At 43.3% G+C, this 71,878-nt stretch overlaps 2 protein-coding genes across 2 annotated transcripts; both read left to right on the top strand.

The window, feature by feature from the left end:
* Nucleotides 1-18,413: 18,413 nt before the first annotated feature.
* Nucleotides 18,414-29,851, top strand: atp1a1a.4 (ATPase Na+/K+ transporting subunit alpha 1a, tandem duplicate 4; the record flags this gene model as incomplete). Its single annotated transcript, XM_080526391.1, has 22 exons — nucleotides 18,414-18,425; nucleotides 18,734-18,853; nucleotides 19,443-19,502; nucleotides 20,220-20,423; nucleotides 21,223-21,336; nucleotides 21,425-21,559; nucleotides 21,659-21,776; nucleotides 21,931-22,199; nucleotides 22,994-23,302; nucleotides 23,583-23,717; nucleotides 24,138-24,330; nucleotides 24,483-24,658; nucleotides 24,803-24,939; nucleotides 25,523-25,673; nucleotides 25,937-26,105; nucleotides 26,215-26,369; nucleotides 26,456-26,579; nucleotides 27,850-27,995; nucleotides 28,149-28,279; nucleotides 28,478-28,579; nucleotides 29,082-29,173; nucleotides 29,823-29,851. The coding sequence occupies 22 exons, from the start codon at nucleotides 18,414-18,416 to the stop codon at nucleotides 29,849-29,851; spliced, it is 3,081 nt and encodes a 1,026-aa protein (XP_080382517.1).
* Nucleotides 29,852-35,127: 5,276 nt separating this feature from the next.
* atp1a1a.1 (ATPase Na+/K+ transporting subunit alpha 1a, tandem duplicate 1) lies at nucleotides 35,128-49,110 on the top strand. The gene is made up of 22 exons (XM_080526390.1): nucleotides 35,128-35,271; nucleotides 40,723-40,839; nucleotides 41,116-41,175; nucleotides 42,146-42,349; nucleotides 42,454-42,567; nucleotides 42,661-42,795; nucleotides 42,892-43,009; nucleotides 43,227-43,495; nucleotides 43,732-44,040; nucleotides 44,775-44,909; nucleotides 45,075-45,267; nucleotides 45,442-45,617; nucleotides 45,712-45,848; nucleotides 46,109-46,259; nucleotides 46,433-46,601; nucleotides 46,687-46,841; nucleotides 46,930-47,053; nucleotides 47,393-47,538; nucleotides 47,731-47,861; nucleotides 48,123-48,224; nucleotides 48,372-48,463; nucleotides 48,862-49,110. Exons 1-22 carry the CDS (start codon nucleotides 35,260-35,262, stop codon nucleotides 48,888-48,890), a joined length of 3,078 nt encoding a protein of 1,025 aa, XP_080382516.1. The 5' UTR covers nucleotides 35,128-35,259; the 3' UTR covers nucleotides 48,891-49,110.
* Nucleotides 49,111-71,878: the final 22,768 nt, after the last annotated feature.

Here is a 71,878-nt window from a genome sequence, read left to right as displayed (position 1 = left end):
ATCCGTTATCAGACTTTGCTGAGGTTCTGGAACTGAAGAGTATCAATAGAGTGCAAAATAACAGCATCTGCACACTCAAACACTGTGCAAAAAAACTGTTTATTGCAAGCTTTCTGTCATATATGATAGGAATATGATTACTGCAAAATTGCACCAAATAATTCAGTTTTGAACGTGTTCTTCACAGTTTTGAACACAGTATGTTAGCAATGAAAAAATGTGTTGCAAATACATAGTATTTTGCAAGTGGGGGAGTTTGAATGAGAGAAGTGTCATGGCATTTGGAGAACGTAGTCATTGAATGCATTCTGTATGAAAGCAATTCACAAATCACAGAGAAAGAGTCACAGTTTTGTTCACATGGGTTTCTGCTCTGCTGACTGCATGAAGAGTTGTGAAACTGTGGTTTCAGTATTGAACATGGTGAGTTAGCAATCGTAAAAAACTGTAAGTCTTTAAAACATAGATATTTTTCAGAGTAGGCTATGCTACTGGGACCATAGAATTAGTTTGTTTTCTTGGATGCAAAATATGACATTGTCGATCTGCTAGTGAAACCATTGATCTACAATGTCATATTTTGCATCCAATTATTCAAGAGCTGCAGGATGTAAAACTGAAGCTTAAACACAAGGCTCTTTACCAAAAAAGACAGGAATAGAATGAATACTTTTTAGAGTGCTTGATTTCTTTGGAATCCTGGGTGGAAACACACACACATACACATTTACACTTGAACTTTCATAGAAAAGCTCCCATGGGATTGAAAAGGCACGTCAGAGGCTGAAATATCATTGTCATGTTTTCATATCATTCATATCATTTCATATCAAGTTCTTATATCACTATTTGCACTTCTGGTTAGATGCTAAACTGCATTTCGTTGTCTGGTACTTGTCCTCTGCAATTACAATAAAGTTGAATCTAATCTAATCTAATAGAACCACAGACCTCTGTAGAAGAATGTTCCCCCAGCCAGTCAGAGAGTTCATTTGAGCTTCCATGCAATTTTGCTCCTTAAATACTTAAATTCAACTTAGATTAAACTTAATCTACTTGACCCTTGTTTTTTATTTTATTTGTTAGCAGTGGCTATAGGTGAGCTCACTTTAGTAGTGGCTAATACGTTTGGAGCCCTGAAATAGGAGGGAATGTTTAATGTTTAAATGTTGTACTTTCTAAATGGTGGAACTTCTATTCTGAGGAAGTCACCACAATTTAGCCACTAACATGCTGGCGATGTTGCAAGTGACCCGGTGCTTCTTGAAACAAACAGACTGTCTTAGAATCACTCTGGTTGAGTCAGTGTGATTTCTGATGGTGGAGAAGGGTATTAATAAAGGTGCTAGACTGGAGACTGGGCATGCTGAGGAGATATGAGTGGGCCAATGGTATAATAGCCAACTGCAGGCTAGAAGCTATCATTAACACCTGTGGTTCAGGATTGCATTTAGCGTTAGCATTGGTTTAGTCTCATGTTGGCAGACTTCCATGTCTTGTTAGTTAGTAGCGCTTTTGGAATTCTGAAGAATTCATGATTGTATGTTGCATTTGAATGTAGCACTGGATGCTGGAGGTCACATTTTGATTGGCTTTGAGTAGAAGTTGTTTTGATAACAGCGACCCCCTGACCTTTTTTCATTACTCTTAGTCAATGTGTGTCATAGCATTGCTACCAAGACATATATTTTTAAATGGACATTGCTGTAGTCGTTTTATATTTATTTTAATCACCTAAATCTCCTCACAGCTTTGTGAATCATAGGATTAGCCTCTCCATATGATGCAGAGATTACGGCATCTGAGCAGCGGCTGTGGAGAGCACAAGGACACAAGATGTTGACATGCTGAAGTGGTTTTATTTTTCCATAAATTATTATTTGGTTGTTGGAACACTACCCGTGTGAGGACCGGCGAACATTTTTGGCTGTTTAGTTTTGAGCTGCTGATCTTTAAAATCACCTAAATCTCCTCACAGCTTTGTGAATCATAGGATTAACCCATCCATATGATGCAGAGATTACTGCATCTGAGCAGCGGCTGTTATGGAGCCTGTGGAGAGCACACAGCAAAAGATGTTAAAAATTGACATCGCTGAAATGGTTTTATATTTCAATGGATTATCACTTTAGCTGTCGATACCCATGGGACCAGTGAAAATGATTGTCTGTTTCGTTTTACTTATTGACTGGTTGGGAGTGTGGCAGTCACATTACAGATCTCTACGCCACGCTAACGCAATTTTGCCTCAAATTTCACCAGAACAAGGTGAGGAGAAAGAGTGGGAGCCGAGTTTAGTCGTGGTATGACAGAGTAGCTGTAATTGGTTGGTGTTAGCTGAGGTGTAACAATGTTTGATAACTCTCATTAACATTGTGAGATAAGCGATATGCACACTCTCCAGAGAGCAAGCAGGAGAGGGTGTAGGATGCGAGAGAGCTATCTTCGAAGGAGAAGGTGTAGGTCGGATGAGAGAGAGCTATCTTTGAAGGAGAAGGTGTAGGATGAGAGAGAGCTATCTTTGCTCGTTAGCCAGATTCTACTCAACACCTGTCATCCCTCCTCTCTCATCTTCTCTGAAGCTGCCACACCTGCCAACTTCCTGTAAGGCTCCTTTCATGTGCTCTAGACTAGGACTACGTTACCCAGATACCCTCCTGAACTGAAGGAACCTCCCTAACTCGGTAATTGACCCAGAAGTTTCTGACCGGCAGCCATAATTGTACAAGGCATAAAGGAAATGAGCTTCAAACATGCTTTCCTAGCACCTTTTACAGAGGCAGCGTTCTGGGAATTTCGCCCATAATGCATTGCTCCGATAATGACGTCTTTTGACATATTGAAAAGTATTTGAAAGCAGGCTGACTTTGCTCCATAGAAATGAGGATGGAGCTAAGGAGAGGAAGGTTAGTGGGGAGGTGGGGGGATGTGATTAGGGAGAGTTGAGCAGCCCCTGTCAGCCGTAACCCTGCTGCTCTGTTAGATGATAGACAGCAAAAGGTCAGCTGCCAAGCTGCTTTTGACCACTTATCTAACATGGTGTGTGTGTGAGTGTGTGTGTGTGTTTGTGTGTATGTGTGTGTGTGTGTGTGTGTGTGTGTGTGTGTGTGCGTGTGTGTGTATGTGTGTGTGTGTGTGTGTGTGTGTGTGTGTGTGTGTGTGTGTGTGTGTGAGAGAGAGAGAGCGAGAGTGAACTGTTTGTTCATGGAGTCACTCTCAAATATCAGATCTTTAAATCACCTAAATCTCCTCACAGCTTTGTGAATCATAGGATTAGCCCATCCATATGATGCAGAGATTACGGCATCTGAGCAGCAACTGTGGTGGAGAGTGTGGAGAGCACAAGGCACAAGATGTCCTGGAAGGGGGAGGGGGCAGATTGAGCAATGGAATGGGCCCTGCAGAATGGGGTGGTGTAGGTTGCTATGGAGACAAAGATGTGGGGGGTTTAAATGAGGAGAGAGTGGAGCAGTGTACATCTGTGTGGGGAGAGATTGGAGCAGTGTGCGTGTGTGTGTGTGTGTGTGTGTGTGCGTGTGTGTGTGTGTGTGTGTGTGCGTGCGCACAGTCTGTACAAAATCACACAATTGATATGTGTGAGAGTAAAATTGAAAGATAGGAGTAAGAACCCCAGGGACACTGTAGAATTGAGATGAGAGAGAGGAAAGAGAGAAAGAGAGGGTGAGAAGAAGGAAGATGGCGATGGAGTTTGGAGCTGGAGTGAGGGAGTGGAGGATGAGAGGGGAGGGATGTGGGAAGGAAAAGAAAGAGAAAATGTGACGATGGAGTGAGACTGAGGGAGAAAGAAGAGAGAGTGCAACCCGGATGAAGGAGGGAATGAGAGGAAAAGAAAAAGAAAGGAAATGAAATTGAGAGAGAGAGAGAGAGAGAGAGAGAGAGGAGGAGGTGGAGAGGTGGAGAAAGAGAGAGAAAGTAGGGGATAAGAAGAGATACGTCTGTGCCAGTTATGGATTTCTAGTGGGATCTGTCTATGCTTCTAACGCTCACATTAACACAAAGTGAGGATACGGATACGACAAGGAAATCCTCTCCAATCCACCACTACACATGTCTCTCAACAGAGATGTTGGATCCCTCCCATCAAATATGAGTTGTGTTCATTACAGCCTCAAATTGGTCCCTTTGGGCTCTATCATTCAATAATGCGGCTCTATTCCAACACTTTGAAACCGCATCTCTCTTTCCTTCCCCAAAGGATTTCATTGATCTTTTAGAGACACATGGGCAAGACAACACAGGGTGGCCACCATCTTGATTCCTGCCTGTCTTTGCCTGATCTGATGAGTCATAACGCTTGGGGGATAGACATGGGGAAAAAAAGTGCCTAACAAAAATGTGTGAAAGTTTCGAATTTGAATCAAAATGTCCCAAACTGGCCTTGTTGTCTCCTACCGTTGTTTCCTTTTCGTCACCTTCGCTGATTAGGAAAGACAAGGCCGTCTCAGACCGAGTCCAACTCAAGTCTGCTTTTGCTACTCAAGGGCGGTTCACACCGCGCCGACCGCGGACGTCAAGCTCAGTAGCGCATGGTGCGTTTCATTTTCGGTGCCCATGTTAACGGTAACACGGCGTGCACACAGGGCCATTGGGTTGCGTCGTTCTGGCGCAACCTGTTGGGATGGACTTGACGTACTTCAACGTGCGATGCAGACGCAACAACTCTACTCGTGTTGCTAGCGAAGTTTCCCACAGAAGTGGGGAAAAAAACGTCAGATCAGATATATAAACGGGTTATTTTGATAAACTGGACACATTTTGTGAATATATATGGTTACTTTCTCGCCTGAAAACATATAAAAACTTCATAAAATGACATATTAACACTTGTAGAGCCAAATTACAGATTTTAGCAAATGGCGGCCAAAATTGAGGATTTTAAATCTGAGGCGAGAGCTCCGGGCAAGAAACTACTTCCGGTTTACTCACACATGTTTTCACACGGTTTTCACATGAGATGCGCGTCTCAAGCATGTCTGTCTCACCCTAGCTGCCGCGACACGCCATCTGAAGATTCAAACTCTCTGCTATTTGTTTTACCCCGTGCCACGCGTGCAAAGGCAACACTCAATGTACAAAGATAGGGCTGCCAGTATGGAAGCCGCAAAGCGTGAGAGCCGCGGCAGTTCCGCCACGCACGCGCTGCTGAGGTACAGCTTGGTGTGAACCGAGCGTCAGAGTTGCTGAGCTGATAATCTCGTTTCCAGAGAACTCTGCCCAAAAGCTTGGAAGGTCTGGCGGACTAACTTCCCCCCCCCCAGTGCTTGCTTCTGTTTTCGAAGCCACGCCTTGTGGTGTGTTTTGTTGAAATCAAAATACAGACAAATACTTTACTTAACTCAGTAAATTCACTCCCACTAATGCCGGGTTTGAGTTGATGTTTTTCCAGGCTTACACATGCACTGTGCACGCACTGTAGCCTCGGGGACGAGGTTACTGAGTGCCCATCCGTCACTAAGCTGGCCTCTCTCTCTGTTCTCTCTTTGGGGTCTGAGTTGACTCTGCTGTTACCAATCACTTTTACACATCAGCAGCAGCAGCAGCCCTGTGTGGGTGTGTGGGTGTGTGTGCATGTGCATGTGTGTGGGTGTGGGTGTGGGTGTGTGTGTGCGTGGGTGACTATGCATGTGTGTGTGTGTCTGCGTGTGACTATGCGTGTGTGTGTGTGACTATGTGTGTGTGTGTGTGTGTGTGTGTGTGTGGCAGAGATGGTGTGATAGGAGATAAACTAATATAATCCTATCACAGCCATGAGTTGGCATGTGTGTCAGGACTGTTCATGGCTGCTTGATCCTGGACCACCGCGGAGCATGACGCAGTACGACCTGTCACAACAGATAGTGTCAGATGCTCAAACGCTTCCAGTCTTCAGAGTTGTTATTTGACATCGGTGAGATGAAACAGACATCAAGTTGCTGCAAACAGTTTTGCTTCCTCGCACTCCGAGCTCAGACAAGTCCTGAACCTGCGCCCTCCATTATTGTGACACGTCTCCTAAGTACCCGATGGCAGACCTCAAACACACACTTCTCGCTTTTTCTATGGACACACATCACCAGTATCTGTCGCAAACGGTGGGGCTTGCTACCTATCTAATGATGGATCACACGACAAATACAATCACAGACACAGCTATAGGTACAATCCACTAAAGGTCTTTATGACACGGCTTGAAAGGCAGCGGCAGCGGCAACTGTAACATAACGTGCAAAACAGAACAAGTAGTTCAATTTCGCACGTCTGGAAGGCATTTATAAATAAGACATGATAATAAATAACAAGACATGCTGATACATCAATGTAATAAATGTGGGGATAGTTATCATGGCAACTATAAGGCAGAATGGCAGTCTAGTAGCAGCGATTGAGTGACATACTGTACACACAGACAGACAGATAGACAGACACACACACACACACACACATTCACACACACATTCACACACACACACCAAACGATGTGCATGTAAGCAAGCCCATGCCTTCGAAACAGGAGTAGAGCAGGAATCAAGGGGTGAGAGTGAGGTAGCTACGCAAGCCATGACTGTCCATTGTTGCTAGGCAACCTCTGCCCAGGCTTTAAGCCCCTGCTTTCGAGATTATGGTCTGGAATGCACATAGGGAGTGTTGAGATCAGACAATGAGTTTGTGCAACTGTGTGCGTGTGTGTGTGTCTGTGTGTGTGTGAGTCTGTGTGTGTGTGTGTGTGTGTGTGTGAGTGTATGCGCTCATGCATGTGGGCATGTGTGTGTGATTAGTCTGAGGGGTATTTGACATGCCTCCTCGGATCACGCACTGCCCATCAGGAGCCTGGTCACATGGGGAGAGAGCACAGTGTGGCCTTACCTAACATAACACACACACACGCACACGCACACACACACACACACACACACACACACATACACACACACACATGTGCAAGCAGGAATGCAAAGACACGTCCATGTACACACACACACACACACACACACAAGAACAGAACCATGATTTCTTTGCTCTTGTCTGTGGGGGTGGATCTCATTGAGATGAACAGAGACCATTGCAAACTTATGGTGACCATTGAAGCCCCTGTTCATGTGGGCACATTTAAATGCTTATAGTTAAAATATGATCAGTTTCAAAAAGAGTATCCTCGGAATGTTTTACAGTTGGTTTAGTGTGTCCAGTTTATGTAAACTGTATAGGAGTAGGTATAGTTAGTTATGTGTGTGTGTGTGTGTGTGTGTGTGTGTGTGTGTGTGTGTGTGAGAGAGAGAGATAGAGAGAGAAAGAGAGAGAGAAAGAGCTGTGTCTTCATGTTGTTCTAACTGTAACCTTCAATGTCATGAATGAGGGAGGCTTTGACCAATAAGGAACAGAAAATGGCCATTCATTCTTCTCCCAGCTTGTTCTTTTTTTCAATTCCGTTCATACAAAGTCTTACCTTAAAAACATTGAGTTTGTGTTGTCCCTGGCCTTTACCCAGTGTGTCTCTGTCACCATATCTTCAAGGATGTTTTGTTCTGAAAGCCAGATATTGGATAATGTTGCTATCAATCTATTATCCTCCTGGGTATTGTTGACACATTGTTCCTGTTCCCTGTGCATGTGTGTGTGTGTGTGTGTGTGTGTGTGTGTGTGTGTGTGTGTTCGCGTGTGTGCGTGCATTGTGCGTGTTGTTCCCTGGTTAAGGCCACACAGTAAGCTCAAGCTATGATCAGGAGATTCCGGGACATTTAGTAATCGGGTCATATTATAACATAATTGATGAGCACATTTTGATAGGGAATTCAGGACACACACACACACACACACACACACAACCACACACACACACACACAGCAATGTGTGTCACAGTGACCATCCAACGTGACTGTAAACAATTAATTGATGTCAGCACATTAACCTATGACGCATGACAGCATGCTTACAGAGACAAAACTATACTTTATTGTTGAGACTATACATTTTCATTGAGTGTATACTTTGTCTGTTTGCACAGACATTGTACCCATTGTGCTCTTTATCCAAAGGTTTAAAGGTATACAGTGTGAAAAGAACAATTGGATGGGTTTGGAAATATGTGACAGGGTCTGGTGAAAAAGTCCCCAAGTAGGGCATGGTAATTTTTTTTTTTTTTCCAGACTATGAATGAATGAATGAAGGAATGAATGAATGAATGAATGAATGGACTTTATTGTCATTGCTACAGTACAGGTACCAAACAACGAAATTTAGGAGGGGTGGCTCCCCTGGTGTTAGGAAAGGGGGAAAAAAAACACTTTAAAAAAAAAAATCACAAGAAGGGAAGGAGCTGGTTTACATAAATAAAGGCTATGTACACAATCCACTGTACTATACTGTACAGATAGACGACTAGGGTTGTCATGTGACAAAAAAGTGCAGATTGTACGCTTTCAAATGTTGTGTCTACGGCAGACTATACAGTGAATCCAATTCACAAATTATAAGTATTTAGTGATCCTAAAACTGTTGTTTGTTATATCAAGTGGGCTCTTCAACACTTCAACTTTCGTAATATGCCCCAAAAAACGAAAACACAGAAAAATAAGCTTTTTGGTCATTTGCGCGACTTGAGAAGTGCAGACATCCAGACCTGTTCACCAGACCGTGTCACATATTGTAAATATTGTATAGTAGGCCAGTTGCTTTTTTTTCATTTAATAGTTTTTATTTTACCCAAAAGCACAGGGGCACACAAGGGGTTAGGACGTGGCTTTGGGGACACAAGGTTGTGGAAGTTAGGTTCAGGTTCTGAGAACACACAACAGGGTCAACACATTAACATAGTCTTGAGCTTCGAATTATAAGGTTCTATCTCCGTTTAGGGTAGTTCAGAGATATTGAGCGTCAAAGTTTTTACATTCCATTATGTTTTGTGAGATGGAACCTTTGTATTTTATGAATTACTAACTAAAAAATGTCAACAATTAAAAAAAAAAAAACACCACACAGGCATTAATGAACACCTAATGGATCAGATTATGTAAAATCTAAATTTTGACAAAAATGGAGATAGAACCTTATAATTCTAACGTCACGATGTCTAACAGTGTCATGAAACAGAGGTAGGATTATACTAACAGAAAACTAGTCAAACAAAAGGAAGCAAAATATATTAAGCTAGACTTAACATACATTCATATACATATCATTGCACAATCCAAAAGGCACATACTTTAGATCAGGTCACTCTCACAGCAGCACACCAACTGGGAGGACAGGTGTATTGACTTTGAAGCACTTTGTAACTGTGTTTTGAAAAGTGCTATACAAATAAGGTTTATTATTATTTGTTATTTTATTATTACTTGTCAGGAGAGGGGTGTGGCTAGAAGTCATTAGGGAGTACAGAAGTGGCATGATCCTTCACAACACAGGTTTAACACCTCAACAGAAACATCCATTATTACTGTAACAGCAAATCACAAAGCAGGCATTCTCAACTCTCCACTCATCCTCACGTTTTCTCTTCTCTTTCATCTCCCTTTTCATTTCTCCCCCTCTTTCTCCCCATCCCCCCTTCCTGTGATGTCCAGTCCTGTATTGGGATAGAGGTCGCCGTGTGTGTGTGTGTGTGTGTGTGTCTGTGTGTGTGTGTGTGCACGTGTGTCTGTGTGTGTGTGTGTGTGTGTGTGTGCATGTGTGTGTGTGTGTGTGTGTGTGCGTGCGTGCGTGCGTGCGTGCGTGCGTGCGTGTGTGTGTGTGTGTGTGTTTTCTGGTATTTTTCCATAAGGGAACACTGAGGCCTCGGGGGGAGGACTATCCCTCTAGTCACAAAGGGGAGGGGCTTGTGTGGATGGAATTTGGTAAGGGGGCCGGGGGGTAATTGGGTAATACTGACTGTATATTTGTGTGTGTGTGTGTGTGTTTGTTTGTGTGTGTGTGTGTGTGTGTGTGTGTGTGTGTGTGTGTGTGTGTGTGTGTACTACTCTACATGCACCTGCCTATTGGGCAGTAGAGGCAGACCATCAATCACTAGCGAAAGGGAGGGCTGTAGTACAGAGAGAAAGAGGCAGAGGAAGCGGGAAGAAAAAGAAAGACAGAAATAATGTTTGTTAAAGGACAGTGACCTCTCAAGGACAGTCAGATCATGTGAGGGAAGGCCAGCTCCTCCCATCGCCCCCCCCCCTCCCCCCACCCCTCCCCCCTGCTTGTGAGGAGAAACTTTTCCACTCTTCTCTCTCCTCCTCCTGTCTTTTTTTTTCTCTCTCTCTCTCTCTCTCTCTCTCTCTCTCTCTCTCTTCTCTCTACTCCAATTTCCCAGTTTCTCTCTTTTTTCCCTCCCTCCTTTCCTTTTTCTCTTTTTTCCTCTCTCCTTTTCACTCTCTCCTCTCCTCTTTCTCTCTCCACCTCCAACAAACACTTTTTTCTTCCTATTTTCTCTCTTTCTCTCTCTCTCTCTATCTTGTTCGCTTCTATTGGTCTGATTCCTCCATCTGACTGGCCTTGTCATTTACATTCCCCTACCATGTAATTCATTCTGCATACATTTTACTCTCCTGATGAGGCCTTACTTGGCCTAAACATAACCACTAACTACCATTCACCCAACCTAAAAACCCAGAGCAGTAGACAAACTTACATTCAAGTTTAAATACAGTCTGTCAACTTTGTTTTACTGCAGGATTTGGATTATAAAAGGATTGTTTACTCCTTAGAATAACATCTTTCACAGTTGACCATTTTTTCCCCACATTGGAGCTCCAGCGAACACTCAGCCATGATCATGATCATGTGACTTCCAACAATCCCGTATTAGTCACTGGGGACTGCTATGGTGTGTTGGTCAGCTGAAACTATTGACACTGTTGCCCACTTAGGGTTCATTCAGTGGGTTTGTGTGTGGGTTGTGTGTGTGTGTGTGTGTGTGCACTCATTCAGCTCTTTAAATACTCTTGTGCTCCCACTTTCTCTTTCTCTTCCTCTTTTCCTCTCCCTCTCTCTCCCCCCTCCCTCTCTCTCTCTCTGTCCCTCTCTCTCTCTCTGTTTATCCACCAACAACAGAGTACAGTTCACCCAGGTGAGCTTCAGTCTTCAGGCTAATGCAAGTATGTGTGTGGGGAGCTGTGACGTAATTACAGTACAAACGTGCACACATAACAGCACACTTACAGTGCATGTTCGCCCACATAGCATAGTTCACACACAAGCCTCCCTCATTCATGACATTGAAGGTTACAGTTAGAACAAGACACAGCTCTCTCTCCCACTCTCTCTCTCTCTCCCTCTCTCTCTCTCTCTCTCTCTCTCTCTCTCTCTCTCTCTCTCTCTCTCTCTCTCTCTCTCTCTCGCTCTCTCTCTCTCTCTCTCTCTCTCTCACACACACACACACACACACACACACACACACACACACACATACATACATACACACACACACACACACACACACACCAAATATATGCTTTTAGGAGAGAGGCCCTCATAGAGACCAAAACCAAAACATTGCCGAATGCTGCATATTGGTCCATTCAGTGAGAAACAACAGAAAATGGAATTAAAAAACATTATAGTAAACTAATTATGGTATTCAGAAAACACTTTCTCCTCAAGATACGCTGTACACTAGTTACAGTAAAAGCCATGAATTTACATTTAGAGGTGTATGTGTGTGTGTGTGTGTGTGTGTGTGTGTGTGTGTGTGTGTGTGTGTGTGCGTGTGTGTGTGTGTGTGTGTGTGTGTGTGCGTGCGTGTGCATGAGTGTGTGTGTTTGTGTTTGTGTTTGTAAAGTGTTACTCCCAACTCACTGAGGCATGAAAGTCTCTGACTCCCCCATCAGTGCTTTCATGCTGTTTGAAACACTCTCAGCCCACGAATAACTGTGTGTCAGTGTGTGAGTGTATGCATGTGCATATACTGTATGTGTTTGTCTATGTGTGTGTGTGTGTGTGTGTGTGTGTGTGTGTGTGTGTGTGTGTGGGTGGGCTGTGTGTGTGCGTGGTGTGTGTGTGTGTGAGTGTGTGTGTGTGTGTGTGTGTGTGTGTGTGAGTGTGTGTGTGTGTGTGTGTGTGTGTGTGTGTGAGTGTGTGTGTGTGTGTGTGTGTGTGTGTGTGTGTGAGTGTGTAGTGAGTTTGGACAGAGGCTCTTTGTTTGTGGTGCCAGGTCTCAGGTCAGGCGAGTAGGCTGGCAGCGCCCACTCTGCCTCTCTTTCCTATCTTTCTTCCTTTCTTTTGTTTCGCTCTTTTGTTCATTCTTGCTCTCAGTCTTCCCCTCATTTCTTCCTCCTTTCCCTTTTGAAATGTTTCTTTTGGTAACACCTTAGTATGTGGGAACACTTGTAAGGCAATTTGTTTATTATTCTTATTCTCTCATGTTATAAGTCACAGCTGGCCAGTTAGAAGTGGTTCCAGGAACCCTCCAATCACTAGCTCACATTCGGGGATGGAACCAGCGACCTTGGGATTACTGGCTAGCCTCCCTAACCTCAAAGCCAACCTTACCTTCAATAACATTGTTGTGTGTGTGTGTGTGTGTGTGTGTGTGTGTGTGTGAGTGTGTGTGTGAGTGTGTGTGAGTGTGTGTGTGTGTGTGTGTGTGGGGGGGGGGGGTCTTGAAGAGAGCAAATACGTATGAGCTACAAATTAGTCCCATTATGTGTTCCCGAAAGTGTGAAAGAAACCCATTTTCTTTCTTTCTACCTTTCTCCTTCCTCTGTCTCTTTCACTCTGTCAGTCACTCTTTCTCCACTCACTTCCCTCCCTCTCTACTTTGTCCTGTGAATAGTGTTGGTGTATGTGAGAAGAGAAACGTGAGAGAAAAGCTAGACTCGGCTCGCCTCAGTCAGACGGTAGCCTCACTGAGAGACAGAGACACTCACCAGACAACCACAGTATATACAGTACAACTAAATAAAGCACACCGTTTCTCTCTCCCTTTTCTCTCCTCTCTCTGCTTTTCTCCTTTCTTTCACTCATTCCCTCCTCTTCTTTCCTCTCTCACATTCTTACTCCTCCTTTGCCATCCATCCCATCCCCCTCTCTATTTTCTCTGACCACCCCATCCTCTCTCTCAGCCATTTTTAATCAAGGAATTAAGGTGGCAGATTGGCCAGATGTGTGTGTGTGTGTGTGTGTGTGTGTGTGTGTGTGTGTGTGTGTATCCCCGTGGGATTATGAATGGTGTGAAAGTGAATGGTTGATAGTGAGAATACGGCATGTCGTTGCTGCTCATTTCGACATAGACAGTATCACAATCAACCAGAGATCTAGAAGGATCTAGAGGGATCTAGTTATATATCCGTGATAATCCCACATGACTGAAGAGGCTGTTTAGGAATAGGCTGTAAAGGCTAGAGAGGCCGGCTAGCAATCGGAAGGTCGCTGGTTCGATCCACGCTTCAGGAGGGAGCTGCATGTGCCCTTGAGCAAGGCACTTAACTCCTAATTGCTCCAGGGGCGCCGACTATGACTGACCCTGTGCCTAGAGCAAAAAAGACCAAATTCCAACAAATTGACTGACAAATTGCAATAAAACTATTATTATTATTAAGAAGAGAACTGGAAGTTGGTTATCATTATCAGTATGATGCATTCTAAATTTCGTTGTTTGGTACCTGTACTGTAGCAATGACAATAAAGACCATTCATTCATTCTAACAAGACATACATGTTACAACAAATCCTAACCCAAACACCGAGCCACACAACTGACCCACGAAGCACAAACGGTTCATGTTCATGAACTCAGATAACCTTGACACTTCCATCCTCTCCAGCATGGCTGTCTAGACTCTGTGCCTGTAACCATGAGCCTCTGCTGCCCTGTCAGAGAGAGTTTATTTACAGTGTTTACGTTAGGGGGCAGAGCTGGACATAACCTTCACACAGCACAGGGACAGGGACAGGGACAGGGACAGGGACAGGGACAGGGACAGGGACCGGGACCGGGACAGGGACAGGGACAGGGACAGGGAGCTCTCACCAGCTCCTCTGTCATCACCATTGGCTGACTGTGTCCATGTGTGTCTCTCCTTCACTCCTCCTCCTCCTAGCTACCTTCCCCACTTTTTTGCTGCTCTATGTACTTTCTTCTCTCTCTCCACTGTCCCTTAATTCCTCTTCCTGTGCTCTCTCCATCACTACACCCCCCCCCCCCCCCCCCCCCCCCATACACACACACACACACACACACACACACCACAGTCAGTCCAGGCCTGGATACAGAACAAAGCCATGTCTTTGTGCTGAGACTATGCAGGAGAGAGCAGGGAAGAGGGAGAGAAACACACACATACAGCAGAGCCAACAGTATGGAAGAGAGAAGGACCACCTCATTCTGTGTATGTGTGTGTGTGTGTGTGTGTGTGTGTGTGTGTGTGTGTGTGTGTGTGTGTGTGCGTGCGTGTGTGTGTGTGTGCGCGTGTGTGCGCGTGTGTGCGTGCATTCTAATCCATAGAGGTAATCACATATACAGTATATGAGGATGAAAGACAGGTACTCACTACAGATATGTTCTACTTGACTGAACACTTGAACACTCAGATCACGTTTGTTTCCTTACCACCTGCTTTGTCATAATATGACCATATGTTACACACCACCCAATGTTACAAACTCAAAGGCCCAATGACGCACACACGCACGCATGCACACACACACACACATACACACACACACACACACAAACACACACACACACACACACCGGCTAAGATCTGAGGCTGGAGGTTATTAGAGGATAGCAGCAGTCAATGAGTATTAGAGTTTCAGGCGGAAGAGAGAACCTTACAGAGTGACAGTTTAAAAACAAACCCTCAGCATAAGAGGTTGTTGTCTACTTGGAATTTCAGTTTCAGGCTCAATTTTCTGTTTACAGGAAACTGACACACCCCAATTTAAAATTGGCACTGGATGGGGACCTACAATATTCCCATTAATTATGTTTACAGGTAGCCTAGAGCACAGTGTTGAGCACAGTGGAGTAGAACCATGTTTTTGTGTAATTTGTAAGGCTTTTTGTGAGTGGTCATCATAATACACAATTTGGGAAGAACTGATGCGTTACGCACAAACCGACCCACTTACACATTTGCAGCATTACACACAAACACTCTCTTGTCTCAGGACTTAAAGTGGAGTGCAGGTTAAATGGAGGGAGTGCTCTCTCTGTGGGTAGGGTACACAAACTGGCCATGTTTGGGCTCCGTGAGAGGGACAGGTTTCTCTCACACACACTCTCTCACACACACATGCAGTGTTTCCTCTACATGCATTTCATCGTGGCGGACCGCCACGATGGAATTTCCTCCGCCACCATTCAGATTTCTCAACCCCAAAAAAAAAAAAAGATTTAGGCCGCTTTTCAGACCTTCACAGCGCTAGACACACCCACAAGCGCTGAAACTGGACCAGTCCGTGTGTGTCGCGAGTATTGAACTTGAGGCTGCGTTCGTAAATTCGCTCTGAGAGCCCCGGAGCGCACACTGGGTTCAACGTCATAAAGGGACCAAGTCATTTGATTGGACAAGAGGCATTCCGTGAGTGCTGATCAGATTTCCAGAGCGTATTTACGAACGCGCCCTGGCTGTCACCCGAACACCGCGAGCTAGCGTAGTGTAGTGTAGTATAGGATGCGTAGTGTAGTGTAGTGTAGGATGGAGAGAGAGAGGAGAAGCCTCTCTATGTGTTACCTATGTCCAGTGTACTAGAACCACTCTAACAGGAGTGTTTGTCCGTGAATAACACCGGCTATGCCCGGGGTAGAAACACAAGACTATAGCTGGATAAGGTCTACACGGTCATTTTAAGCCGTCGACCAGCCCTCTACGACCACGGGAAGTCATGTTAAAAGTGAAGATACTTCTGTTAAACTAAGCTAAGCTAAACATCGCTAATCGCTAACTCCCTCCTGGGCTTAAAGTGACAAGTAATAACGTTGTGAAAAAAAACGTCAGATCAGTGTTTTTGTTTTTATTGACAACGGAATTACATGCTGGAAAAACATGCAGACACAGACAATAAGAGACACACGGGAGAAGTACAGGAAAACATTTTATTTTTTTGGGCCATCCTTGAGTTTTGGCTGAAATTACGTCGTTGTTTTGAGCGCGCGTGCGCGTTTCATGCGCGTGCACGCGAAAAAAATCTGCGCGCGCGGTCAGCGCTACCCGCCACCATTGTAAAAATTCCTGGAGGAAACACTGCACATGCATTTGTGTCCACCCATGCATAAAGGCCACATGGCCGCATGGCCGCATGCACGGCCTCAGCCTTGCCACCTGCACAGTGTGCATGCGGACCAAGAGCTTCCTCCAACCCTCTGCTGGGTTTCTCCGATCCCTACCCATTCCCAAGCCCCCACCCTGGTCTCACATCTCCCTGGATTTCATCTCTGCCCTTCCCCCTTCTGATGGATTCACAACCGTTCTGGTCATTGTGGACTGTTTGTTTTTCAAAGGCGGCCCACTTCGTCCGCCTCCCCAAACTCCTGTTGGTCCGGAAGATTGCTAAGCCGGTGGTCCTGCATTCCCAGGACATGGTTTCCGATCACCCTGAGTTCACCTCCAGGTTTTGGAAGGCATTCACCACCTGCTAGGGATGTAACAATGCATCGCGAGACAGTTAATTATTGATACAAATATGTGCCGATTCAATTCGATGAGATGACAAATTAATCGCGATACTTTTTTAACCCATGAACAGTTCCTGAAAGCAGAGAAACTGCGCTTTCTAACCATATTGGGTTACACACAAAGCTTGGAGAGCTGAGGACAAGAGAGAAGCGGTATTACGAGCGAGCAGTTTTTGCTCGCAAACTTTCTTGGACAGATGTAATACAGTTGATATTTCAAATTGAACATGCTAAATATTTTGTTTATGTGCAATCACACTTTCCACTTCACTAAAAACCTGTAAAATCCAATTCGGTTTCAACGAAAAAATAATTAATAATAGGTTAAAAGGGACAGCAGAAGCTGTAATCTACTTTCGACTTCGCTTTCATTTTTATAAAGAAAAGGAAATATGTGACACAGTCTGATCATTTGGTCCAAAGAAAAGTCAGATCATTACTTCAGATCCCGACATGAGGACCAGAGCATTAGAATGTGTCACATATGCATTCATAGGCATTCTTTAAGGAAATACAGTATTTTGTAGTCTTTGTCTGAGAAATAATATTTTTCAGTCATAATTTGTCTGCAATCTCATTTTGTTAAAAAAAATCGCTAGAAAATCATATTGTGTACCCAATATCGTGAATCGTATTGAATTGTGAGTTGAGTGTATCGTTACATGACTACCACCTGCCTCTTCCACCCCCAGTCGAACAGCCAGATGGAGCGGATCAACCAGGACCTGGAGGGGATACTGAGGTGCTACGCCTACATCAATCCCTCCTCATGGAGTCAACGACTGGCGCACAACACCCTCCTCTGCTTCTCCACCGGGATGTCCCCGTTCCAGTGCCAGTACGGCTACCAGACCCCCCTGTTGCCGGAGCAGGAGAAGGAGACAGCGGTCCCTTCCATGCAGGCCCACTTCACACCACACCTGGAGGCAGGTGCGCACCGCCCTCCCTCCTCCTTCTCTCAAGCTCTCCCTCCACCGTCCTCCTCTCTCTCTCTTATCGCCTGGCTCTTGCTGCAGACGGACAACCACAAACAACCAACTGTTTAGTAAACAGACAGTACAACAGTCTCCAGTGTCCAAAGGACAACCTCTCTGACTGTGTGTCAAGGGTACGCGGTTCCACCCAGATGACACGGAACAGGACAACGAGAGTGAAGTTCCTCGGTACAGATGATGAGTTAACCTCGCCTACCAATGTCAGTAGTGTTTGTTACAATTGTCCAAACTGACGATTGTCCAAACTGAGATTCTGAGGTTCTAGGCCAGAATGTTTGACTTACTATATGCAAACCTTCTCTGGTTTGAAGGGTGAACAGAAATAGAAAAACATCACAATAGTGCTGCAAGCAGAAATAAAAGGAAAAAAATCACTGTAATGTAAATCTAGATGTGTATTGTAAAGACAAGATCATCCACTATTCTTATACGAGATCAGATTATCAGGCATTCTCTCGCTTCATTCATTGTTCATAGTCTTTTTCCACTACACTCCACTGTTTCTACTGTCAACTTTAGACATGGAGTCTTTCTTTTAGCCGGCGAGTCACAATGACCTACCTGAACTGGTGAAGGTTGAATATATAAATAAATTAAATGCCACAGACCCCCCCCCCACCCCTTTGCTCCCCCCTCCACTCACCTTCCTAATTTTCCTCGGAACTCCTCCCCCTTGGGCAGGTACACCAGGTTAGTATAAAGCTATGTAAAACTGAGTTAACCGTACAGAGAGCAGTGGGGCATCTGCACACAGCGGGATAGGTGAAGAAGGGGTGCAGGTGGAGTTCTCGGGATAAGGAGGAAAAACTTTTAAAAAGCAGCTATGGGGCTTGGAGTAAGTTTGGTTTAGCTTTTGTGGTATTTCTTAATTGATCAGAACGTTGTGTTTTGCTGTTCTTTCTTTAGTTTTTGTTTCCTGAGTGCATAGAAATATATTGCAAACTCATTGTCTTCATGTTTAACCATTTTAAGCATTTTCATGTGTGCCCTAAATAGGACATAGGCCCTTAAAGAGGTCTATTGAATAATATTACAATTTTTAAATATATATTTTTAAATTAATTATTAAAATATGATTATATATTATTCTATATACATTTCCTATTGAATGTGGTCTCATCTCTTACATGCCCTTTCTCACAGAAGGGGAAAGATGATTACAAACTGGCGGCAACCTCAGAAGATGGGGCAAAGAAGGGAAAGAAGGGAAAAAAGGAAAAGCAGAAGAAGGATATGGATGAGCTAAAGAAGGAAGTCGACCTGGTGAGTAAAACCATAACTGAAAACGCTTCATTCATTCATTCATTCATTCATTCATTCATTCATTCATTATTTCTAACTAATTTAGTTGACAGGTAAAGTGCTCTCTGATCAATATTTAGTTTATACATGCTTGAGCTGGCTAAACAAGTTATTTTCATCAACTCTGGGAAGGCTAAAATAAATGAAATGACATCATCAATGACATGTGCAAAGACATTTTCAGAAAGTGAGAAAAGTGCAAAATGCTACCGTTTATATGGACCAGAATAAGCACAGCATACTATATATCATACATAAACTTTATCTGGCTCTTTGGTTTGTAATTTTGCATGTGGAATTCATATTGTGTTGCATATTCCTACGTGTCCTGTGCAACCTTCCGACAGGGAAAAGACAGGAGAACTATCAGATGGTAGTTTTACTGGGATATGCTGTGCTTTTCCAATGACAAGGATTTGTTTTGTCTCTCTCTCTCTCTCTCTCTCTCTCTCTCTCTCTCTCTCTCTCTCTCTCTCTCTCTCTCTCTCTCTCTCTCTCTCTCTCTCTCTCTCTCTCTCTCTCTCTCTCTCTCTCTCTTACTGTGCTGTAGGATGATCATAAATTGACCTTGGATGAACTTCACAGGAAATACGGCACAGATTTAAGCAGGGTAAGTGAGTGTATGTAATTGAGTCTCCTACAGAGCTGCTAGGCACTCTGCACGTGAACCTTTCAGTTGCTCGGTGGATCAGTGGTGTCAGTCCTCCAAAATCCATTGAGGTCATACAGGTTATTGCACAAGGTCATACAGTACAACTCCATTGACTAATAGCTGTTTAAATTACTCTGAATGGCACTCAAATACACATTAACCATACATCTAACAAGCAGTTGAGTAACATGCATACAGGTGCTACAATATCTGTAAATGGTAATGCTATGTGTGGAAAGGATAACAATGAAACACTATTTTGGTGTGATAGAGCAAAGATAATGATATGCTGATATTTGATCTGAGGACGAAGCAGAATTTCCACTACAAGGGCCATATTCACACAGGAACATTGAAGGCATTATGTAGTCGGGGGGGGGGGGGGGGGGGGGGCTGGGAGTGGAGGGAAGCTTGCCTGACAAGTTTTTCTACTTTCATAGGAGGGGGGTAGTTTCATAGGAGGGGGGTAGTTTTACCCATAAGCAATATTTCTTTCTCTCTCTCTCTCTCTCTCTCTCTCTCTCTCTCTCTCTCTCTCTCTCTCTCTCTCTCTCTCTCTCTCTCTCTCTCTCTCTCTCTCTCTCCTTCCCTCCCCCATCTCCCCCACCTCTCTCTCTCTCTCTCCATCACTCCACCTCCCTCTCTCTCCACCTCTGCCACCTTTCTCACATCAAGGGTCTGTCCTCGGCTCGGGCAAAGGAGATCCTTATCCGTGACGGTCCCAATGCCCTGACTCCTCCCCCCACCACGCCAGAGTGGGTGAAATTCTGCAGGCAGCTCTTCGGTGGGTTCTCCATGCTGCTGTGGATCGGAGCTATGCTCTGTTTCCTGGCCTACGGAATCCAGGCCGCCTCAGAAGATGAGCCAGCCAATGATAACGTAAGAACTGTGACACATAATCCATCTCAAGATACAATCACAACGGCAGACACAATTGACGTCGCTGTCAGACCAGCAACAAACAAACTACGTTGACAAATTTGATAAACCTCATAGAGAAGCCTCATAGTTGACCACCGATCGATAACATTCTGACAACAACGGTTTCGAATAATCGAATCCAGTTAAATATTTAGGCCAAGCAACTTTTCCATCAAAAACCTCCCACGGATAGCTGGACTGGATTTCAAATTCAGACATAATGGTAAATGGACTGCACTTATATAGCGCCTTTATCCAAAGCGCTTTACAACGGCCTCTCATTCACCCATTCACACACACATTCACAGCAAGCTACCATGCAAGGCGCCAGCCCGCTCACTGGGAGCAATTTGGGGTTCAGTGTCTTGCCCAAGGACACTTCGACATGTGGCCAGCCTGGGCTTGAACCGCCGATCTGCCAACCTTGCGATCATTAGACGGCAGCTCTACCTCCTGCGCCACAGCCGCCCCCTTGCATCATCAGCCACGTATCCTTCAGTTTCAGTTCACAGTTTCACTATAGCCACAGTTTCACTATAACTATTTACTTTGGGTGTCCCTTGGATAGGCGTTTTAGGTTAATTATACAGGATCTTTAACAGGTTAACAAAGCTTCGATTTTTGAACACTATTTCTAATAGAGTATCATTGGTGATCAGTGATGATTTGATTGACAGGCCTGGTGTTAAATTCATCTGACAGAATTGATCATTTGAGATTTGTCATGATCTATCTGCCTCCTCTCCATCCCATACAGTTGTACCTGGGTGTTGTACTCTCTGCTGTCGTCATGATCACTGGCTGTTTCTCCTACTACCAAGAGGCTAAGAGCTCAAAGATCATGGACTCCTTCAAGAACCTGGTCCCACAGGTACCGCTGCTTCTGAAACACTTCTAAGAATAACTTGACTTTAACACTGTTATGTCTACAGACACTAATCCCGCGGTCTGTCTTACAGCAAGCCCTGGTTGTCCGTGACGGTGAGAAGAAGAACATCAACGCTGAGGAGGTTGTGGTTGGAGACCTGGTGGAGGTGAAAGGAGGAGACAGGATCCCAGCTGATCTGCGTGTTATCTCTGCACATGGCTGCAAGGTGGGTACTTCAAAGTCCTCTTGACCCAAATACGTCATGTGCGTCCTACTTCAGTACCATTCATTGCTCAATTTATTATAATCTGTCTTTTCTTCACAGGTGGACAACTCCTCCCTCACTGGTGAATCTGAGCCCCAAACCCGTACTCCTGACTTCTCCAATGACAACCCCCTGGAGACCAGGAACATTGCATTCTTCTCTACCAACTGTGTTGAAGGTACAGAACTCATTGCAAGATAATAGAAAAACATGGGAAGGAAATATTTGATTTAGCTTTCGTTCATGTTGTGAAGTTAAGAAAATGTTGTGGTTATCTGACATTATCAAACATTTTGTGAGCTATATATCTCATGTCTCTCTTTTCATTCAAGGCACTGCTAGGGGCATCGTCATCAACACTGGTGACCACACTGTCATGGGTCGTATCGCCACCTTGGCCTCAAGCCTGGATTGCGGGAAGACTCCTATTGCCAAAGAAATTGAGCACTTCATCCAAATCATCACCGGTGTGGCCGTTTTTCTTGGTGTGTCCTTCTTCGTCCTCTCCCTTATCCTGGGATATGGGTGGCTGGAGGCTGTCATCTTCCTTATTGGAATCATTGTCGCTAATGTGCCCGAGGGCCTCTTGGCTACTGTAACTGTAAGTAAAGGATCTAATTTCAACAGTGTTCTAATTAAATTGAGTACCTAAACATGATAATATGCATTCCCAATTATGTGTCCTGGCTGACACATTAGAGAGTTTTTTTATCTAAGAAACTGAAGATAGGCTGCTTTATATGAGGGTAATTGTATTTGAGTGTCTTACGCAATAAGTTAATCTTTATTAACATTAGAGTTGCCTGATGGTTAGGCAATATTAGACATTAACTTTGAGTGGTTATGGTAAGAGTAAATTGTCAGGTGAAGGCATTAGCAAACATTAGCATTAGCAACAATAAATAGCAAATATTTGTGTCCATAGTGCAATTCAAATGAGTGATGTGAGGATTGCAAGGCAAGTTGTTAATGTCCCCACCACCCCACCAGCCTCCTTTTACGGCCTTCCGCTGTATTCACCTGCCAATTGGGTTGCCAACTGTTCCGTATTAGCCGGGATGTCCCGTATTTTGGGCTGGATGAATATACAGGACCTCCCTTGTCCTGTATATTCATCCAATCACAGGTCCCCTCATGCGTACGTATAGCATAAATGCACCAATTCCTGCAAACCCCCCCCGCCCCGTGCAGTGGCATGCCATCTTTTGTCCCGTATTTGGTAGTGAGAAAGTTGGCAACCCTACTGCCAGTATAGCTAAATGCGTCAACCAGGACATGCAATTGGGAATGCGTACTGTCATGTACATAATTCATCAAAACAAAATCATTATATCGAAATGTGAAGTTTTTAAATGTGTCACTCTTTAACTTTTGAGTATGGGCTGTCCACCAAAGGTGTGTCTGACCCTGACTGCCAAGCGTATGGCCAAGAAGAACTGCCTGGTGAAGAACCTTGAAGCTGTGGAGACCCTGGGCTCCACCTCCACCATCTGCTCTGACAAGACCGGCACCCTGACCCAGAACAGGATGACAGTGGCCCACATGTGGTTCGACAACCAGATCCACGAGGCCGACACCACAGAGAACCAGAGCGGGACTTCTTTCACTAGAAGCTCTCCCACCTGGGCTGCCCTGGCAAGAGTCGCTGGCCTTTGCAACCGTGCCGTCTTCCTGGCAGAACAGAGCAATGTTCCTATCCTTAAGGTGAGTTCCCAGAGAGCTACTATTTCCACCCACATTGCATTCAAATATTGTATTGATGGTATCATTTTACTGCATAACATAATACAGTATCAATAACCTTATCCCCTATTGAATGATGAATGAATGAATGAATTGAGGCTTTGAGCTTTGATATATCTGATCTACTAAACCTTGTGGTAATGATTGAGTGATGCATATCTTTAAATCTTGGCAGATCCATTCCAAGCCCATTCATCCTCTTCCTTCCTTTCTTGTTTCCTTCCTTGTGTCCCTTTCACAGAGAGATGTCGCTGGTGATGCCTCAGAGTCTGCCCTGCTGAAGTGTATTGAGCTGTGCTGTGGGTCTGTCAAAAGCATGAGAGACCAGTATTCCAAGATCTCTGAGATCCCCTTCAACTCCACCAACAAATACCAGGTAACCAGTTCATTTCATTATTGTCTCTGGAGGCTAACGAAGGGTTAAATTGGGGTCCCCAATCTAACCCTTCATTAGCCTACAGAGACAATGTTCAGCTGTCACTAACATTCTAAATGAGTGGAATGTAAAGTCCATCATGCTTCAGCCAAGTTTAAGATCTGAGGGTTTTGGTGCTCAGCAGTACAGAGGACAATATAATAGCAAAACTGTTACCTGGCCACTTCCATTAGACTACCCAAATCAAGACACCAGAGTACTCATACAATAGATACAACAGATTGTATGAGTGCTCCGGTGTCTTGCTTTGGGTAGTCTAATAGAAGTGCCCAGGTAATAGTTTTGCTATGGAACTAATAAACCTTACATGCAGTGAATGTTGTTTCTAAAATGGTCGCTCATGCCTTTTTGTCCCCTCAGCTCTCCATCCATAAGAACGCCACGGTTGGTGAGTCCAAACACCTGCTGGTGATGAAGGGAGCGCCTGAGAGGATCCTGGACCGCTGCTCCACCATTATGATCCAGGGCAAAGTGCAGCCCCTGGACGACGAGCTGAAAGATGCCTTCCAGAACGCCTATGTAGAGCTAGGAGGACTGGGGGAGAGAGTACTGGGTATGATTTTCATACCAGTATGGTATGCTGTGTACATGATTTAGGGAATATTGGTCCAAAATGTTACGTCTTCAACATGCAAAATTCTAACATAATGTTCGACGTGTGTGTGTGTGTGTGTGTGTGTGTGTGTGTGTGTGTGTCACACTCAGGTTTCTGCCATTTTGACCTCCCTGATGAGCAGTTTGCTGATGGCTTTGAGTTTGACACTGAAGAGGTGAACTTCCCCACTGAGAACCTGTGCTTCGTTGGCCTCATGTCCATGATTGACCCTCCCCGTGCCGCTGTGCCTGATGCTGTGGGCAAGTGCAGGAGTGCTGGAATCAAGGTTATTGTTCCCTCACAAACCTCTCACATATCTGACAGATTAACTAATAAGCATAAACAAGGACAAATCTCAGAGATGATCCTACTGTGTTTCAAGCATGTTGGTCTTTATTAGGCTTGGCTAACGAAATCACGACTCCCTCAGGTTATCATGGTGACTGGTGATCATCCAATCACTGCTAAGGCCATCGCTAAGGGAGTGGGGATCATCTCTGAAGGCAACGAGACTGTTGAGGACATCGCTGCTCGTCTGAACATTCCAGTGACAGAGGTCAACCCAAGGTACAGTACCTCAAAACACTGTTTAGGTTCTAATAAGGCCATAGATTAACTTGCATACTGTACCACACAGACATGATTTCCCTCATTCTAATATGCATATTTCTTCTTTTCATAAAACATTTTTTATGTTTTATGTAGCATAAGAATTATGTTTTTGAGGTCTTTGTGCAGCAGATGTGAGTACATGTGGGTATTTAGAGAACCAACACAAGTTAGTTATATTTGGGGCGGCAGGTAGCCTAGGGGTTAGACAGGCTGGCCAGCAATCGATAGGTCTCTGGTTCAATCCCTACCCCAGAAGGGAGCCGGATGCGAGCTGGTGACTGGAGGGTTGCTGGCATCATATCTTGTGTCGTTCTGCCGTTGTGCTCTTGTGCAAGACACTTAACCCCTAACTGCTCCAGGGACGCTAAAGATGGTTGACACTGTACCCAGAGCCCAGAGCTCTGTTCTCCCTGAGGAGAGAGACGTGTGCAGGAACTACATTTCGTTGTCTCAGTACTTGTGCTCTGTTCAATGACAATAAAGTTGAATCTTAAATCTCTATATATTTTGTGTTCATTTCCATCGTTTCACCATCCAGGGATGCCAAGGCCTGTGTGGTGCACGGAGGAGAGCTGAAGGACCTGACTGAAGGACAGCTAGATGAGATCCTGATCCATCACACTGAGATTGTGTTTGCCAGAACTTCCCCTCAGCAGAAGCTGATCATTGTGGAGGGCTGTCAGCGTCAGGTAACATTTCAAAAACAACAATACAACACCGGACACATTCAATATTTCAGACACACTATGTTGATGTCACAGGCTGTCAATCCTTGCCTCCAGAGTTCTGCTTATGAATTTGAGAGTGGTAACATGTCTCCAAACCCATTCCTCAGCATTGTGTTGTGTGGTGGGGATATTGTTTTTCAACCAACAATTCTTGCCCATGAGTCTGGATGGATCAATCTTGCTTTTTGAGTTGATCTCTTGAGTTGATCTCTCCTCATCAACAGGGTGCCATTGTGGCTGTGACAGGTGATGGTGTGAACGATTCTCCTGCTCTGAAGAAAGCTGACATTGGTGTTGCTATGGGTATCTCTGGATCTGACGTCTCCAAGCAGGCTGCTGATATGATCCTCCTGGATGACAACTTTGCTTCCATTGTGACTGGTGTAGAAGAGGGTAAGAGAAGCTGTGCGATAGCCAGCATTTTACTAGCTTATTTCATATCATAGCTCAACATCCTCTTAACCTTCTGTTTCTCTTTCTCCTGTCCTCCATTATCTCTCAGGCCGTCTGATCTTTGACAACTTGAAGAAGTCTATCGCCTACACCCTGACCAGTAACATTCCAGAGATCTCACCTTTCCTCCTCTTCATCATCGCCAACATCCCACTGCCCCTGGGGACAGTCACCATCCTCTGTATCGACTTGGGAACTGACATGGTGAGGATTTTGTTGATAAAAAGGTTGATATTCTTAGTTTATTGTTTGCTGTGACTCTAATCTTTGAAACCACATCTACCCTCAAGGTTCCTGCTATCTCCCTGGCCTACGAAGCAGCTGAGAGTGACATCATGAAGAGACAGCCAAGAAACCCCAAAACTGACAAACTGGTGAATGAGAGACTTATCAGCATAGCCTATGGGCAAATCGGTAAGAACAGCCAATGGTCTATTATCTGTAGTTTCAGTCTTTAGTCTGGAGGTCATAATAAAGTCCTACGTTGCTATTATGTGACAGCAGCTGGTGAAACCGGTAACAAGTCGGCAGCCGATTTAATGTTCCGAATTCTATTGTAAAAAATGTAAATACATTTCAGCGTTGTTGAAAATCAATGACACACTCGCTAGTCAACTAACACAGCTTGTTTTGTGAGCCTGTTAATAATGTAAAGAGGGGCGCTTAGGTGGAGTAGCGGGTTAAGCGTCGACCAGGGTTCCTGGTTCGATTCCGGCTGCGGACATATCCTGCATGTCATCCCTTCTCTCTCTCTCACCCTTACTTCCTGTCAAAATCTCTATCAATAAAAATAAATATATATATATATATATATATATATATATATATATATATATAAACAAAACAATCTAAAGTAGTGTTATAGTTAACTAGGTAGTAGTGGGGATCACTCACCGAATCCATTGCATTGCAATGTTTTGGCTTGACTAGCGAGTGTGTCATTGATTTTCAACAACATTGACATTTATTTAAATTTTTCAGAATAAAAGTCAGAACAATTTGATTGGTTGGCGACTTGGGTTTTTAGTTTTTTGGGGGGTTTTGTGGTTGTTCAGTTTTCTTTGTCTCCATGTAATCTTATTGTAAAACATTGCAGTGAATGATCCGTTCCTTCCATAGCATATTTAATGTCTAAGAAACAAGTAATTATTCATCCTTCTAGCATTGTAACTGCCAATGGCCCCTGGTCATAGCATAGATAATTTTCTTTGATTTTAAGATTAATTTCTTATGACTACTTATGGATAGATGATTTGCTTTTCTTACAACGACTGATGGATAGATGATTCGCTTACTTAGACAAATGTATGTAAGTCGTCTTGGATAAAGGCGTCTGCTAAATGCCAAAAACTTAAATAATGTAAATCTAAGAGACACAATCTTTCTTCACTGATGATACCACCACTCTATGCAGTACAACTGGTCCCGCTGTAGCTCAAATACCATCACTTTTAGTACCTTATTCTACTTCATTATTACATACTTTACTTATTTTACTTTATTCTATTATTGTTGTTTTTGTATCCTGCTGCAATACCAATGTCGAAGAACCTAAGCCTAAGAATTTTACTCTTGGGGACCTGTACATTGGATGTAATAAAAGTGAAATTCTGATTCTAATTCTAATTCTGATTCTGATTCTGATTCTGATTCTAATTCTGATTTTCTAATCCGCTCTCCACAGGCATGATGCAGGCCACGGCCGGGTTCTTCACATACTTCGTGATCCTGGCTGAGAATGGCTTCTTGCCCATGGACCTGCTGGGCATCAGAGTCGACTGGGACAACAAATTCATGAACGACCTAGAGGACAGCTACGGCCAGCAGTGGGTCAGTATCCAAATGCCAGTGGGCTTTGAGTTCTGATGATTGCCATCTGTTGTGATGAATCCCTGATCTCCTGCACTTTCTCAATCTGTCTGTCTTCTCTATTCTTTTTGCCCCCAATCTCCTTCTCTACACTCTACTCCGTCTATCTCTCAGACATATGAGCGCAGAAAGATTATAGAGTATACCTGTCACACAGCATTCTTCGCTAGTATTGTGGTTGTCCAGTGGGCTGATCTGGTTATCTGTAAAACCAGGAGAAACTCCATCCTTCAGCAGGGAATGAAGTGAGTACACTTTAGATATAATGCCTTGCATAAATATGGCCTTAGGACTCAAGGGGTTTTAGGTGTCTTGGTCAGGGGTTTGAGGGCTCTGGGTCCATATAGCAATGTTCATACAGTCCTGTTCAAACACCACAGAATCAATATCCCTCTGTTGGTGTCAATCGATGAAAATAATTTTGTTTGCACCTCCCATTTTAGGAACAAGATCCTGATCTTCGGCCTGTTTGAGGAGACAGCCTTGGCTGTCTTCCTGTCCTATTGCCCTGGAATGGACGTTGCACTCAGAATGTACCCACTCAAGTGAGTAAAAACCCCTCAATTAGATTAGCCTAATTGTCTTTGTACATCTACTTATCATGGAATTAACCAAAGTCTTGGTCGTTCTGGAAACAGTTCACTTTCCTTTCACCTCACCCTCATTTTGTTGCCTTTGGAGGTTTGATCCCGTTCCTTTATCACACTTTTATCTTTCATCTCAGAATGTCAGAAAAGATCACTCACAGATTAAAAGGAATGTCATGGTAAAAAATAGTTAAAATAGATAGAGAGATGTTGAAAAGGAAGTAGACTCCTGTGTTCTGAGCTGTAGTTAGGTTTCATTACAGTAGTTTCACAAAGCCTGATAGAGTTTAATCATTATCCCTCCCCATTTGACCTTCTATTGCCCTCTCTCTCACTTCTCTTTTCCTTCACTCATCGTTACTCTCTCTCTCTCTCTCTCTCTCTCTCTCTCTCTCTCTCTCTCTCTCTCTCTCTCTCTCTCTCTCTCTCTCTCTCTCTCTCTCTCTCTCTCTCTCCTCAGACCTTGCTGGTGGTTCTGTGCCTTCCCCTACTCCCTGCTCATCTTCCTCTATGATGAGGGTCGGAGATACATGCTGCGACGCAACCCAGGAGGTAAGATCTCATAAGGTTTCCGACAGCCACAGGAGTGCTGGTCACAACAACAAACCAGAGGTCAAAACAAATCCAGTGCAGACATATTAACATACACCGTCCACTACAAACATACACCGTCCACTACAAACATACACCGTCCACTACAAACATACACCGTCCACTACAAACATACACCGTCCACTACAAACATACACCGTCCACTACAAACATACACCGTCCACTACAAACATACACCGTCCACTACAAACATACACCGTCCACTACAAACATACACCGTCCACTACAAACATACACCGTCGGGAAAGAAAGAAGAAGCAATGATTCAAAAAATGTAATTAAATGTATAGTGAGGTCATGACAGAAAAGAGAGCAGCATGATACACATTAAAACAGGTACGTGTGAGTCCTACTTAGCTCATAAAACTTAGCTCTGTCACAAATAGTACCATACCCAGCCAGCTCACTGATGGCTTAACATGAACTCTGGATAGCTTATTCCCATAACATCTGTTTTTATCAAGGCATATACAGTAATTACAAGACAAGTAGGATTGTGGTCCTGAATCAAATTACATGTTGAATGACATTATTTGGCTTTACTGTTGGATGAATCACAACTCACAACACCAATGTTTTCTGGTTTCAGGTTGGGTGGAACAGGAGACATACTATTGAGGGAAAGCAACCACCACATGATCACCAGATCTCAACATTACCATGTTACATTTCATTTCAATCTGTCCTCATCATTGAGAATGTCTTCATTGTGAGAAAGCCATTTTGAATAAACATCACTTCATCACAAATGCTTAAGTCTATATTGCTTTTTTGTTGGTGTTGTGTGTTCTTGGATATAAGGCATTTAGACTCTATTGCCTCCCTATAAAAACTGAGGAGTACCAACAGCATTACTGTTGGTTGGAACAATGTGCTAGAAATATCAAGGTTGTGGCTCTGAATCCCACACAAGCCACATACTAAAATGCTAGCAGTAAGCAGTTAGTGTGTCAGTTAGTGTGTCAGTTAGTTAGTCAGTTAGTTAGGAAGTGTCCAGATAAACAGAAACAAAGTGTGGATTGAATTGTGTCCTTGTCCAAAGACTCCCTTCAGGGTAAGGAACCAAATATTTCATTTAAAGTGCCCTTTTTAAAGGATTTATACATTATTTATGATTTAACTTACAAATCATTTATGAACCATTAACAAACAGTTAATGGCAGTGTTGTGACACCCTCCCTATCATCAGACTACGTCCACTTTTCAGCCAAAAGTATGTTAGTCTCATCCTACTAGTGTTTTCCTTGCCTACTTGTATCATCTTAACCACATTTTGGATATTAATAGCAGTTTTAGCTTGAGTATTTTAGCGTAAATGACAAGTGTCGATGTGTGTGCAAACTCTATAGAGGGGTAGTGGGTGGTGAAAAGGCCTTTAGGAGTCAGTCAAGATGTAGCCTGAAGAGATGGGTCTTCGGCAGAAGATAGGTAGGGACTTTGCAGTTAAGTAACTAATACCTCTGCCCTGTTCGACTTGGAGTTTTGAAAGCTGGTATACTGGTCCCTCTCCTCACAAGGACCACATTTGCCTCAAGCACCCATGACTGACACCATGATGGAGTTTCCGCCATATTTGATTTTGGTTTGGTTTGATAAAACCGATTCACTTGATCATCATTGATGATGATGCTTACATGGCTTACATTTCTGCTAGCTGCTATATTTATTGTTATCATTATTATTTATTATAATTATTATAATTAGTAGGAGTAATAGCACTAGCAGTAGTAGTATTACTACTATTTGGCAAACACCTAGTGACTATCCAACTATTAAAAATGAATTATTTTTTAGCAGTTAACTGTTTGTCATGGTTTATACAGGATTTATGATCAATTGTTTATGAACTAGTTATAACTCATTTATAAACCCTTTATAAAGGACACATAAATATAAAGTAAATTAAAACTAAAGTAAGCTAAAGTAATTAGCAAAAAACAGCTCTGTAGAGTCTGTCTTAACTTGTTTGATGACCCAAGGGATTTCTACAAATAGCCTATGGATTCCAAGGAAAGGATCATTTGTGGACATGGAAAAACTTTCTGTGACCATGTTTTACTCATTGGGGTACTGGACAATGAATAGTGAATCCAGAATGTAGTTTTCTTCACTTTTGTAACTGTAGGCTTCTATTTACTGCATTAAATCGGTCCTTCACGCTTGTTTATTTTGTGCACGCCTTAGGAGAGACCAGTTTCTGTTGACAGAGTGACTATCACACCAACCCCCCTCCCTTGCATATCTCTCTTCCCCTTTCAGTCTCCATCTACCCATTTGAACCCCACCCCTCTTCTCTTACCCTCATTTAAGAGGGTGTAAAACAGCGTCTGGGATGGGGTTGATGTCACGGGAAAGCAAACACTGTGGAGATAGCATGAGAGGGGATGGAGTTAATTATCACTAAAGTCCTTGTGTTAGTAGTCAATGGACAATACCATTCTGATAGACTGACCCTTAAGATAATGGAAAGTATGGGGTCAAATAAAGGAGAGTGGTCACCACATTCTTAAACTATAGCCTAATGTAAATTTGATATTTGAATATCTGTCAAAACAGTCTGATTACATGTACGTATGTAGGATAGCAAATGTAAAGCACAAACAGTTTCATAAATCAATAGGCTTGAATACAAAAACAGAATAATAAGTCAGAATAAATCAATAACCTGAATATTGGGCTAGACAATTCATGATACTGCTTTTCCTTTTGCAGCAGGGTTTGTTTATACATCCCTAGGGCCAGCAAGAATTATGTAGAGGCATTTTCCTAGAGCTTCCATGAATGATTGAACGTGTCATAAGTCATAAAGACCAGAGAAATAAACTTAAATCAAATAGAATGCTGTGAGCTTAGTCTAGGACCATATAGGATCTTGGGCATAGCAAAACAGGGAACTCCCTTTTCTTTGGTTCATGTGCAATTATGGAATGTCATTTTTATTTGTATTTCTGCAAATAAAAGTAAGTGTATAACATGAATCGTGTTTGAAAGTATAAAATAAATAATTAAGTAGCCCTCCGAAGAGAGGTCATGGTGGATTAATAAAACAATACTCTGCTATATCTTCTATATCAAATGTTCTGATCTTCTTCATTATCATCCTTTCTACCCAATGTTACACCCCCTTATGGTGACCAAACTCATTCATTGTCACCTTCATTTGCATCTGTTGTCCTACAAACCTTTTGCTGACAGTTTGTCATTCGAGTATCCACCACTTCACATAACAATAGCCACACCATTGAGTCCAAGTGGTGGTGTGTTTGGATTGTTGGAAAGAACTTTGGCACCACCCGGGATACATGAGAGTCACTCGTATGCCTGGAGCCAATGTTTGTGTGGTGTGTTAATAGCTGGAAGGCATAGCATGGGTGTGGTGAGAGTAGGGCATTGTAGGGTCTTATTCATAGCTTTCATGTGACGTCACAGCATAGTGGAAACGCCCACCTGACGGGCAAAAGGCACTTTTTGCGGGCAAAACCCACGGGCAAAACCCACTTTTTGCGGGTTAATAACTTTGATTTCCCGTGGGTTAGGAAAATAATTCCAACGTGTCCGGATAGAGTAGAAGACAGGGAATCCAACACTATTTGAATGGAGTCGATCCTCCACTCCTATCACCGTGGACACAGCAAGGAGCGAATTCCCGGATATAAATATTCCCTCGCCTCTCTGACAGCGGGAGTTGGGAGTTTCGTCCAGCAGCCGGTGAACGCCCGGTTGATCGAGTTTCATATTAAAAGTATATCTTCTCGGGGTGTCAGCGCGGTGGTTAAGGGCTCAAAATGACCGTATACTGATGGTGAATTTAGCAATAATAGTCTTATGTTTGTACCACCTCCATAACCGGTGTTATTCACGGGAAAAGCCGGTCAAGGAGGCACCCTTTGCAGGTCAATAACTTTGATTCTCCGGGGGTTAGGAAAATAATTCCAACGTGTCCGGATAGAGTAGAAGACAGGGAATCCAACACTATTTGAATGGTGTCAATCCTTCACTCCTATCACCGTCGTGTATCTTGATAGTTCTTCATGAGTGAGGTGGTCTAAATAGTAGGCAGCCATGTTGAGCGATGTTGCTATGATACTTTTTGCCCGTCAGGTTGGTGGTTGCTAGGGAAGAAACCACGTGACTGAAAGCTATGAATAGACAGTGTTTTGAGGATGCATAGGGCAAACATAGGTGTGGAGAGACAACTTCTTTCTACTCCGAAATGTTGACTCAACACTAGGGGGCAGCATACTGATGAAGAGCATTCTCGCGTGCTCTGTGGGGGCTGGAACGTGATAGTTTCCATGGCAACTCATTTATAGGATCGGGCTCACAGCATGTAAATAAAATGTGAGATATTTTTAGTTTCCTCTTTGAACGTGCACACACAAACACAAAAACACACACGCAAGCACGCACGCGCGCGCACACACACACACACACACACACACACACACACACACACACACACACACACACACACACACACACACACACACTGTGCCTGCCATCTGTCCATCTGTCTGTCAAGTCTCTCTACACGAGTGCTAACTCCAAATTGCATTGCAAAAGCTTTCAAGCATCAGGGGTCTAAGATGAAACCCCAAACCCAGAAACTGTGAAGCAAAGTATTATGTAAACATATTAAGTTAAGCCAATTAGGAATTAGCTAATGAGTCTTCATTAGATTTGACTTGGACAGAACATGGTAAAACTTATTAAATATGATTTCATTGGAGTTTTGCAGAAATAGTATGTGTGTATCTGTGTCCTTGTGTAACTGTGTAGGCCTACTTTGAATATACATAGTATATGTAATCCTAACTGTAAGACTATTCTATGTTACTCTTGAGGTCCAGCCAAAGGCGTTTTTAATCTCACCTTTCAATAAAGGTGGACAATAAAGCTGTGTTCTGTTCTGTTCTGTTCTGTTCCCTCAGTCAGATATCATGTAAAGACTCTCTACCCTGATCAAGGACTTGTTGGAAAACCAACGCTGCAACAGTGCAGACTCACTTTGCAAATAGTCATTATTCAAAATCCCTCTCATTTCCAGACCTCCAAAGAAAAATCTATGCAACGCTACACAGCGAGATACAAAGACCAGTCATTTTGTTAAGACGTGATTGATTCCGCCTGGTCAGTCACTGGTTCAGCCATGAAATTCTTGAGTATAAACTGAGGTAAAGGGGGAGGTTAAGACATAGGACAGGACCTTGAGACAAGGGTTAATGGTTAGGACGACAACGTTAAAGAGTTAATCATTCATAGATGTTACAACCTGCCATCTTGTCTCATGTCATGGAGGCTTCCATTATTCTTTTCACAAGGTCACATTGTCCAGAAATGGTATATTATGACATGCTGAGGTAGAAAGATGTACATTCACTCTATGTTTAACAGTCTGGTTTATTCTAGTTTAAACATCCTTGGGTTCAGTATAACATTTAATTAGTCATAGTGATATTGTCAGTCATAGTTATAGTTGTGTGTGTGTGTGTGTGTGTGTGTGTGTGTGTGTGTGTGTGTGTGTGTGTGTGTGTGTGTGTGTGTGTGTGTTCTTAGCCTGTAACACATAAAAAGAATATTATATGACTCAATGACTGAAAGAAGAAAGAAAGAGAAAGAAAGAAAGATGAATGAAAAATGGTGAGGGACACTGACAGAGATTGAAAAGAACAAGTGACTTTCCATTGGAAATATTTGAATGTGCAAGGATTAAAGTCCATTGTCACGCAACACAATTCTACATACTTTATGGAGGCCGATAATCGTAAAACGCTCAATAATGGAGACCCCGCCCCTGCTTTCTATGTTACCATGGCAAAACTGCAGACGTCACAATCGAAGGAACACTGTCTATAAGTATTGGACCTTGTAACGGGAGGGAGCTTGGATGCGTGTCCGGGAGGAGTGACACGTGTGGATAAGGGCACATCCAGGGGCAATTATATTTTAGGAAAAAAAACTATTTGGTTTTAATTAAATTGGGATTTGATTTGTCAAGAAGTTTTGTCATCCACAACATCGCAAACATGGGACGAGGAGTAAGTACACGTTTCCTTTACTTGCCATAAAATGTGTTGCATGTGATGTGCTCTAATCGCTCTGTTCTGGCAAATTCTGTAAATTGTGTATTTTCTTTTCTTTTATCATACAGGTGGTTGTTAGAATATTTTTCACATGTGCGCATTCTTTCAAAAATGCCTGCTATGGGAAAGTATCTTGACTTCCGCGTTTTGTTCTGAACAAAAGTTACTTTCATTCAGTCTTAATCGAGTATAAGTTAAAACGTCTGAGTTTCCATTAAGATGCTCACGTTCCACAGGTTTTCGCGTTAGAGTCGTGGTACGCAATATAAACCCATTTCAAGCACTGCGATGATAACAGAACTGTCGCTGTAAGAAAGTTCGAAGATTGATCCATCAATGCAAAGCAAACTGCTACCGAGATGGCTACAATGTAGCGTGGCCTGTTTCAATTCGAATGGTGGGGACAAAAATACAATCTTGTGACTTTCTTTTTATGGCCACTCATAGCCTATTGCCAACATGATGTGATGTGGTCTTTGGGGGGGGGGGGGGGGGGGGGGGGGGGGGGGGTCGTTTTTGACGGTGATTTGTTTAGGCTAGTCAACATATTGGCGGAATCTATAAAATGATTCACAACCGTTATATGTTGCGATTGTGCGACTCTGTGTCTTTTGGGTGGGTTCCAACAATTTACAAAGTTGTCCTACCCCATGTCACAACAACGTAACCAACGTCCGCGGCGAAGATTTTTTTTACAAGAGCGGAATTTAGTTATGACGTAGATAAGCTTCATGAAATGTCCATTGATTTGGCTGATTTGTATTTTACAGATGACCTATTTTAGAAAAGCAAAAGGTCTTTGAATAGTTTTTTTGTTGATCCCCCCGGACATTTGGTTTCTGGCATTTTGTGGTGTGGGACTTGTTATTGTGTGCCTTCTGTGTATGAACATATTTTAGCTAGACACGATCCTGTGGAGTCTATTTAGCGCATCTTGTCACCTATACTTTTTTGTGTTCACGACAGTGATTGCTATACTAATTGTTTTTAGTCTGTAGATAGATTATGTCAAATAAGCTATATGAAATTGATACAAATTCTCTCCAGCGCCTCAATGGTGTAAAATACAGTCAGTCTACTTATTTTCCTCACTTGGTTTTTGACATCACTGCCATAAACGGGCTACCTGAGATTGTTGAAAATGATCATGGGATATTGGGGTTGATTTTTTTTTTTCAGTACCCATGTCTCTCCTCTATTGAGGTGTTCTGTCTATCAACACCTGACTCTTGCGTTGCAGGCTGGGTGGGTTTTTCAGGGTGTCGGGTCGGGTGGGTAATATATAAGGCACGCCACTCCCTGCTTTGCTGCGCATCGCACATAGGGATAAATTATGCATTTTCAGCTGGAGGGAGAGGGAGAGATCTGATGTGAGATATGAATGGAAGCAGTCAAACTGTCATCCATGCTTTTTACCCAGGTGTTTAATTTTTTTCTCCTCGTGGTGAACACCCTGCCCCCACCCTTCTCCTCATCTCCCCATTGCTCCGGTCCACTACACTGTTGGCACAGATGCCAGGACACAGCTAGGACAGCAGGGGTAATGCTTTCCAGGAGTCTGCAGGGGGGAGGGATGAGAGAGAAATGCAGGCAGAGGGATGAGGGGACAAGAGAATGTGAGGGATGCATAGGGATGAGGAGGAAAAGAACGTGGGACAACGATGGCGAACACCACACAGATTGAAAGATAGATACTAGTTGCTGCATTGCTACCATTCATTAGTTCAGGCTCAAGAGGCCCACAACAGCTCAATAGCCGGCTTTCCGCAGCGGGGTTTGTGCCGCTGTGTGTCAAGGCCAATTGCTTTTCCACAGTCACTCCCGGGCTTCAACGGTTCTTACTCCAGGCCTTTTCTACCCTGATACCTATGAGGCCAGACTGGGCCAGGAGCTCTATTTAGAGCAAGCGTGCGATAGTCTTATCAACCAAGTGTTTTATTGACTAGTGAACTTGGTGGGTGGCAAGCATAATCCAAGTTAGTTTGCTGTAACTACACAATACAATACAATACGGTTTGGATGACGCTTTTTAGAAAAACTATTACCATAAACGGGAAGGATTTTAAATGTGTTGCTAGTGTCTCTGAGCTTGCCATCGTACAAACTGCAGAATGTAAACAAACTACACTGTGAGGCAGGACTAGAAAGCCCAGCTGTGGAAAAACAAATACGGCTTGTTCATTAGGTTTAGGAAGCATCAGGTTTTGGGCACTATCTGGCCACTTGTAAGCCTTGGCACACACTGGCACCACTGTCGAGGCGGCTATTTGTCAACCACTTGAGATGTAATTTAAGGCCCTTCCTAGTCAGGTCATATGACATGACTATTTCCATTTATCCATCAACTGAAGGGCACAACAAAACAGATTATGTTCTATTAGGCCATTCTTTGTTTGTTTCGATTGTTTTTCATGTTTCTCACCATGACCAAGAAAGGGGATCATTGTTTAAGCTTTCACCACTTGGTGCAATGAAAGTGCCACGTGGGATTCTCCACTGTAAATGAATGAGGTTAGATATGCTACAAAAACAGAGCCTTTCATGTAGTGGAGTAATTATGGAATTCTCATTGTTATTTCTCTTGATTGTTCCTTCCTACCTCAGAGGGGAGTTACTATCAGGTTGTGGCCCCAGCTGCCAGTGCATTCCCCCCAGGGGGCCGATGTGGAAGCCCCTCTCTCTCTCCTGAGGATTTAACATTCTTTCCGCTCGACGGTCACTATGTATTAGGCAGCGCTTTTGTCACACACCACCATCTCTGTGACAGAATATACATCTCACCCCCAGCTCTCTCTCTCTCTCTCTCTCTCTCTCTCTCTCTCTCTCTCTCTCTCTCTCTCTCTCTCTCTCTCTCCCTCCCCCCCTCTATCTCTGCTCCTATTTGGCTTAGCTTCCTAAACATTGCGGGGTGGTATATAATCGTAACTTATACTGCGAGAGTCGAGGTAAAAGCATTCACACCCCTTCAGTATCTTTTCCCATCCAACAACTGTAAAAAAAAAAAAAAAAAAAAAATCTCTTCAGGCCACATGGCTAACCACATGAGCCTCCAGCAATCCAACATGCATTTCACAATAGCTGCGACAGAAGACGTTGCATTCCATTGATTCTGGCGTTTTTTTCTTTGTTAACCAAGTTTCTTTAGGACTTGGGAGTAACACCATCCACATCCTTTTGTTCAGGTTGGGAACACGGACTCTTCCAGAGGACGTGGGTGGAGTTTTAAACACTTCGTGTGAATTAATGAACTTTTTCTCCAAACAGAAGAATTGGGGAGAGGGAAGGATGAGAGGAAAAAGGGGGAGGAGGGTAACATGTGACTCTGCCCATTCAGATATCTGAGAGGTGTGGTTATGTCGCTGGTAGCAACGGGGCAAAGTCCCAGGACGAGGGGGAGCCAATATGCTTGAGTGAGCAGCTTTTGTATTTGGCACACGTACAGGAACAGACCCAGGAATGGTGTTCACAGGAATTCGACCCTAGCTGTAAAATATGCACCCGCTCGACCGTCTCCTATGAACTTTTGTGGAGCTGGAGATGGTGTTGTTTTTTGAGTGTACAAAAAGAGGCCCCTCTCTCTGAAGCTCCGCTCTGTCGCCTTTGTTTTTCTTCGTAGGGTTGATGTTCTTTCAACATTTTTTTTTTTTTTATGTCCCTTTTGAAAGGAAGTCTTGTCTCCACACTCTCCACCCATGTTCTCTTGCTCTCTTTCACACGGACAGTTCATCTCTCTCTCTCCCAGGAGCCATTGCACCATTTCAATATCTTACTGTAAATTATTGGAGAAGTGGCATGTCGGCGCTAGCCTGGTTAACCACATAATGGGTTTGCTGGCTTCTAGATCAAATCATTACAGTAATCCCACATAAGAATGTGGTAAGCTATCCTAAGTGTTTTGCTAAGAGGGTCTGAATTCCATTACTGTACAGTTCAAATCCAGAACAAAACCACCCAAAAATGTTTTGGTGCAGTCTGAAGGGCACAAAGGTTCATTGTTCTGTGGTGAGAAAACTGTTGTGTGCTTGAAAGCTCTGTGTGAGATTCCACACAATGCGAGGAGTCATCCACGCATCTTTCCTGTTTTCAGTGCAGTAGTTTCCTGTTAACATTGACGAGACACTTTGACCCTTTTGAAAATGTTGAAATGCCTCTGCCTCCCTCACTTGGGGTTTTCACTCATCTTTATGAGATGGGGGTAGAATGACTGCATTGTCAACTATTAGAAAGACCACAGGAGAGGAGACTGTCACAACAGATTCCTTTAGGGGGGGGTAAAAACAACAGCAGAACCTGTTGATACAGATCCACCTACCTTTCTCTGTCTTTCCTAATAGCAAGGAAATTAGTCTAGTAATCATGCATTTGGGTAGGATCTAATGTCAAGATACTTGTGATATTCAGTATCATGGCCCTTTAATTTGAGATCCAATTGGGAACCAGAAATACTTGGTTACAATTAAGCAGCTTGTGAATATTCCCATCAGGCCATTGTAAGGAGATGCCTGCAGAGCTATCTCTGGCAGCCAAAACCCCTCCAACCCTAGATCCTGAATTGTAAATGAGGGATGACCGATGTTAATCTGGAAATGTGCATTATCCTGTTGGTGTGCCAGTCTGGTGCAGTGTTACACCACCCCCCGGTGTCAGCAGTCTAGCCGACGCTCTCTTTGGCTGGTCTTTGTCCCTCGAGCAAAGGTGACAGGTTGATCATGGAGAAAGGGAGGGCTGAACCCGGGCTTGACTCGGATGAGCACACTGACAGTCTCTTCGTGAACTTCAGATGCCATTTCCAAATGTCTTGTTTCTTCTGCTGATTCTTTCTATGAAAGTAATTGGCTTGTCACAGGGGATAGGCTAGGTGTTAGAAAGCTAAAGTCTGAGCAGTGATTGGTCGTTTCCTTGATGACATTTTGTGGCCCTTATGCCCCCTGCTCTTTGGACAGCCTTTGTTATAACATCATGCATGTCCAAGTAACTCAATAGCAGCAGCAAGTGAGAATGAATGTAGTGTACCATACTCCATTCCTAGTCAGGGGGTAACGTATGCCAGGTCATTTGTAACAGAAATACGCATTCAATCATTTATTCAAATGAGAGTCATTCAAGAAATCATTATCAGGATGATAAAAGTGAGTTTCCTTTTAAGAAAGTGTTTGGGTTGTAACCATAGGGACACAAATTACCTTATCTTCAGGAGTGATTTAGTAGGAACACAAACCGTATATGTTCTGAATTTAAGGCAGGGTTTGGTGATTTTCAAAATGTCATTTGTGTTTGTGTGAAATCACTGTCCATCATAGTATGGTCAAGCGATGATTTCTGGTGTTTAGGTAGGTCTGCTCTCGGCATAAGCTTTGAACAATATCTCTGGTTTCGTTTAATTTTTCTCTCTTTCTCTCTCTGTAGGAAGGACGTGAACAGTATGAGCTCGCTGCGACCTCGGAGCAGGGCGGCAACAAGAAGAAGGCCAAGGCCAAGAAGAAGGAGAAGGACATGGATGAGCTGAAAAAGGAAGTTGATCTGGTAAGTCGAGCTCTCTCTCATTGTATCTCTTTTGCTTTCTTGCCTCGCGTAATTTGATGTCACTGACCTTTTGCAATGACACATTGAGGTTTTATAATGATGTCCTCCTGTGACTTGCTTTGCCATTCTTTATAGGCCTATATGTTTGGATATTTTCATAGCCCATTTTTCCAGTGAAGTGCACAGAAGCAACACAGCTTGTACAGAAAACCTCATCCGTGTACATTTAAAAACCTATTATTGTCAGTGACCATGTTTCTCATCTGTGCCCCATAGGATGATCATAAACTGACCCTGGATGAGCTCAACCGCAAGTACGGGACTGATCTGAGCAGGGTGAGTCACGGGAAGCTTCACCTCCATGTTATTTCATTGAAATGTTTCAATTTATTTCATTTGTTCTGATGATCCATGCAACGGGTTCCCCGTAAGGCCACTGTTGTTTTTAACCTCAGGTCATGTACTGTACGGGTTTTAAATGCGGGTCGAGAGAGGACGCTGGCGTTGCTTGTTCGCCGCTTCTCCACCCGAAATCTAGATATAGTTGCAGTATACCGAGTAGATTGTCCTACAAAGACACTTAGATTTAGTAATCTAACCATAGTTTTAAGCATGGTTCGTTAAAGTTTTACCCAACTCTTACTGAAAGTTGTTCTTAAGTTAAGGGTTTTGGACTCTTAGATTGGATCTTTCTTAAGCAATTAGTCCGGGGTTGTCCATAAAATTGAAAGGGCAGAACCTCCACTGGTGATCAGAGAGCAGCTAAGACAAGAAACATCTTTTTGGGGGGCTTTTCCCCCCCCTCCCCACCCATCTACCCCTGTTAACACCCGTGCAAATGTGCTCTTGATCATGACGTAGAGATCAAGGAGAATGGTAGATTACTGCCTCTAAACTTCGTTGCACAGCTTAGCAGTGGAGTAGCTGTTAAATAATTCACAAGCAGCGGGATTGAAGCACCTCAGCCCAGATTTCAGATGCTCTCCCAATGGAGGAGATGGCCCTGTTTTCACTGTTTGCACTGTGTTGCCTGGCAACTGCCAGCACCTAGACACCCCAGAGCCCCACGACTTGTTTCTCCATTTTCTGCCTGAGTTAAAGTCGAGCTCTTGTTGAGGGCTGTTATTTTGTGACAAATTCCGTGATCTCTCTCCTTATGAAGGTTGAGATTGATTTTTTTTTTTTTTTTACATTGGTAAGATTCTTACTACATATGACATACAAATGTGTAGAAGAGTAAGGGGAACAAATGATACCTCCATGTTGTGTTCATTTATGTAACACCGCCATCTCGTTTTTTCTACAGGGGTTGACCAATGCTAAGGCTGCAGAGAACCTTGCTCGTGACGGTCCCAACTCCCTGACTCCTCCCCCCACCACACCAGAGTGGGTGAAGTTCTGCAAGCAGATGTTCGGCGGGTTCTCCATGCTGCTGTGGACTGGCGCTATCCTCTGCTTCCTCGCCTATGGAATCCAGGCCGCCATGGAGGATGAACCAGCCAATGATAACGTAAGAATCATAGAATGCTGAACGTGTGGAATTTGGAGTATGGGAGTGAGATGTTTGGTGTTGGGTTTCTGTTGTACTAGTTCTCTTTGTTCTGTCCCGTTCAGTTGTACCTGGGTGTTGTACTCTCCGCTGTCGTCATCATCACTGGCTGCTTCTCCTACTACCAAGAGGCTAAGAGCTCAAAGATCATGGACTCCTTCAAGAACCTGGTCCCACAGGTACCACTGCTTCTGAAACACTTCTAAGAATAACTTGTCTTTGACCAACACTGTTATGTCTACAGACACTAATCCCGCTGGTCTGTCTTACAGCAAGCCCTGGTTGTCCGTGACGGTGAGAAGAAGTGCATCAATGCTGAGGAGGTTGTGATAGGAGACCTGGTGGAGGTGAAAGGAGGAGACAGGATCCCTGCCGATCTGCGCATTATCTCTGCCAGTGGCTGCAAGGTGGGTACTTCAGAGTCCTCTTGACCCAAATGTCATGTGCCACCTACCTTCAGTGCCGTTCATTGTTAGATTTATTAAATCTTTCTTCCCTCTTAGGTGGACAACTCCTCTCTCACTGGTGAATCTGAGCCCCAAACCCGTACTCCTGACTTCTCCAACGACAACCCCCTGGAGACCAGGAACATTGCTTTCTTCTCGACCAACTGTGTTGAAGGTACATCAATATAGCCGAGTTATTTAGATGAAAAATACTAAAGAAGAGACAAACCCTTCTTACTTCGATTTGAATGAAAGGGATTTTTAAAAAAATAGCTGAAACCCTTAGCTGAAAGTGTCACAACATCTGAGGTTTTAAAACTGCACGTTGTGTACGTGTATATGGTAGTAGATTGGAGGATGCTTAAATGTGTACTTCATGTCATTTCCTACAGGCACTGCCCGTGGTGTTGTCATTAACACTGGTGACCGCACTGTGATGGGTCGTATTGCCACCCTCGCCTCCGGTCTTGAAGTCGGACGTACCCCCATCTCCATTGAAATTGAGCACTTCATCCACATCATCACCGGTGTGGCTGTCTTCCTGGGACTGTCCTTCTTCGTCCTCTCCCTCATCCTTGGGTATTCTTGGCTGGAGGCTGTCATCTTCCTCATTGGAATCATTGTCGCTAACGTACCAGAGGGTCTCCTGGCTACCGTAACCGTATGTCATTTCTTTCTGTAGTGCTTTTTGTCTTTGTCTGTGTTCTGCTTAACATTTGATGAGTTGGCATCATGATTGAGGATACATTTTCTTACCAGGGTGTACCTTCGATATAAGTTTGATATGGTCATTCTGACTCTGAAAATGTATTTGATTGTTACTCACTAGTTTTGCTGTACAAGCTGGTGAGTCGTCTGAATTTGTCAAGCCTACTGATCCCTGCCTTTCCATTAAAGGTGTGTCTGACCCTGACTGCCAAGCGTATGGCCAAGAAGAACTGCCTGGTGAAGAACCTTGAAGCTGTGGAGACCCTGGGCTCCACCTCCACCATCTGCTCTGACAAGACCGGCACCCTGACCCAGAACAGGATGACAGTGGCCCACATGTGGTTCGACAACCAGATCCACGAGGCCGACACCACAGAGAACCAGAGCGGGACCTCCTTCGACAGAAGCTCTGCCACCTGGGCTGCCCTGGCAAGAGTCGCTGGCCTGTGCAACCGTGCCGTCTTCCTGGCAGAACAGAGCGGTCTACCCATCCTCAAGGTTAGAGGCTGTTTTTTTTTAATCTTCTGTACCCTTACCACTGGGTGTATTGGGTCTCTTACCACACTCGTTTGTGTCTAAGGTGTAAGACAGATGTGCAACGGACAATAGTGAGAGACATACTGTAATGTAGTGGAAAGGATGTCAACATGCAATTCTGAAAGAATTCTGAAAGAACCTCCAGAACAAAATGCCATACAAGATCTCTTCTTATTGCATTTTAAAATTCTGTTTTCTTCTTGTGTGCTGTTTACCACTTGTCAGTTTTTTTTTTTTTGCTAATGCAATTTTGCCCCCCCCTCTCCCCTGGGCCCCCCTGTCGCCTAGTGCTTCCTATTGCCACAGGTCTCGCAATCCCCTGGAGTATAACGTCTCATTTCCACTCTCGGTTAATCACCTGTAAATGTCTCACCATGGACAAACTGTAATTTTACCAGGCTTAATTTCACGCTTGGGGGTTATTTTCAGTTTTTCTGTCAGTGTAGCAAGGGTGTGGGTGAGGGAGGGTGCCTTTTTGTTTTCTTCTGCTAGGCTTAATATAGAGACATTTATTTAAACAGCTATAACATCTGGATAAATAGATAGAGGAAATGTCCTTGGGGGTGCGAAATTACAAATAATGAGTTTGAGAAATACTTCCCAGTGGTGTGCGAAATTACAAATAATGAGTTTGAGAAATACTTCCCAGTGGTGTGCCAATCACATAAATATTCCTTCTTGTTTCCCTCCCACAGAGAGATGTGGCTGGCGATGCCTCCGAGTCTGCCCTGCTGAAGTGTATTGAGCTGTGCTGTGGCTCTGTGCAAGGAATGAGAGACAAGTACAACAAAATTGCAGAGATCCCCTTCAACTCCACCAACAAATACCAGGTATGTCAATAGGAATGGAATGGACTTTAGTACATAGTACAGTAACACTATCACAGTCAAAAAGTAGACTTCAATGAGAGGGTGGGGGGGGGATGAAAATGATGAACCCTCTTTTTCTGATCTGTATTCAAAATCACTGACCCTAATATTTATTTTGTCCGTCAGCTCTCCATTCACAAGAACACCAACGAGGGTGCGTCCAAACACCTGCTGGTGATGAAGGGAGCCCCCGAGAGGATCCTGGACCGCTGCTCCACCATTTTGCTCCAGGGCAAAGAGATGCCCCTGGACGAAGAGATGAAAGAAGCCTTCTCGAATGCCTACCTGGAACTGGGTGGTCTGGGGGAAAGAGTGCTGGGTAAGAGTCCATTTACTACGAGAGGTGCCCAAAGTGACTCCTAGCATTGTGATTGGATCTGTCATAGCATTAGACTTAAAACTGCAGATGATCCAATGGTAATTGTATAATTTCTGAATTGCTTAACTTGCATTCCTCCTTTTTTTTCTTTCGTTTTGTTTGGTGTCAATACAGGATTCTGTCATTTCAACCTTCCTGATGAGCAGTTTGCTGAGGGCTTCCAGTTCGACTGTGAAGAGGTGAACTTCCCCACTGAGAACCTGTGCTTCGTTGGCCTCATGTCCATGATTGACCCTCCCCGTGCCGCTGTGCCTGATGCTGTGGGCAAGTGCAGGAGTGCCGGAATCAAGGTATGGCAATATCATACTTAAGATTCCTTCCTTCATCATTCATAGTAGCAACTCTGATCAGAACACTTACAGTAACTTATCTTCCCTCCCTCAGGTTATCATGGTGACTGGTGATCATCCAATCACTGCTAAGGCCATCGCTAAGGGAGTGGGGATCATCTCTGAAGGCAACGAGACTGTTGAGGACATCGCTGCTCGTCTGAACATTCCAGTGACAGAGGTCAACCCAAGGTAATACTCGAAAGATATCTTATTATCGCTCCTTGCCTAGACCGATATGAAGACTTCTGTTGTTGGAAACATAGAGCACACTCTCACTCTCACATACTCTTTGTAGGCCTTTTAAAGATGATTTCATTCCATTTTGATTGTAAGGTCTTTCTGAACGACATAAAACAAAATATATATTTTTTTTTTCATTTTTTTTTTTTTAATCTGTGGGATATCCTGGTAAAATAATGGGTTTATAAAAATGCTGTTGTTTTTCCCAGGGATGCCAAGGCTTGTGTGGTCCATGGCGGTGACCTCAAGGACCTGTCAGCCGAACAGCTTGATGACATCCTGAAGTATCACACTGAGATTGTGTTTGCCAGAACTTCTCCTCAGCAGAAGCTGATCATTGTGGAAGGCTGCCAGCGTCAGGTAACACTGAATTCAATACGATATTTGTATCTATTCAGTTCACATGGGTAGATTGTGCTGGTAAAAATGTTATTCAAACTATTCTCCCTTGGAAGAAGATCCCTGCTTTTTTTCGTGGAAATGTCTACCAAGAAGGTTAAGATTTTTTAAACACCTTTCCTCCTTATCCACAGGGTGCCATTGTGGCTGTGACAGGTGATGGTGTGAACGACTCTCCTGCTCTGAAGAAAGCTGACATTGGTGTTGCTATGGGTATCGCTGGATCTGACGTTTCCAAGCAGGCTGCTGATATGATCCTGCTGGATGACAACTTCGCTTCCATTGTGACTGGTGTAGAAGAAGGTGGGGGCAGTGATTTCAGTGATTAAAAAAAAAAAGGGAAGTGTTCAAAGTGTGCCTTTTCACTAACGTAATGTGCATTTTCTAGGCCGTCTGATCTTTGACAACTTGAAGAAGTCTATCGCCTACACCCTGACCAGTAACATTCCAGAGATCACCCCCTTCCTCTTCTTCATCATCGCAAACATCCCACTGCCACTGGGGACAGTCACCATCCTCTGTATCGACTTGGGAACTGACATGGTGAGGATTTTGTTGATAAAAGGTGTTTATTCCTTTTCTTAGTTTGTTTGTTGTGACTCTAATCTTTGAAACCACATCTACCCTCAAGGTTCCTGCTATCTCTCTGGCCTACGAAGCAGCTGAGAGTGACATCATGAAGAGACAGCCAAGAAACCCCAAAACAGACAAACTGGTGAACGAGAGACTTATCAGCATAGCCTATGGGCAAATCGGTAAGGCCTGATTTCACCTGGGTTGGGGGGCGGGGGGGGGGGCGCAGGGGGGTTCTAACTAGGTTCTAGATACTTCTTGGAAAACAGTTGACTGTGGCCTTGGGAGTTCTAGGAGTGGGGCATGAACCAGAAATAGCCTCCCTGGTGATAAGAGAATTGGGTCTGAGTGATGATGAGGTCATCATTGCCAGTTCAACCAAACCGTCTTTCTCTCTCAAGAGTTTCCCCACTTTGGTGGGGTGGGGCCATAGATCGTTTTCACCCAACGGTTTCCATGTTAGCTGGACAAACTGTAGAATCTGATGTAGAATTTGACACTGTCTCCCCCACTCTCCACAGGTATGATCCAGGCTTTAGCTGGATTCTTTACATACTTTGTCATCCTTGCTGAGAACGGGTTCTTACCATCCAAATTGCTGGGTATCCGTGTGGACTGGGACAACAAACACTGCAACGACCTGGAGGACAGTTACGGCCAGCAGTGGGTGAGTATACAAACGCTGATGTGTTTTGACGGTTTAAAAAAAAAAAAAAAGTGATAATCCTATATCAGAATATCACTCAACATGTTTGGATTGTCAGTGTTTACAACTGAAATGACAAACAGTTTATCTCTGCATGTAATCTGCTGCATTTCGATTGCTTCTCCCTCTAAATGCTTCCTTTGTTTTCCTCAGACCTATGAACAGAGAAAGATTGTAGAGTTCACCTGCCACACCGCCTTCTTCACCAGTATTGTGGTCGTCCAGTGGGCTGATCTGATCATCTGTAAGACCAGGAGGAACTCTGTCTTCCAGCAGGGAATGAAGTGAGTACAGCTGCCATTTTCTTCTTTTTTATTTATCTTGTATATGTTTTTAGGGCATTTCTGCTTTATTGGGATGGCGACAGTAGAGATTGACAGGAAGGATGGGTGAGAGAGAGGAGGGATGACATGCAGGGTAGGGTGATTGCCGGAATTGAACCATACACCACCAAGGTGCCCCACAGTTGCCATTTTCAAGGACACTGACTGTAATTCTTGATTTTAAGCCATTGACCCATTTATTCTTTATTCTGTGCACCCAAGGAACAAGATCCTGATCTTTGGCCTGTTTGAGGAGACAGCCCTGGCTGCTTTCCTGTCCTATTGCCCTGGAATGGATGTTGCACTCAGAATGTACCCACTGAAGTGAGTAAAATGAAAAAAGTCAATTATTTTCAACAAGGTTAACATCTGTTTTGGGCATTTTTCTGGTCTGTTTTGGCATTTTCTGGTCATTTTGTGTGTTCTAATGTTATTTTTTCCTTGTGTTTTTTTTTTTGCTTTTCTCCTCAGACCAACCTGGTGGTTCTGCGCCTTCCCATACTCTCTCCTCATCTTTATTTATGATGAAATCCGAAAACTGATAATTCGACGCAGCCCAGGAGGTGAGCCTAAATCCTTTTATTGATTCTATTTTATAGTGAAGTTGCTGTGCCTATGTGCCATATCTGTTCATAAAAGTCCTAAGCTCTGCAGTTTAGCTCTCAAAACCACCCGAGAGCCTAGCCTACCCCCTGTTCTCACGCAGATTGTAAGACAAGGTATAATGCGTAAGGTCTCTGGCAATGTCTGCACTTCTCAGAGAAGCAGCTGCATTACTTGCCAGTGGAGACGGCACAGTTTAAAGGTCACAGTTTTGTGGTCTAATCCATTACATTTGATTATTTATCAAACTGCTCACTGAGACAAAGCTGTTTGTTAAAGCTACAACCTTAGTTTGACAATGTTATTGGTAAGTAAGTCATCTCAAATGCCTTGTTTTCTGTTTTCTCCTCTGTTACAGGGTGGGTGGAGAAGGAGACCTACTACTAGAAAGCATCCAGTCTGCATCGTTCGAGTTTTCCTGCATGGTTGTCTTGCTGCTCGGAATTTTAACTTCTGTCAAATTTGGATGTGTTTTTATATAGGGAATGCTTGATACTAAACTCTGAGATCGTGATGAACCAAGACAGTGACATTGCGTGCCTTGTTTCTGGAACAGGACCAATTTTATACATGTTTTTAACAGTAATATAAATAAATGCTCAGTCAGGTCCCACTTTGGCTTCTGTGGTCTGTGTGTGTGTGTGTGTGTGTGTGTGTGTGTGTGTGTGTGTGTGTGTGTGTGTGTGTGTGTGTGTGTGTGTGTGTGTGTGTGTGTGTGTGTGTGTGTGTGTGTGTGTGTGTGTGTGTGTGTGTGTGTGTGTGTGTGTGTGTGTGTGTGTGTGTGTGTGTGTGTGTGTGTGTGTGTGTGTGTGTGTGTGTGTGTGTGTGTGTGTGTGTGTGTGTGTGTGTGTGTGTGTGCTATTGTACAGTGCACGTAGGAGATCTCTGTAAGTTGGTCATGTGCCAGAGGAAGCAGAGTAAGAACAGACCTCTAGGTCATAACTTTCCTAGCCCGATACTTCAGAGTTGTGAACTTCTCAACATTTTCACAAAAAATTCACTGTTATTTATAGTAGAGCATGTCATAGCACCATTTGAGATTTCTGCTCATTGACACCCTCTGCCATTTACTGTATGTGGTATAACCTGACCTTAATGTTCATACTGGGATCTACAGTATTAGGGGGTTTTCCATATGCAAGAATAGAACGTTTTGCAGAATGCAACATGTACTGAAAGTGACTGTAGAAAAATTCCAGGATGTCATGCTAGAACCGTCTTTCTATGTAGTATGAATTCCCGGCACACTTCAGGAAGTCCTTCCCGATTGTTTTTTCAATGGTGCAGATAAGGGAGGCGGGAAGCTGTGGAATGAAACCATTTAACAATAAATATAAACATTTACCATTCATAGAACCAATTATGAACAACATGGTTGAACTACATAAGGTTTTTTTTCTGTATAAATTGGGTTTTGTGTGTTGAAGTGTGTCGCTTACTGTGTACATTTCATTAAACGGTAGTATATGTAGGCAGTATGAGCCTTTGATCATGACCTAATTCTATATCAAAGGCAAACTGCTCCTATCAGCAGCACGAGGGCAAGTCTTATCAACTAGCAGCACGTGACTGAGGAGACCGCTGATGACATTCCTGTTTGCGGTTAGTGTGATTCATTCAAGTTTGCACTGTAATATAAAGTTTACAGTAGCAGGTCTTCTCTCAAAGCACAGGTGGGAAAGGTTTAAGTCGCTATGGAATGCCTAATCCCATGTCCTCGGGCTTAAGGTTTGAAACAGCTAAATGGTTTCTATCTTCCCACCGTTGGTGAACTCCGTCTCCTGCCTCTGACAGCATGGCTGAGATAAGAGGTTAGGGGGGAGAGACTGAACACAGAACCCCACTTAAACCCCACTCAAAGACCGCCAGGAGTTGACTGCTAGTTCAAGATCCTGACACTGAATATTGAAGGGACGAAAGATCAGATGCAGCAATAGCATCAACAGCAAGGACATGCAATGTGTACAGTATGTATATTGTTGCTTTTCAAAAGCTAAAAGCAGTCTTAAATAAATGAGCAGGAATCAGCATACTGTTCAGGAATATCAATCAATTCCATTGATAAGTCGGCATGTTTGCAGTCCCCATTCACTAAGCATATAGTTATTGAGCCATCATAATGAAGTGTGCTAGTCACCTCCCAACTGACACTTGAGACTTCACGAGTCATTTCACCATTTCCATCTGCAAGAAAATACATGTTTTACAAACTAATAATCCCTCTTCCAAGTATTTCTCTCATTGCACTCTTCAGCTTTGTCAGATCACAGATCTGCATGACAGCCTGTATGTGAGCAGATATGACTATGCTTGCTCCCCACACCACTGCGCACTCTCATAGGACAGCTATATGTGGCTTTCTATTTCTTTCTAAGGCCCACGCCTGCCAGTCTTTCTTCCTGGCTTTTTGTGAAAACAATACTCCCAAGAACAGAACCACAGAGTGGTGGTGACATCATTCGTTGAGCTATTTGGGAAAGCAACGGCAGATATAGTTAGGAGCAACTCTCAATAAATTGTCAAAAGTTTTTTGGCCGTTCAGAGGGTTATGTTTGACTCTGGTCGCTAACTTTACAAACAGGTTAGATATGTCACTTTGAGCTGTATGAAATGCCATACGTCACAGCAAGTGGGTTTTAGTAGGAAATTTGTTTAACAGAATCAATGTATCGCCCAAAATACACATAGGCCTACTTTGACCTAAATGGCAATTGTATTACCGGCACTTAAATCATTGTGCAATAACATTGTGCTATACCAGAATGTCATATATCAGCTAAAGAAACGTCAAAATTACTATTGTGGGCCGTTAAAGGGATAGTTCACCTTCAACTTTTGACAGACATTTGCCTTAAAATGCCTTAAAAGTGGTCTAATGTCAAGCTAGCTATTATGTGAACCTAACTTCCTAACTTCCAGCAGTGCCACTGTCTCTGTAGCAGAACTGGAGGGAGGCCAAAAAGAGAAGGATGAAAGAGAGAAATTAGCATAGAAATAGAATGGACATGGCAAGAAATCTTTTTTTTTTACATTTCTACTGACTGTTAGTTCTACCCAGTACCCATTTCTGGTATTAGGAGTGAAGGTTGATGCAATCCAAGTACAGTAGGCATGGATACCAATTTCCATCCTGCTGTTTGAGTATTGCAGGGGGTTTCTATAGCAATTTGTGTGAATAGAGCCCATTCACATTCTGTTCATTCAAGACTGTTTGTGAATGTGTAATAGCATGACAGTAGGGTGTCAATACAAACTCAGGTCCTGAAGAAGATAATGGGTAGTCTTTCGATTGTGTAGTTACACATTTATTACACATTGTGGTTAGAATTCTGCAACCAACATTGACGATGGGATGATCACGTGATGATTGCTAATTTAAACCTGCTATTTGGCCAGACTAGGACAATTCCCTTCAATTTTGTCAGTTCAATACATGGATTGAAATTTAGATTCAACAATATTTTAATAATGGCTTGTGTTGTCAGTGTTCTTTTACTTATTCAGTTCAATAAAAAGTGGTCATAACTTTAATGTAGGCCAATAGGGCAGCCTGTGTACATGATATCCCATGTAACTTTCTATTTGTGAATTAACTGGGGCATGATGACTGAGTTCGTCATAATATATTTATTTTTGTCTAATCCAATGATTTCATGTGATACTGAGTAGGCCTATGTGAAAAATGTTTACCAATAAGATACAATTAAACAGCGTTCTACAGGTCACACAAGCATGCAAAGTATGCAAGGTAAACACTGCACATTGCAGTTTCATGAGGAGTCAGCTGATTTGGTTGCAATTACCCCTATTTATTACACAGCAACTATTGGGGATGAATCTCTGTAGAGATTCACGGTTTACTTGCTTTTCTGCATGCTTCTGTCTGTCCTTAGTACTCAGATGTTGACATTTGAAATTCGCCAGAAGTTCATAGGTACATTGTAAAGAACTCAGTGTTCTGGAAAACCCTCAAAGGATGCAGATTATTATTTTGTAACCCCTATCGAGAACAGAATGTGTCCTGTTTGATGACATATTTCGAAAGGGTCAAGAAATGGTCACTTAGGTGGAGGATCTCATTATTCAGTGGGAGTTTGCAAAATGCTCAACCCACCTCTTACTGTATAGGCCACATTGGGCAACATTTGTGACAATTAACTCCACGTTTACTATACTTTGATCATCACTGGAAATCGTTTGTGCTGTTCTGAAAACCCTGACTAGAATCGAACAGACTAACAATGGGTTTTAACCTTTCCTAACCCTTGGAAAGAGCTCCAGTGTGCCTGAGTTGTACAGTAGACAATATACACTTACCGAGCACTTTATAAACACTATACCAATAGGGCCTCCCCTTGTTCTCAAAACAGCCTCAATTCTTTGTGGTATTGATTCCAGATTTTTCAGGTGCACTTTCAAGCTGTGAAACTCCCGTTCTACACATCCCAAAGGTGTTTTATTGGATTCAGATCCGGTGACTGGGAAGGCCATTGAAGAACACTGAACTCATTGTCATGTTCATGAAACCAGTTTGAGACGACTTTAGCTTTTTGACATGGTGCATTATCATGCTGGAAGTAGCCATTAGAAGATGGGTACATTGTGGCCATGAAGGGATGGACATGGTCAGCAACAATACTCTAATAGGCTGTGGCATTCAAGCATGATTGATTAGTATTAACAGGCCCAAAGTGTGCCAAGAAAACATTCGCCACACCATTACACTACCTCCACCAGTTTGGACGGTTGACACAAGGCAGGTTGGGTCCATGGATTCAAGCTGTTGGTGCCAAACTCTGACCCTACCATCTGTGTGCCTCAGCAGAAATTCATCAGACCAGGCTACGGTTTTCCAGTCTTCAACCATCCAGTTTTGGTGATCCTGTGCCCACTGCAGCCTCCGATTTCTGTTCTTGGCTGATAGAAGTGGAACACGACGTGGCCTTCTGCTGTTGTAGCCCATCCACCTCAAGGTTCGACGTGTTGTGCATTCTGCTCACCATAATTGTACAGAGTGGTTATCTGAGTTACCGTCGCCTTTCTGTCAGCTTGAACCAGTCTGGCAATTCTCTGTTGACCTCTCTCATCAACATTCTGATGGTTGATGTGAACATTACCTGAAGCTTGCTGTCCTGTATCTGCAGGATTTTATGCACAGCACTACTGTCACACTATTGGCTGATTAGATAATTGCATGAATGAGAAGGTGTACAGGTGTTCCTATTTCAGTATTTAGTGAGTGTATGAGTAGGCTATGGACTTATATAAAATATAAAGTGTGAAGACACTCAAATGCTTGTGTCATCCTCTACCTGTCAAACTGTGTCTGTTTCTCTGTAAGATTTCAGCTGTATTTTAATGAGTACAGATAGAGGCAGTACGGCATATCTTCTCCCTGAAGGATGCCTGTTGCCCATTAGAGCTGCTGGCTCCACAGTAAAGATAGCCCCAGAGAGTGGAGGGAGAGAAACATCCACCTGCTGTCGTCCCCTGAGCAACAACCCAGAGACTGGGTGCTCATCACAACTCCCTCAGTATTCCTTACCTCATTTGAGCCTTTTAAAAAAGCAATGAGCACTATTTCTGAAGAGGGACTGCAGAGACACTGGCTATGACTGTGATTTATGTATATAAATAATGACATTATTATGTATTATTTATATTATATTATCCTGCTCAGTACTCTGGAAGCCAAATGGAACTCTCCGTGAATGGAACTGAACAAACCAAACAGGACAACCCCCATGAGTACACAGTAACCCTTTTTTATTTATTTTTTTCATTCTGAGCTGTAAGCAGCCATTGCCTTTAGGGGTTCTGGTTCAGCAGGACCCCCAGAGATTCAGTCAATGCCCCTGTTGAAATATGCAGCCATTTCCTGGAATTTGGATGAAGAAGCAGCAGGTGTTAATCAATAGCCAGTTACTGAAGGGGAAAGGTTGTAGCCTGTCTTATAGCCATTGTCTTCTGCACGGCAGCATTTAAGATGGTCTGGCTTGTTTAACTAGGCTGCAGGCATGGCATAGCCTTTTTACCATGACTGAGGTATGACTGAGGTATGAGATCATTCTAACTGACCAAGGTAAAGGGTTACTGGACTATACCAGTTATTCAGCAAATGCCTGTGAGTTTGCTATTCAGAGCATATTGTCTCACCCACCCTTTTGCGTAACAGTTTTATTTGAACTCGTTGTCATAAGGTCAACATCAGGTTATCATAACAATAACATCATATACAGTATTGTCATAACTCACTCATGACAACTGATGTCAGCTTTCACTAATTGCCCCTATGCTGTCATCATAACACGATCTGCTGTTAATGTCAGCTAACATCTACTAGACAATAATGGCAGTGTTTCCCATACATAGACGAGACTGTGGCCCACCCGCCACAGTCTCACAAAATCCTGTGGGAAAACACTGAATGGTCTGTGTAACTAAACCAGTGGCCGTCTGACATCAGTAATGGCTGTCCATTGTCATTTCTATTATTGCAAGCATTATGATTGTGGGTTCAAGTAAAGTGTTAGCCTCTAACTCTTAACTGGTCTTGATGTTTCTCTGTAGCCAGGCCCATCTGATTATGGGTCATCCAGACCCCTCAGCTGGCTCTGGATTCCCTGTTTAGAGCTCTGTCTGGCGCTAGGCCTCTTTGTGGATAAGATAAACCGTCTCCTGTCCTCCTTATATAGCCTGCTGCCATGCTACTATCTGCATACAGCAGCAAGGCACCCTGATTCCATATAAAGTTTAGGTGGTTCAGTAAACTGTGACTGCGTGACGACGATGAGTAACCTTGTCTGTGACTTAAAGACTTGTGCTGGCCCAGTCACACTTAACAATCCCGTGGTTACAGAGCAGGGCTGTTGGTATGGCTCCCATGAGGGCTACATGTTGGCATGGCTGTATGATCTAAAACAGACACAGTAGGCTCACTGTCTGTAAGACAGATTAAGGGGATGACTGCAGGTTTATATGTTGGACACTCATGTTTATAGGTGCTCTACACCTCTGGGCCAAAAGGAAATAATACAAGGAAGTAATACAAGGAAACTGGGAGAGAGAATACATCACATCTGTTTCCAACAGTCATAGCCAGTCCCTCTCCAGAAATAGTTTCATTGCTTTTCTGCTTTTCTTTCTGTTGTTGCTCAAGGGAGGAACAGCAGGTAGGTGTGTTTCTCTCCCTCCTCTCTCCAGGGCTATCTTTACTGTGGAGCCAGCGGCTCTAATGGGCAACAGGCATCCTTCAGGGAGAAGATATGCCGTAGTGCTTCTAACTGTACTCATTAAAATACAGAGAAACAGACACAGTTTAAATAGAGAAAAAACAGCACTACAGAGAATCTCCCTAATGATATTCTGAGTGTACTGTATAGTGCGGAGTGAAATGGAGGGTAAAGAGAGTACTGGTTTCCCGAATAACGTTAACCTAGGGACTTGAAAACCCATTCGTCCTTTCTCCCTTTCTTGCAGTAGTCACTACATGGATTGGTGCAAGCAATGGTTCCACAGCATTGCTTTCACCCATACAGTCGTGTCAGAGGACTGATTAATTGTGGCGGCAGCTGGTGAAACTGGGAACAACTATAACTAGTTTAACTATAACACTACTTTACATTGTTGGCAGGCTCACAAAACAAGCTGTGTTAGTTGACAAGCGAGTGTGGCGTTGATTTTCAACAACGTTGACATTTATTTCTATTTTTCAGAATAAAAGTCTGAACATTTGATTGGCTGCCGACTTGTTCCCGGGTTTCACCAGCTGCTGTCAGAAAGGAAAAAGGAGTCAAACATTTAAGAGCATAGTCCACAAATGAGTTATGTCTCATCGAATCAGTCCAATCTCTGAGCCTCTGGACTGTCCAGTCTCGGCTATTGCCTCTGTCAGACCAGGGTTTTTATCTGTCTCTTTGGATCAGAATTAACGGCTGTAGAGCCAGAATGAATCAATTCAACATTCACCCCAGACAACACAGCAGGAGTTACCCCTACAGGCAAAGAGCCACCGTCAATGATGGAGCACAGGCACATAGAGGCAGCTGAAACTGTCTCTAGACCATCTTAAGAAGGATGTGAAAAAAACGAAAGGAAGGAAAGAAAGAAAGAAAGAAAGAAAGAGGGCAAAATGAAAAGGAGGCGAGTGTGCCAGCCCCAAACACCCAGAGGGCCTTACATTTCCTGCAGCTAAGAAGCTTGGAGAGGTGATTAAATTAACACTAGCTTGCTTTCCCTGCTACAGCTTGCTAATTACCTGGACTGTGCAAACAGTTTTGTAATGTTCTAATGAGGGAGTTTCGTTTGAAATGGATAAGAAAATCGTACTACGGGCATAATAAACATTACTTTCCCCTTTGTTCCCAACCTAATGGAAAAATACATCAGCTGCATTAAAGTCCCTCTATTGGCAGTGAGAAGCGTTGACGAGAAAGACATTGGTGGGAGTGATGAATAGCGTCTTAGTACAAGTCGTTCATCTTAACTATACAAACGTCATCCACGCTGGCCCACACATTTTCCAGTGTACTTGCCAAAGTCTCCACCGAGTAGGCCTTTTATGAAGTAAAGCAAGCCACAGCACATCCTGGCCTCCAAAGGTGGCAGCAGGCTATGGGTGGTTGTTCCCTGGCTAAACGTAGCTTCGCTGGCTGGCACTGACACTGGCACCATGGCAAAGGGGGCGGCACCAAAACAATGGAGCTCTTGTGGAGCTCCGAACAGAGGCAGTGGGGGAATAGGGTTCACTTCTCCCGGACTGGGAGCGTTTTGTCTGTTGGAAGCTATTCATTATTGCAGTGGTGGTCTCGCTCTTCAACCAAGAGGCCTTTGTAAAAGGGGCTTCCCTCGCAGGGACTAGTAATGAGGTGACCCAACAATCCGGGAAAACTACTGTAGATGCTCAGTACATTGTGCACAGTTGAGGATCATCACCGATATAATTTGCTAAGTGGAAATGGGCAACTGTCAATTTGTCAGGCTTAATATTAAGGCTGGTTCAAAACCTGATTTTCAAAGTTTACCTCTTCCATACCTATTACCTATTGCATATGGTGAATACTGTAGTAGATCCTATATACACAGTCAAAGTAGAACTGTATTTGACTAAGACACTACAGAGTTGAACTGAGCATCCACAGTAGTCGCGGTAACAGTGCTAGAAAGGACAATGTGAAAAGAACATATCTGAGCCAGCGCAGTAGGCCTGGGGCTCAGAGTATAGCTCCTCCAGCCGCTTTTTATTGAGTTAAGGGTTTCCTTAGCCCAGGGTAGGCCTATATGTCTGCAGTCTTATCTTTGTTCCTTGTGTTTCTGGGAACTAGTATGGTTTCCTGGTAGTAGCTAACCTCCATTAGACTCGATGAGGGGAGATGAAATGAGATTTGAGGATCATTTCTGGACACTGCCACGGGCAATCCGGTCCATTGGTGAAGACTATGACATATAAGAGATAAATGATTACATTTAAAATTGGTTTCAGATGAAAACATCTCAAAGTACTCAGTTTTCTCACATGGAGGGATGCAGTGATCTTGAGAGACTGTTTTAGTCGTTTAGTCGTTTTCTTGACTGAATAACTAGTTTAAAGGCCCTATACTAGGGTGACTAGGCTTTCCCATTTTCCAGGGGCTGTCCCCAGATTGGGTACTTGTCCCCGGGTAGAACAGTCCCTGTAAATGTCCCCGGTTTGCCCAGAGAGAAGAAAACCTAATTCTGAAGTGTAATCACATATAAAACGTTGAATTTCAAAGCCCTTTAGTTAAATCTGGATGTTTATTTATATTGTTAGGGATGGCACTTGAAAGCTAACTGTGTGTTTCTGCATTGATAATTTTCTCCTGACTTTTGTCCAGTAAAGGCAGCTGGTCCAGTCAGTAACTGTATGGTCGTCACATAAAAAGAGTAATTAGCCAGCGACAGTAATGCTACTGTAATCAAGTAAAATGTGTAATTTATAGCGTGCACTAAGTAAGTACTATAATGCAACATTTTCTGGTTTTCCATCTCTCGTTCTAATTTGAACATCGCCCACGCCCCTCAATTTTGCCTGGTCACGGTGGTCTGGTTACTCTATAGCTACAGGTATCGGCTAGCCACAGATGCCAAGTCAAATGGCAGACAGTCTGTTAGAATTCACAGTTCCAGATAACAGTTGGTGATGCCAATGTTTGCAGAGGTGATTTGGGAGACCTAGGTTTGTACATCATCTGCCACACCAATCGAATGACTAGATGTATAGATGTGATAGAGGTTGACATGCAAGAGAACACTATAAGGAAGTTTTCCTTCCACCAACTACAAAGAGGATTTGTACCAAGAATAAGTGCCAGCTTTTACATTTCTGTGTATGTGTGTATGTGTGTCTGTGTGTGTGTGTGTGTGTGTGTGTGTGTGTGTGTTTGTGTGTGTGTGTGTGTGTGTGTGTGTGTGTGTGTGTGTGTGTGTGTGTGTGTGTGTGTGTGCATGTTTCCATGCCTTAATAACTCTCCCTGCAAAGCATTGCCCGCCACCAGCCAGTCTAGCTGAAATCAGGTTTGAGAGACAGCTATATCCTCACATATGCTCCTCAGAGCCTTGGCGCAGACAGGGCTTTCAATAGGAGAGCGAGTCCCACAGAGTATATCCCATTTGGCATTTGGTAATTATCACGTTCACCATCTGTTACTGAGGAATACAGTACGGCAAGGCGGGGAGAGTATCTGGGCCAATGCTGGTAGATTGAAATTGTCATGTTTGAGAAAAAGAGAGAGAGAGGGTGTGTGTCTATGTGTGTATGAGAGAGATGGCGGGAAGGGAAGGCGAGATAGTTATTTTTAGAACTATCGCCTGCTCAGGGGAGTTAACAGAGCCTTACCTTGCACGGCTGGTTAAGTTTAGAATTGTATGTGAAGCCCTAAAGAGAATACAACGATTCATAGGTTATGTTCACACTGCAGGTCTTGATGCTCAATTCCGATTTTTTTCCACAGAACCGATTTTTTTGTTTGGCAGTTCACATTACTTTTAAAATGTGACCTATATTTGACCTAGGCCTACATTGACTCCCGTGTGAACATTCCACGGCCCTGAACAGACCCGCATGTGCAGAAGGACAGCGCACTGTTTACAATAATAATAATAATGGACTTGTATAGCGCTTTTCTAGACACTCAAAGATGCTTTACAAACTGAAAAGATTGAGTAGTAAAATAAAAAGAAATTAAAAAATGAATAAAAGAAAGTATAGGGGTCTAATTAATTTGTAGATTACTAAATCTAAATCCAAGGCTACGTTCACACTGCAGTGAAATGCGCCCCAAATCCGATTTTTTTGCCGACACGCGACTCAGGTCTGATTTATGCATGACCGTGGGAACAGCGCAAGTCACATGAAATCTGACTTTTTAAAATCCGTCCTGGGTCGCGTTCAGAGGTGGTATTACATCGGATACATGTCTGATATTTAGCAACGCGCCCACCGTCTGAACTGTCAAGTCGCTTTTAATGCGGGCTACTGGATTTATCGGTTATAGGTTAGGCTGTAAATTGTCAATCCCATCTGGCAACCTGCTATTGTGACGTAAAAGTCGCATTAAAAGCGAATTGACAATTCAGAAGGCGGGCGCGTTGCTAAATATCAGATATGTATCCGATGTAATACCACCTCTGAACGCGACCCAGGTCAGATTTTAAAAAGTCAGATTTCATGTGACTTGCGCTGTTCCCACGGTCATGCATACATTTGGATTTTGTCACATTTTGGGTTTGGGTCACATTTTCACTGCAGTGTGAACGTAGCCATAGAAGCACAACAGATATTCTGCAGGAGCTCTCTCTCTCACACACACACACACACACACACACACACACACACACACACACACACACACACACACACACACACACTGTGGTGACCCCCACCAAGTACCATCTGTATTCACACAATGACCACACAGCTGCACTCCATTCCCCAATCAGCCGGGTGGCTAGGGAAGCAAACCACAGGCTCGTTAGCCCGACGTGCCACACCTGTGCCTCCTCAGGGGAGGCCCACATAAGAAGGAGCATCGCTGGCACATGCCAGAGGGCTATGGATGGACAAGACACGTCCCTGGCAGTACATTTATATGATAGTAGGGATTCATGCGTTTTGCCTGCCGCTAGACTGAACCCAGCCATAGGCCACAGAGAGGACCCGGCCACCCTAAAGGAAAATCTGAAGCCATGTCCACAGAGCCAACCTGTCGGCCCTCCTCCCCCCGGGCCACTCGGAGTACATAGTCCCGAGAGACAGCCAACCTGGCAGCATGTTTAATAGCCGGGGGGGAAGTAACTGTAGTGTGCTGCTGTCAGAACAGAGAGAGAGAGAACCCGTCTGCTGCTAGCAGAGTGACCAGCCCTCTACCCAGAACCCCCCGGGAGGGTTATCTACCGGACTCTAACCTGCCACATATCCGGGTGACTGAACTCCCCTGTTTTTACCCTCTAGAGGAGACAACATGAGTTCCCCATTAAGCGCCTGGGCGCAACGTTAAGTTGGACTATACCCACAAGGCGGGACCTTTCCTTCTGTTAAACCTTGTTTTTTAATTAAATATGGCCGGTGGCCTTCAATGCAGTCCAGTCTCTGTCGTTTCCTACCTGGGTGGTGTGTGCATTTATCTGGTCCAATGTGGTGGTCATCACACGTGCGCACACACACAGAGTGATATTGCCATATGGCAGACCTACCACTATTTCTTAACTGTTATCAAGCTTGGTATTCTCCCAGTTCAATGAGCCTCATGTGCCTTGTGTCATCTGTCATATTAAAGGTGAAGCTTGTCGTTTTGAGCTTTGCTGCCCTCTTTGGCCACACTGAATTGATTGTGAAAATGTATATGTTTTTCATAGTAATTGTAATATGTGCAAATTCTTCTACAAACAACACGGAAAATAGGTACCTACTGGACAGTAAAGGCTAGTGCTTGACCTCGACACCAGATTTGATTGGACCAACATATTCTCATTCGCTGATCACTACAGATTATCATGGCCATTTAGCACATACATCTACATACTGGACCATAAGGAAATATTGTCATATTCTTTATCTTACTATGCTTTATCTATTTCTTGCCTATAGCTCTTGGGAAGCAATTGATCAACCAAATGTATTTTCTCAATGTCGTTATGATGCTAGTGACGTACGTGGTTGTGGTACATTCTGGGGACCTTTTAAGAACTTTCTTCTAACTTTTTAGAGGACATTGTCAGGACATATTTACCATCCTTTATTGTTAGGAATTTAAAATAACTACAATTGTTTCCCCTCTATCAACTCAATTATTTCAATTAGCCTAACAAAATTATTTTTCTTACTGGAAATACCACCTTATTGATATTGATATTGGACTAGATGTTGTTCTAGTGCTATCTATTTTCAATGTTATTTTACCGGTATATGGAGCACTTTCATCTCTAATAAGACATTACTCCAGACCATTTTTACATAATGTTGCTGTCCTCTAAATTACCAAATAGAGTTGTGTTACAGTATATTGCGTAGAAATACAGGAAATATGCTTACAATAGCAGAAAACAAATCTGGGGGAGGACTCCCATAAAAACAAATCTAACCTATGGCCATGTCCTGGACAATACTGCTCTGTGTGGGCGGTGGTGTTGTTGTGGCAGTGGTGTGGTCTTGGACCGGGTATCCGGAATGACGCCTGGCTACACAGCAGGAGCTGGGACCGAGTCTCTGACAGGCTGAACAAAAATGTGCAAATAAAAACAAGTGAACAGTAGAATGTGGTTGCATGTCCCATGCTACTTTCATATTTCTGGAGCTCTGTGGAGACTAATCTATAGATGAATTCAGAATGGATTTTGTTATGCAATATGCAACAACATCCTGTCTGGTATATGAGAGCGTGTCAGCAGCATTACAACAGCATACACAGCCTCATCTCATCACAGCCTCACGTGCCACCATGTAAATCTTTATTCATTTATATCTGTGCCACATTCATGAATAATAGATGATCTGGGAGAGAGAGGAGTCTGACAAGCCTCTCATTAATAACAATGTCAGTGACACCCACAACAACAACACAGGGGCTGAGGAGAGGGGGGGGGGGGGGTGAGGGAGGAGAAAAAAGAGAGATAGAAGGAGGAGGAAAGAAAATGTAGGATAGAGGGACCAAGAGCAACACATGAGTTTTAAAAGAAAAGAGGAAGAGTGAGATAAATAGAGAGTGATGAGGGAGGAAGTAGGTAAAGACAATGAGAGAGAAAGGCTGTTCTAGAGAAACACATATTGTAGGCCTGCCTACCCACAGAGAAACGTTGCAAGTAAAATAAGAATAAATGTCGATTGTTGTGTTTTCTCTCCCTTCATCAGCAGTAAGTATCACTTTTTTTTTTTACCCTCATCAACATAAACATTTAAGATGAAATGAATGAAAGAACGGTGACGAAAGAACCCATTAATACCCTCTCTCCTTCACTCCCTCTCTCTTTCCAGTGGGTTGAAAGTGCAGTGGTAGAGCTACATTAAATCCTATTTATGTCAAATGTGGAAGAACAATGACATATCTTTAGACTTCTCCCTAATGCTCCTAATGTAATAACCCTGGGTCATAAATTAATGTTTGTGGTTTTTCATCTTGGTTGGGAAGCTCAGCTGCACAGCCTCATTTCAGAGGGTGTCTGGTTCGGTTTCTGATTTGATTTGATTTGCTCTATATGGTTGCTCCCTTGTAGCTGCACAGTGCACATCCAGACTGATGAGAGAGAGAGAGAGACAGAGAGAGAGGGGGGGGGGCTGAGATGCCACAGATGTTTCTGACAGTTTGCACTCACACAACACAACAGAGAAACTGTGAGGATTCATCAGCTGCTGCCAGAGAGCCTGACATCAGCTGCACCCTACAACACTAGTCTTCACTACTGGAGCATTTATCTCCTGGACAGGGCTCCTGTGGAAATCAGATTCATATCTTAATGGGACTCAAACAAATATCATATCAAAATCTAACACTGTTTGACTTATTGATTGCGTTCTTACCTGATGAAGGTTGTTATTTTGTGTTCCTCAAAAACAAAGATGTTGTTCCTACATTTTGACTTACAGTTCATCACCTATACAATCCATAATTGTTTTACTTGAAGCGGTAGTGAGGTTCCAGGGGATCAATAAGTAAGGAAGTATCAATCTCACATCTATCCTACCTACGACCACAGCCCTCATTCCACCACATATTACATGTAGTGCATCATTTGCTCATTTGAGCAGTAGCTATATGAAGCATGCATTTTTTTTTAGGCTACAGTACATTAAAAAATGTTGCTCTGAATTTTTGGGGAGAATCTGAATTTTCTATTTTTTTTCTTTTCTCTGCATTGCACCTTGGTACCTCTGTGGAGGATGAATGGCACCAATGGTAAGCGATGAATGATATCACTCTACCTTTATCTTTATGCACATTCACCATTGCTGGACTGCAAGGTGGAGGCACTGAGCTTTACCTTCGGCTATACATAAAATAGCCCTCATTTATTGCATCAACTATTTATGTCTGCCTTTTTGTGACAGCCAGCGTCTCTAGGCTGTGTTGACATGTTTTTGTTCTTGCCACTGACTGCAGAACTGGCCACTGGGGCTGACACGGTGAGGACTATTTGAGCGTTCCTAAACAGCTGTGAACAGATTTTAAAAACTAAATGCTATTTGAATTTAAGGGACACACAAAATATCCAGTCTATGAGGTGGAAGCTGAAATGCACATAGATGCAGCATGTTGCTCCTGGATTTCAGCCCAGGTGCTCAATCCCATGCATGATATGAGTCCATCCTAACTGGATTAAGTTGATTAGACTGAGCTCTGGCCCTGGGCTATATTTAAAGCCCACCACCCACCTCGCCACAAAACCAGCGCCACACAGGGTTTGATCCACACCCAGCTCTCACTGAAAATCCTATTTTCAATAAGCAGGTTTGGGTAAATCCTCTCTTGAGTGAAAATGCATATGCACGACTATAGCTTTGTGGGTAGTGTTTTTAGTGGGGCCTGAGAAGCAGCCATATATCTTCCCTATATATACCCTGCGTACATAATGGGACAGTGAAGATTGTTTTCTTCTTTCGGCTCTACACTCCAAAACAATTATTATGAGCTTAAAGTAAAAATGCTCAGGTTTTATTTGATGGTGATTTGTGTACATAATAGTTTCAACACTTTCAGAAATTAAACCACTTTTCATGCATAGTCCTCTATTTCATAGTACAGATCAAATGTCCAAATTAAGCACACAGTTTAGTATTTGGCGGACAATCCATTGTATTAAATAATTGCTAGGTGTCTTCTCTGGTGATGCTCTGCCAGGCCTCAACTGCTGCCATCTTCAGTTGTTGTTTTGTCTTTTTGCCTAAAATCCTCCTAACATCAGGAAATTAAATGCATGTTTAATTGGATTTGAAGACTGACTTGGCCAGTCAAGACCTTTTTGGCCCTGAAAAACTCCCTTCATACAATTGATTTACTGTATGATGATGTGCCATCCAATGCATTTGGAGGCATTTGCTTGCACTCGAGCAGACAAGATGTTTCTGTACACTTCAGAATACATTCTGCTGCTGCCGTCAGCAGTTACAATCATCAATTAAGACAAGCTAGCAAGTTCTAGTGGCAGTTGTACATGCCCAAACCTAACACCCCCTGCAGCATGTTTTACAGATGAGATGGTATGGTATAAATCTTGGGAAAATCATTTTTCCTCAAACTTTCCTCTGGCAATCACTCTGGTCCATGATAATATTAATTTTAGGGTTAGGGTTTACCTTTTTCCAGAGCTCTGCAGGCTTTTTGGGTATTTCTTAACAAACTGTAACCTGGCCATCCTTTTTAAGGATAACTAGTGGTTTGCACCTTGCAGTGAAACGTATGTAGCTGACAGACTACAATAGCATATATATATATATATATTAATTATCCTTACTGTTCTAAGCCTCATGTTTCTCTCACATCACAATAATGTTATGTGTGACAGAAAGCAGTATCTTAGTTTTTTGTTTCAGTACAATCGTTTTTAAAGTGTGGGTCTTGATCTTAGTTGAGACTCATGACATAAAACGTTAAATAACTGATCATACACTTGAACTGTGCAAATAACCCGACAATTCTAGCTGTCCTTACATCATAAACTGCAGAATGTTAACAATTGAAGACACTTTTGGAGAAAGACAGGTTAAGATTGCTTGCAGAGTCGAAGCGGTTGCCAGTTAATTGTCAATATGTGTCAATACAAGTACAAGTCTAAATATTTGACTGGCAAACGTTGTTAACCTGAGGTGAGGTGCAAACATGCACATGCAAACCTATTTCCCGTTTATTAACTACCAGTCTGATGTGTCAGTTTAGGGTCTACTGTTTGTAAAGTGAGAACCCTGCCCTGCTGATGTGATGTGATGAGTTATTATTATTATTCTAAGATCTGCAATAAATATGGGAATTTTTTATTATTTCTTTACATCTAATAAACCTAATTCATATGTTACGGTACATGTGGGAATACGGTACATGTGGGAAAAATAGGGTTAGGGTTAGGTGCTAGGGTGCTAAGGTTAGGGTTAGGGTTAGGGTTAGGGTTAGGAGTAGGGTTAGGGTTAGGGTTAGGATTAGAGTTAGGGTTAGACATGCCAGCATGTACCAAGTCGACGTAGCACCTAACCCTAACCCTAGTTTTCCTACATGTACCGTATTCCCACATGTACCGTAACACATATACTGACGTATGCTCTTTCTCAACACATTGTTATTGTTGTTATGCAACAAATCAACAGAAAGTTAAAGATGGTCTACAGAACCTTTGTATAATTTCAGCCACTAGTTCTGAAATGAGGGCTCATAAGCAAAAAAAGGGTCTCCTAGATAGATGTATAGAAATGACCTGACAGGGTCTGACCTACCATAAGCAAAAGCTTATTTAGCAAAAGATTGTTGGCCTTAAACTGAAGACTGTGTATTAATGAGATAATCATGAACAGTGTTGGGGTAATCAAATGGTAATATTTTCCCTGCAAAGTAATTAAAAAGATTACTTTTGTTCAATGTAATTAGTAATGTGTAAAACATTACTTCTACGAGTAACACATTCCAACACTAATCGTCAACCATACAGACAACACTTAAGTCTAATTTGCATGTAAAGAATTGGCAACAAATGTTGTGTAATACATCTTTAATCTTTATAGCAGAAACAATGTATTGAATGTTGGCTCCATATTTTGTTTGTGTTTTTCAATCAAATTGTTTTCAAAAAGCACCTCTCATTTCACCCATCATCACCAACAATGTGTATTTGAATGTGCATGCCAAATAACATTTTGATTATTCAGACCAGCGTTTATTTTCTCAAATCTGTAATGAAACCTGGCTACTGTTAGAGACAGGCGTTTGCTGGAGACTGCAGTTATTGCAAGTTAGCGTAGGCTATATCGGGATGGTTTTATGGGGCTGGGCTATATCCCCACTGGTGACAATGGATTATTCATAACAGTGGGTGTGTGTCAAATAAATGCTGTGCTGCTTTGATAAAGGCTCTTATTTATAATTAGACGGTCTACTTCATGCAAGTAATATACATCTACTGGGAGGATAAAAAAATATATATTGAGGTGGCAGTCCACAGCCAGGGGAATACTATATTTAAGAGCCTTGACATGACAACATTTGAGAACCCCATATCTATTGTGCCTGATAATGAAGAGATGGAGAGATACTCTAGTTAGACAGACATATGGAATAAAAGGCAGGGGGGGGGGGGCGGAGACAAACAGATAGACAGAGAGAGAGAGGCAGGAGACCAAGAAAGAGAAGGTGAAAGGAGAAAATTATGAAAAGAGATTGAAAAAAAGCAGGAGACAGAGAGGGAGAGGGGCAACAGAAAGAAATAGGACAGCAGAATGTAAATCAGCAACACACACACAGTTACTGCCACTTTTTTTCTCCGGTCTCTCTCTCTCTCTCTCTATCTCTCTCTCTCTCTCTCTCTCTCTCTCTCTCTCTCTCTCTCTCTCTCTCTCTCTCTCTCTCTCTCTCTCTCTCTCTCTCCCTTTCCCAATCTCCCTAGGCAAACAGGATTTAAGTGCAGCAGCCTAAGGCAGCCAAAGGAAGTCTGCTGTTCATTCAGTGCTGGTGTTTTCCCAGAGCCACTAGTCTCTCCCCTGTGGCACATCTCATAAGTGGCTGCCCTTCCTTGTCTTCTCATCTTCTTTCCTTCACCAAAAACTGAGGCTGTGAGCATTGACGACATTTTATTTTGTTCTTATTTATTTATTTATGTATTTATTTATTTGTTGTTATGTATGTTGATGTTTCTTTCTCCTTTGTTATATTATGCTCTGTGATGTTATCTTGGTGTTGTTCTTCTTTGCTATATGTTTTCATGATGATTTCTTGTACAAGAGTAGCTGATGCGAAGCATAATGGGGATCCTAACGAATCAAATCAAACTGCAGACAGTTGTGAAATAACAACTGAATCATTTTAACCTGTGATATAATCAGACTGGTGAAAGGTGAACACTCTACCTCACTGACCCTGTCCTTACAGAACACTCTACCTCACTGACCCTGTCCTTCACAGAGCACTCTACCTCACGGACCCTGTCCTTACAGAACACTCTACCTCACTGACCCTGTCTTCACAGAACACTCTACCTCACTGACCCTGTCCTTACAGAACACTCTACCTCACTGATCCTGTCTTCACAGAACACTCTACCTCACTGACCCTGCCTTCACAGAACACTCTACCTCACTGACCCTGTCTTCACAGAGCACTCTACCTCACTGACCCTGTCTTCACAGAACACTCTACCTCACTGACCCTGCCTTCACAGAACACTCTACCTCACTGACCCTGTCTTCACAGAGCACTCTACCTCACTGACCCTGTCTTCACAGAACACTCTACCTCACTGACCCTGTCCTTACAGAACACTCTACCTCACTGACCCTGTCCTTACAGAACACTCTACCTCACTGACCCTGTCTTCACAGAACACTCTACCTCACTGACCCTGCCTTCACAGAACACTCTACCTCACTGACCCTGTCCTTACAGAACACTCTACCTCACTGACCCTGTCTTCACAGAACACTCTACCTCACTGACCCTGTCTTCACAGAACACTCTACCTCACTGACCCTGTCTTCACAGAACACTCTACCTCACTGACCCTGTCCTTACATAACACTCTACCTCACTGACCCTGTCCTTACAGAACACTCTACCTCACTGACCCTGTCTTCACAGAACACTCTACCTCACTGACCCTGTCCTTACAGAACACTCTACCTCACTGACCCTGTCCTCACAGAACACTCTACCTCACTGACCCTGTCTTCACAGAACACTCTACCTCACTGACCCTGTCTTCTCAGAGCAGTACAGGTGAGAGAGGGAGAGAAAGAAACCTCACAACAAGATACACTCATTGTCTCCCTATAGCTCCATCCTGGCCCCTCCTTCACACAACTCTGCTTAGGAAATTAGGCAGCCTACGCTACTGCTCTTTTGGTGAGCAGACTATTTATTCTGCCGAGAGGAACAAGCCTACGCTATTATTCTCTGTAAATGAAGATAAACGCATCGTCAACTAAATCCATTTCTAATGTAGACCTGATCGATTGAATGTTATTGGGGGGGAAATGTAAGGGGAGGGGAGCGGTGCTATGGTTTTAGAAAAAGACAAGAAGAAAGAGAGCCCAAAAAGCATAGGGTGAGACAGCGAGAAAGGGAGAGAAAATATAGAAAAAGGGTTGAATGAGGGATGTCAATAATAATATACCGTAGATGCACCATCCACCCCCCAGCTTTTGTCACCAGCAACCCTTTCTCCTCTTTTGTCAATCGGCTTTCATTCAAGGCATCCATATTTTGCAAATAACATTAGCAAATAACATTGGCATTTACCATTTGTCACTCTGAGAGAACAATCAACCCCCCTATTCCCAGCATGTCTGAGGTTGCACACGTATGTGCTATTATAGATGAATGAAGAACCTAATAGGATCTGAAGGCTACAGCTGAGACATTACTCAACCATGGCCCACATGGTTACACACACACACTGATGTTAGCAGGGAACGATGTGTATTTGACCAAATTGTCAATGAATTGTCTACGGCTGATCAATACCTTACGCATTCACCGATACATAAATCATCAGGGTTATCTGGTTCTCTCCGTTGAGGGAAATCAATAGTTGCTGCATCAGAAACAACGTGACTCTTGGGACGATTAATGATGGGTATAATAGGCTACTGCACACATCTTGCACATACACATTCACACATTGATGTTGTACATTATACACACATAATCACATACGCATGCACGCACACACACACACACACACACACACACACACACACACGCACGCACGCACACACACACACACACACACACACACACACACAAACACACACTCACACATTGTTGTTTTGACAGATTTCCCTCTGCATTACGATGCCGTGCGGTGGGTCCCTATTACTAGGATTCCCACAGATTCCACCAATGACTATCATTAGAGCTAATGATTGTTTTGGTGGGAGCCTAGAGACTGAGTGGGTGGGTTGCTGCCACCATGCCAAGAGAGGATCTACTTGAGCTAATGAGATCTTCTCAAGGTAATATCCAGTAAGACTGACAACAGCCTACATGGAGGGCTGGTGTTTCTTTTGACGATTATCTTTTTATTCAAAACAGCAATTGAGGTGGTGGAAACTGACACTTTTCCTTCAAGTCAAACAGCAAACAGCAGCAAAGAGTAACGCATCCATAAACACCCCTGATAGGCCTTTCATAGTTTCCTATTTACCTAAAAGCCTTTCCTTGTTCAACAACCAGCACATAAATAAAATTTAAAAAAGCCAATCAGCAAATTCTGCTAATCGTGGGTTTTCCCAACTGAAATAAACCCCTTTAGCTCCCATTTCTTCCCATCTCCCCATCCGTCTCTCCTAAATCAACAGGCATCGTTCTCTCAACACCGCTATAACACTAACTAACATTAGAGCACGGCAGCAGGGGCGGTGTGTTTGTCGACAGGATAGAATGAATGAATGAATGAATGAATGAATGATTCATTCATTCATTCATTCATTCATTCATTCATTCAAATGTAGGGAAACATCCAGAACAGGGCTTGAACCAGCAACCCTGTGGTTCACTGCACACCTAACCAGGACTGTGCTAACTGATGCTATGCTGATTGAGCCAAATCATCCTCAATCAAACCCTTTCCGGCTAAAACACCATCCCTTTCTATTCCCATCTTTGCTGAACTCATGATAATCCATCATTAATGATCCAGTCAAACTAGCACAGCAACACTCACGTATAAAATTGTATGATATCACAGCCAGTAAAACAAGCCTGTAAACTAAAAAAACAGCCCCACAATAACATGTTAAAGATGTTAGCTTGCCATATTTCATTGTTGGACCCCTCCTCCCTAACAGTTTTACCCATGTGCTGTACTCTACTATGGTGGCTGACCTTATGGCTGGTAATGTGCACCCATAAACTACATCCCTGTCCCAACACCTTACATAAAAAACTAAAGCGGTTATAACAATCGAGTTCTTTGACCACATTCATAAACATACTGTACTCTACGCCCCCCCACCTCCCCCCATAATCCCTCATCCCTGATCTAATCCTGATCCCTATTCCCAATCCCCAATCCCAACATCAGATCATCCGCATTTCCTATCTCTCTTCTAAGTTCATGTCCCAATCCATTTTTGGAGTTGTCATGACTTGAAGTAGAATCGAGATATCCAGATATGAGTGAAGTCGTTTTTGACGCCATCCATCCATCCAGTCGAGCCCTAGGACAATCCAGTGCCGTGTTTCCAAGTGAACTGTAGAACGGCGAATCTGGGGAGAGAGAGCGTAACGTGTTTGTGCAACTGAGCTGAGGCTGTAATGGCCATTAAGGATTAATAATTAAATACTGAAACTGCTTAGATGCTGCGGCTGTTAACTGAAAGCTTATGAGAGAAGGGGAGAACAGGGGCTCCATGTAAGAAATCATTACACTTCTACTTCTTCTACCCCTCCAGAGGGTAAGATGTGAGATCCTGTCTTTGCATTTTTGTTCCAGCATCTCTGTTCTTTTAGCTCACTCTTTCATGAGTTTTGGAGAGGGCTATAAGCGCCCAGTGAGCCTGTCTTGATAAGGCTATTACTTTATATGATTACGTTGCATTATACATGTATTACATGACTTGATCTTAATCACATTACTCTATTACTGTCTCTTGGAGGTTTCCCTTCAAATTCACTTTTACGTTTACGTTTGAGTCTTCTTTGAAAAGAATCTTTACTTAACAGTGCATA

The sequence above is a fragment of the Nansenia antarctica genome (assembly GCF_963989245.1).
Source record: "Nansenia antarctica genome assembly, chromosome: 3".
Taxonomy (NCBI): domain Eukaryota; kingdom Metazoa; phylum Chordata; class Actinopteri; order Argentiniformes; family Microstomatidae; genus Nansenia; species Nansenia antarctica.
This window is presented reverse-complemented; position numbering and strand designations above follow the sequence as displayed.

What these genes read in the sequence shown, in the direction of transcription:
- atp1a1a.1 (XM_080526390.1), top strand. An exon ending in TCTGGGGGAAAGAGTGCTGG is followed by an intron (nt 45,268 to 45,441) that starts GTAAGAGTCCAT and finishes GTGTCAATACAG; the next exon opens with GATTCTGTCATTTCAACCTT. An exon ending in TGTGACTGGTGTAGAAGAAG is followed by an intron (nt 46,602 to 46,686) that starts GTGGGGGCAGTG and finishes TGCATTTTCTAG; the next exon opens with GCCGTCTGATCTTTGACAAC.